The 72,089-nt window shown below is 39.0% G+C and overlaps 3 protein-coding genes and 1 pseudogene across 5 annotated transcripts in view; all 4 read left to right on the top strand.

Annotated features, from left to right (window-relative positions):
• The window catches only part of LOC111346681 (uncharacterized), a 23,409-nt gene extending 15,250 nt beyond the window's left edge, over nt 1-8,159 (top strand). For both annotated transcript variants that reach the window (XM_088745214.1, XM_088745213.1), the window contains exons 14-18: nt 33-482; nt 1,151-1,387; nt 2,161-3,585; nt 4,112-4,280; nt 4,652-8,159. In XM_088745214.1, coding sequence (XP_088601340.1) covers nt 33-482; nt 1,151-1,387; nt 2,161-3,585; nt 4,112-4,280; nt 4,652-6,600 — 4,230 coding nt within the window. In that variant the 3' untranslated portion in view covers nt 6,601-8,159. The remainder of the gene's footprint in view (nt 1-32; nt 483-1,150; nt 1,388-2,160; nt 3,586-4,111; nt 4,281-4,651) is intronic.
• A 10,558-nt stretch (nt 8,160-18,717) lies between these two features.
• LOC148716760 (uncharacterized) lies at nt 18,718-20,517 on the top strand (annotated as a pseudogene).
• A 2,949-nt stretch (nt 20,518-23,466) lies between these two features.
• Nucleotides 23,467-46,740, top strand: LOC148716759 (uncharacterized). The gene is made up of 17 exons (XM_088745714.1): nt 23,467-23,586; nt 25,265-25,319; nt 27,019-30,173; nt 30,528-30,637; nt 31,124-31,179; nt 32,182-32,324; nt 34,973-35,714; nt 36,526-36,916; nt 37,615-37,812; nt 38,425-38,595; nt 39,086-39,211; nt 39,351-39,548; nt 39,844-40,101; nt 40,502-40,771; nt 41,332-41,781; nt 42,506-42,742; nt 43,516-46,740. The coding sequence occupies exons 3-17, from the start codon at nt 27,059-27,061 to the stop codon at nt 44,962-44,964; spliced, it is 7,914 nt and encodes a 2,637-aa protein (XP_088601840.1). The 5' UTR covers nt 23,467-23,586; nt 25,265-25,319; nt 27,019-27,058; the 3' UTR covers nt 44,965-46,740.
• Nucleotides 46,741-48,079: 1,339 nt separating this feature from the next.
• Nucleotides 48,080-70,308, top strand: LOC148716758 (polycystin family receptor for egg jelly-like). 2 transcript variants are annotated; one of them, XM_088745234.1, is made up of 18 exons: nt 48,080-48,176; nt 50,128-53,739; nt 54,089-54,198; nt 54,669-54,724; nt 55,481-55,623; nt 56,203-56,965; nt 57,761-58,163; nt 58,683-58,880; nt 59,525-59,695; nt 60,246-60,371; nt 60,527-60,724; nt 61,101-61,355; nt 61,760-62,029; nt 62,615-63,064; nt 63,733-63,969; nt 64,743-66,167; nt 66,694-66,862; nt 67,227-70,308. In XM_088745234.1, the coding sequence occupies exons 2-18, from the start codon at nt 50,166-50,168 to the stop codon at nt 69,263-69,265; spliced, it is 10,587 nt and encodes a 3,528-aa protein (XP_088601360.1). In that variant the 5' UTR covers nt 48,080-48,176; nt 50,128-50,165; the 3' UTR covers nt 69,266-70,308. The 2 variants fall into 2 exon arrangements, with proteins under 2 accessions (XP_088601360.1, XP_088601359.1); XM_088745233.1 differs by having other exon boundaries at nt 50,125-53,739.
• Nucleotides 70,309-72,089: the final 1,781 nt, after the last annotated feature.

Raw genomic sequence — 72,089 nt, 5'->3', positions numbered from 1 at the left:
GATCTTGAGCAGCAGTCCTACCATTATTTCAGATCAAACCAACCACAGATAACGCCATCTTCAAAGTATTCGTGCGACATGGCCAGCGACCAACTGTCACGGAGCACGATGTATCAAAGCAAATTCCGCATCCTTCATGCTTGAAGGCTTCCCAAGATTCTTATAGCCATTGCAGGAATGAAGCTTACGACATCCTTTTGTTACCTGACGAGTTGAACAAACCGGGACAATATTATATCGGCATACAGTACGAGAAGGGTGAAGGAGAACTCCAGAGTCGACGTAAGAAGCGGTCATGTTCTGGAAGAGGCCGCCAAAAGAGATCATGTGTGGAGGTTAAGGAACCACTAAGACCCGAAAATATCACGGTGAAGCCTGTTTATGACCCAAAGACAGACGTCAATTACTCAATGAATCTGCTGGAAGAGAGTTGTCTGTTTTGGGACGGTATAGAAGAACGCTGGTTATCAAGGGGATGCAAAGTAAGTTTGTCTGTTATTGCTAAAACCTGATTACTTTGGTAAGTCATCATTTTTTAGCCCCTAGTTGTGTTTTCATTTTACTGATATAGTCTTCGCGCCTTTTCCAAATTGCAACCTTATTACATTGAACAGTACCAGAATTTTGTAAGCTGGATCGATAAAAAGCCATGAAGCCAATAGCTCTTGATTAAAAACCCTCTCTTCTCACACCTTCAAACTGACCAAACCTCAAAATATTGCCTCACAAGCTGAATGGTAGACAAGTAAATGGGGCAGATGAAAAATTCTTTCGACGGCTTTTACAGGAAAAGTTTTTTAAATGCTTAATTTAACGACTGCTTTTAGATCACCCTGAATGATGTTCACCCCGAAAATCGGTCAAAAAAAACTAGAAGCTTCTTTGGTAAGTTGCTTCAAGACATTCCGTATTACGTCATTTTTTGTCATCAGTATATTGCCAAATTTTCCCCAAATGGTAGATGCTGATATAAAAACTCCTGTTCAAAAATATAAACTGTGAAAAACCTGATCTAAAATATGTCATTTCAACTGATTTTTGCCCCACAAATTCGTTAAGGCGGGATTTCGTTTTAATCCTGATTAAGGAGCTCTAGTTACCCCTGTCTTTTCATTTTGAAAATAATCCTTTGACCATTGACCTTTTGCAGGTCGGACCAGGGTCAGATGTCTCATCCTTACACTGTTTGTGTGACCATCTGACGTCATTTGGTGGAGGTGTCCTAGTGATGCCGAACAAGCTAGATTTTGATGTCGTCTTCTATGAACTAACGCGCCTCCACGAGACAGGAAATGTTGCCGTCCTTGTCACAATAATTGCAGTGCTGCTGTTGTACATCTTAGTGGTAGTATTTGCAAGGAAACATGATAGACAAGATAAGGCTAAGGTATAGTTTGGACAGATATTGCTTTCTCTTTCTAATTCGGGACATATTTTTTCTGTAAAGAGCGAAATACAGCCAGTTCTCAAATCAACAAAAGCAATCCTGAAAATTAGAAGCGTAGCAATAACCAAGGAAGAATAAAAGTAGTTTTGAAATATATTAAAAAGGTAAGACTGAAGAATGAAAGATCAGACGCGACTATTAGGCGAAGTATTCATTGTGTGAGCTCCAATTAGTCAGTTTGTTACCATAATTGCCTAAACTTTAAGAGGAACATGGTCTCGAAGATTTGGTGCGTATGTGGTTACATCAGAAATAGTGATAATGGTAAGAAGTTTCCTATACACGCTTCTAAACACGTTGTTAGTGGTGTTCGATCGCAGGCAAATGCTAAGCAGTATTGGGAGGCTATGTCTGAAGTGACACGATCATCAGTAAAAAGTGTAAAAGGACAAACATTGAAAGAAGAGAGCAATTCAACATTGCGACCTCATTATCTCGCAACACTATTGTTGACAGTCAAAAGGCGTTTACGACCCTTTAATGAGCAATCTCATTCCCAGTTCGATCTCGTCCTTTTATACTCAATAGGTCATCATCCTCAAGGGGTCTTGGCTTCTTTGTTTACGTTTTTATGTCCCTGTCGAAGGACGATAGCCTTCAAATGTAAATTTTACAAAGCCTCTTCACTTTGTGCGGCTAATTACGTTAACTGAATATATTGGTAATTATAACCAATCTAAGTAACCCGGTTACATCATTTATTTGATTCTCAGAGTGGTCCAGTTTTCCATTTACTTTCGTCAGATGAAGCAAATGACTTTGAATACCAACTGACATTAGCGACTGGAGTGTGGAAGAATTCTGGGACTGATGCTCGAATCGTTATCGTCATTCACGGAAGCGAAGCGCAAAGTGAGCCAATAGCCTTACAAAAGAACATGTCAGACTCGAGGACTTTACTGGCGCGTGGAAACGAGGATACATTTGGAATTCACCTACCAATGTCACTGGGTGAACTGGAATACATCCGCATATGGCATGATAATACAGGAAAAGATCCTTCATGGTTTCTTATTCATGCGACAGTTGTGGATCGTCAGACGGGTAGAAAATGGACATTCTTTTGCAACGATTGGTTTGCACTGGAAAAAGGGGACGGTAAAATTTACAGGATTCTAACCCCTCTTCGTTTGCAGGAAATGCAAACGTTTAGTTATGCTTTGCGATCGCAAGGTTCTAGATGTTTTTCCGACGAACACGTTTGGCTTTCGGTTGTTACTAGGCCGCCAAGGAGTAGATTCACACGTGTCCAAAGAACCACTTCCTGCCTTTGTATACTGTTGTCTGCGATGTTAACAAATGCCCTGTTCTACAGGACAGACAAAGAGCCAGATCCTACCCTGCAAATTGGTCCATTAAAATTCAGCTGGAGGCAAGTAATGGTGGGAATTGAGAGCGTCTTGATAGTAACTCCAGTAAACTTGATGATCATGACATTTTTCAAGAGGAGTGCCAAGAAAACTCCAAATAAAGTCGACGTAGAAAAACTGAAGAACAGTCCCGCGCCTTTTTCTGACAAGTTGTCTACTACCAGCTCAGGGGATATTAATGATGTTGATAACACGCTAAACGAAAAGAGGTCTTACTTGGATAAAAATTCCCAAAGTCAAACTGATGTCAAGAAGAAATTTATGCTCCCTTACTTCTTTACCTACATTGCTTGGTTTTTAGTCCTTGTCACTGTCTCTGTGTCTTCTGTCTTTACATTCTTCTTCAGCTTGCAATGGGGAAAGGACATTTCGAACCAGTGGCTTTCCTCAATGTCTATATCTTTCACCCAAGACCTTTTTGTCCTACAACCTGTGAAGATATTGATTATCATACTGTTAACCGCTTCTTTGTATCGCAATAATGATGACACCGAAACCGTTAGCCAAAACACTGAAGAAAAACTGCATAGCGAAAGAAAACGCTTCAACAACAATCATAGTGTTCAAGTGGAGATGCCAAGGGAGGATGAAGTTATGCGCGCAAGAGAGTACAGGATGAAAGAGTCAGAAATGTTTTCCTTTTTGCGAGAGGTCCTGGGGTATCTTCCGTTCTTAGTTTTGCTTATCATTGTGTGTTACGGTAGCCGAAGTTACCACGGATATCTCATGACTATGGATCTGAAAAATACCCTTAGCGAATTTTCTTTGGTAAGTAGCTCTACATTTCAGGGTAACCGAATGACTTTGTTAACTGTAAATTGACTTGTTTGTAAGTTATAATGATCGGCGCGCCAAGCAAGAATGACATAGAGGTGAGATCAATTGCATCGCTTGACTCTGGCTTGATTTAACTTCCAATAGATTACGTCCTGTGTGGACTGATCTCGTGTTTAGGTTTTTGTCATTGCTCCGAAGGTTCCACCGAGCGCATTTGAATATAGCTATACTCGATATGATACAATCATATTTTTATTTTATTACAAGATCTAATTAAGGGAAATCTTCTATAGGAAAGTCAACTTTTATTTTGGCCTGACTTGGATGTTACTTGGCGTGCGCTCACACATATTGCCACTTACAATCAATTTGAAATTTAGTGTGTTTATAATTACGTAAGATGTTCAGGATTTTCAGTTATCTTGGCCCTTCCCACTAACCCCGTCCTCCCTTCCCTTGTATGCGTTCTTATCGGTTCATTGCTACTGCACATTTTGATACGCATCTTCTTGCCTAGGCTGAAGATCCACGGTATTTCTGGAAATGGCTTGATGTCGAGTTTGTGGAGGGCGTCTACGTCAGCGACTGGTACAACAACGACAAAATCAAACAACAAGAGTACATTGGCAACAAGATGTCTGTTCTCTTAGGAATGCCTCGCTTGAGACAACTAAGAATACAGAAGGGTAAGTATAACATTATTTAATTTAAGAACTTTCAATTATATTAACGCAGAATTTGTAAAAAGTTGTCGTAGGCAGTGAAACAAGGAACGAGAAAATCTTGGTGATCATTTGATACAAACTTCACATTATTTTTCTGTATTTATTGGTTATAATGCAAATTTCAGAACCTAAATCGTACAGAAAGGAAAGAAATTAAAGAGTAGGATAAGAAAAGATATAAAAGAATTGTAAAGGAAAAAGAGAGTAGAGTCCTTTAACTAGAACAATGAAATCTGCGCCTCGGCACCAAGAAAGAAAAATGTGCAAAGCAATTAAAATTGTGACGATTATTTTCAAAACAGTTACATTTACATTTCAATTTTTTTAAATAGATTCTTGCATTGTTCCAAGAATAGTACAAGGCATCATACACAGGGGCTGCTACGATCACTATAGCTTTAATGAAGAAGATAAAAATCCTGTAAACCTTCCAGGCTGGAGACCATTCAGCGGCTCTGTTGAATGGGCAAATTTTTCCGACCTATGCCCTGCACCATGGCAATATGTGCCAAGCAAGAAACTCCACGACTCGCCTAGCTGGGGTTACTTCGATGTTTACGATGGTGGTGGATATGTTGCAGATCTAGGCTACAATAGAAGCACAGCCCAAGCAGCCATCTCTAACTTGATAGAATACGGTTGGATTGATCAGCAGACACGCGCAGTTCTACTTGAGTTCACTATTTATAGTCCTTATACGGGTTACCTAATAATTTCAGCATACCATTATGAAATATTGCCTACTGGATATGGCTATCCTTTTCCAAAGATAGACACTCTTCAGCTGACGAGTACTGAAACAGGCTTTTACGAGTTCTACCTGATTTGTCAATTCTTGTTTATCATGATGGCGTTCGTCTTTTTACTAAAAGAAATATACAAGCTATATCGAACCAAGTGGGCCTATTTTAGAGATGTGTGGAATTGGGTGGAAATTCTACAAATAATTAGTTCGGTTCTAGTCGTGGTTTTCTACATATTAAAGTCAAACCTGATTTTTAAACTCGCTGCTATGGTGAAGAAAAACCCTTTCGCCTTCGTAAGTTTTGGAGAAGCCGTTAGCTGGAGCCATACAGAGACCACTGTTTTAGCCATTGCAGTTTTTCTAACAACTTTGAAACTTCTACACATAATTCGCTTTAATCCGCACGTCTTCATAATGATGTCCTCATTTCGTGTTTCTAAAAGTTTACTGTTGTCCTATTCTATGATATTTGTCATTATTGTCGTGTCATACGCTCAGATGGGGATGCTGGTATTCGGCGACCACATTCAAGGTTATTCGTCTGTTTTAAGTACGCTGTTTTCAGAAGTTACCATGTGTCTTGGGGGCCAAACGAGCTTTCATGAGTTAATGAGAGTCAATCGCCTTTTGGGTCCGCTCTACGGTATCTCTTTTCTTACATTGATGTCTTTCATTTTTATGAACTTTTTCGTTGCAATTTTGAACGATTCTTTCGAAGACGTCAAAAGTAACACTGATAAACAATTCAAAGAATTTGAGATGGCTGATTTTATACTTGAGAGAGTAAGTGAGCTTTTAGGAATTAGTAAGCGAGGCGAAGACTCTTGTCAAAATGACTCAATGAGAGAAGATGACACAGCTTCAACCAAATCCCAGGACCACTCCAATTTGCCTCTACAACGTCAAAATGCTGGTCAAAATGACACAATGAGAGAAGATGAAACAGCTTCTTCCAATGCCCAGGACCGCTACAACTTGCCTCTACAAAAAACTTTGGAGGGAATCGACTCAAAGTTTGACGAAACCTTGAGCACTAAGGGGAAGAGGAAACTCATACCAAAATCTCTTTCAGAACATTTGGCAGCAAAGTTGGAATTGGAGAAGTCAAGTGGTCCAAAATCTTCAAAAAGAACGCTCGAAACAATCAAAGAGGATTCTTCAAGTGAGTTTGATTTGGATTCCTCATTAGAACATCTGTTTGACAGGATTGGCGTGTTGACCAATAATCTCGCAACGGAAGATCAACGACAAGATGTAAAACTGCTTTATGTGATCAGCCAATTGTCCCTCAAGAAGAATCATGAAACTTCATGCCAAGGAACGTTGTCTACACCACATCAAATGGAAGAGCCTTCCTCGGCAACAATCACTTCACAAGATAATATTGAAAAGAACAGGAATCGTGGGTCAAAAAATTCTTCGGAAGATGAAATAATGAGATTTATCAGACGCAGATCAACTCGTGAGCTACCAATCCACTTAAGAATTGGAAGTTTTTACCAACAGCTCCAAAATGATAAAACTGGTGGTAAATAAGAAAACTCAGTATGTTCATTTTGCGGTGTTTATCCCGGACATATTTTCATCGTACGGCCGTGACGAAAAAATCTCCATTAACAAAGTCCTTAAGTATATTAACGAGAGGTTTTAAGATTTGGACCACTACTTTCTCAACTTTGACTCCATGTGAGCTATAGTCCAGGGATCATTACAGTGCCTCTTTTGTACACCAGTTTCGCCTGAACTAAATTTGCCATTATTCGTTTTAGAGAGCACCAGGGTGCTGAATCTAATTATGCCAATCGCTGCTTAGGATCAAACCGATCAAAGATGCTCAAATCAAATAACTCAGATATGTTTTCTCTGTGGCTACGTAGACAGATATCGCAATATTTAACAACTATTCACCGAAGTGGAGGTGGTTAGTGGTGGATATTTACCAAGCCGCGAAGCGGCGAGGTAAATATCCACTGCTAACCACCGACACTGAGGTGAATAGTTGTTTTAGTATATAATAAAACAGTGAGATAATATACACCACCAAAAATTGATTTTAATTCATACATTCCAGCAATGATTCCAACATTTTCCCGCGCGTAACGATCCAACGCGGCTCGGATCGCGGTAAGTGATTTTTTGTTGTAAAAACTGCCGTCTCGCTTTTTCGCTGATAGATAAAATTTCTGAAGACATTTGTTTAGCGACATTTCTTCAAATGGTTTTGCAAACTCTCTCTGTATTTGAAACCATTCTGTAAAATATACCATTCAACTTTGATTTTCAAGTGAACAAGTGAGGTTACGCAAGATTAATTTGCATTTGTAAACAAAAACTTTTTCATTGGTTTTTATCGATAAATTCCTGGTTACCATTACCTTTAAACACGGCCAAACCAAATTTCGTCGCTTTCTCTGTGTTTTCAGGGACTGCTTCGTCGTTAATTGAGTGATTTCTTCGCTTGTCACGGATGCAAACCGGAACGCCATTTTTTCCCGAGTTGCTCGGAGGTAAATAGCAAAGGATGTCCGGAGTTTGACTGGCCAATCAGAGCGCGCCTTCAACGCTATCCACTGTTTTAGTATATACTAAAACAAATTATTGTAAGATTCCTTATCTGCTATTCAAGGAATATGAAACAGTTAGTTCAAAGAAAAGAGAATCTAGTCTGTTAGCTAAATCAGCTAGGGATGTATTCCATCCTCATGGAAATAGGTTGATGACGGTGACCATACGTTCACGAATTTCAGTCTTTACCTGAAAAACCCTTTCAACAAACTAGTTTTTACCGGCTGTTGACGCATTTACAGAAGCAGAGGGATAAGATCGGTTGTAAATGCTGAGGAGTACCTTTTTAAATGATTAGCACATCGTCATCATTATCATTACCATCGTCGACTTCATTATCATCATCATCATTATCATCATCATAATTATTGTCATTAGTATCATCCATATCACTGACGATTACTATCATCTTGATCATCATCACTGCTACTAAGCATTTTATATAATACCTAAGTATGACTACACAGAAAGATTATACAAGATTTACCAATGCATATATTAATAATTAGTAATAAAAATTTCAAGATGTATTGACCATCCATAATTGAAATGCTATTGTTTAAAAAACACCCTACTTTCAATTGGCTATGATTGTAAAGATTTCAAATCTTTTTTAAAATGACTGACATTCTGTAAATTATTGTTCATAGACTAGAGAAGAGAGCTGTTCTTAGTAGTGAAGTAACAGCGCTTGCAGATGCAGTTACTCGTATGCCAAACGAGATCGACTCTGCATGAAACTTGACTGTTTGTTACGCGGCTATCAAGCAACACTAACTTTTTTGATGGTATAGCAACTCTTTACGGCATCTTATCTTATATTACAGGCTTCGATAAAGAGTTAATATCTATAGAAATAACCATTTCCCCGTATCAATATGTCCAATTTTCGAAACGCTTCACTTAATGCAATCTTCCAAGGCGCTTCATTTCTGAACTTCTCGTACCGTTTGGAAGATTTTTTAATCGGGATATCTGTACTTTTGGATTGTGAATACATTTTGCAGTGTTGTAGGGAAAACACATCCATGCTCTTTTATGCAAGAATCGATGAAACCTGTGCCGGAGTACTCTTAATGTTCATGGCTCGTACTTCATACAATCTTGTTTACAAACGGAGATAAAAAAAAAAAAAATGACAATTAGAAATACACTGTAAAAAAAGAGTTCAGCACTCGTCTAATAAAGCAAGATACTTAGCAAAAGAAATGTGTAATTACGAATAAGCTAAACAAAAGTTTGTTTCCTAACAGCGTTTTTTAACACGAACATGTACCCGTATGTACATCAGTGGTCCTTAAGCCCTAAACTTCAAATGGGAAGGGCAGGTCAAAGTAAAAAGCATGAATTAAAAGTGGAGGGTGCCCACCAATTTCATTCTTTATTATAGGAGGATCCTTGCTTTTCCAGATACCTCTCGGTCTAGAGTACCATTATTCTAGACCTCGGGTACAGTTTTTCTCAATATGGACCTCCGTCTGGTAAGCAGCATATATGTCTGATAACAAAATGTTCGACAACGAGCTGTCTGATAACAACTTGGAGAGTGAATTGGTGGAAAATATGACTTTTTTTTTTAAACCAATCACATCAAGAAAGTTGTAATTTTGATGAATATCCGAATTGTAATCGTAAGAATATTGCATCAATACAACTTGCTAATGAGCATATTTGGTGTACGACCTTGCCTTAGCTTTGTTGATGCTTTAATGTCTAGATTGGTCAACTAATGTTAATCATTTCCGGGCAGTTTATCCGTCATTTCTTGGAGGTGATCAAATCTTAAACAGGTGCACATTAAAAAAACTTTTATACTTCCTTAATTTTATCAAGTCGAAAATTTGATGCTTTCAATATCGTAAAACCTAGAATGAAACAAAACAACAAACAAAAGTCTGTGTCAGTTTGATTCTTTACTTGTTTGTCGGCTCATACAAAACCCATTTACTCGACCAGATAATATATTAAGGCTGAGACACTAACCCTCGTTCTTCCTCTTAGTGAATAACTGATTCAAACTAATTTTGAGATAATTTCCCAGCGATGGGATCTGGCTGCGCATGGAATGAGTCCGAGTACAGCTAGGGCCAGTCTTCTTTCAGCTTGAGTGAACGTCATTGCATAACAAGAAAATTCTAAATTTGGCGTCGGTTGTTTTGACCAATGTTGTTTTGATACTTTTCCTTCGGTTTATTCTTTATATTCGATTTATATTTCGGTCTTTTGATTTGTATTGCGGATAATCAGCATACTTAGACTCGAAAAGAACTAACCAGGTGTTTACTGAAAGCTACTTGGGAGCATTTGTGGAGTATCGTTGAACTTGCGTTTACGTTTGAGGGATGGAAGCCATTAATAATTTTAGAACATCGTGGATCGTTATTGGGCTGTTTGGAAGTGCTTTAATTACTGGAGGTAAGAACCTGAAGCGGTGAACTCTTTCTTGCTGTATAGATGAGCTCATAAGCTTGCAAATCTTCTAGATCACGCATAAAACTGTAGAGGAGAAACTATCTTTGTGATATATTATGAGGAAATATTCTCCGGGGCAATGCTTACACTTTCCGTAAAACGCCTTAACTGTTAACGCCTTGTTCATTCGTGCAAGTAAGTGGTGAGGTATAAGTATATTACTTTGATTAATGCATTTTCAAGCTTAGTTTAGCTACAAACAAATGCAAGAAATAAAAACATAAATAAACAAATGCTGGGATTTGTGTGCTGTTTTGCTATTGCTTATAATCATAATCTAACACGCTGACCGCTATGAACTATGGGATCGAGCGTCGGAGTCGATCACTCTCCCTGTCGCGTTCAGGCCCCATGGTCGCGTGTACTATTTGTCCATATTGCCTTCTTCACTCGTCGCTTCCTTCAGTTGGTTCAGAAACGATTAGGGTTTCCAATCTGTCACAGTTTTCTCAACCAATATAATGCAATAGGATGGCTTTTTTTGTGATGCACTGGTGATGTTCATAGAGGCAAACATATTACTATGCGTACCAGAAAAAGCACGGGTCCGTACCCATCTCCCAAAACATGGTACGGATTGTTTACACGGTCTAAAATGTGAAGTCCGTACTCCTCTTTTGACACGTCCGTACCCGATTTTACTGCCGTGTAAACGGCTTTGTACTATGTGTGGTTTACCAAGTACGATTTACTACGTGTGGTTGACTCGTGTGTGATTTGAAAAAAATGTCACTTTCATGAAAATTTAGTGATTACGCACACTTTAAGCATGTAAGCTAGCTTTTAAGGGGCCATTTTCATGTAAATAAAAGTTTTTCCTAAACTGAAATTAATGAGAGCTCCCCTTATTGCTTTTGCCCTCTAGTACTACGAATATTCCGTTTTCATTTATTTCATTTTGAAGAGAGTGTGTGTAGTTCTTTCCAATAAGTGGGTAGATTTCATCATAAAGGAAATTATTGGGCGACAATCTTTAAACTGAAGTTCTTGTGCTAACATAAAAAGCTATGGATTTAGAACTTGAGCTCGTTAGCTGACTAATAAAAGTTTTACTAACACCCAGAAATCTTCTCCTAGAGCGAGGAAATAAAAAAACCTTTTTTTTGAGCTCAATTATTTCGCAAATCCTTTAACCGAGTTAAAAACATAGATACTGATAAGATCATTCGGCGTATTGTCAGGACCGCGACCTAAACCTAGTTTTCTTACTCATTAACAAAACTAGCTTATTCGTTCGATTGTTGTGTCAGCGTCTCGCGCACATTTAGGATTCTCTCTCTTCGGATTGTTGATAGAATCGCATCATTGAATAAAATCTCGCATTCTGATTGGTTAACGAAGCGAGGTATTTAGCGTGGAATTGCGAGTTGAAACGAGGCTAAGTGAAAATTTTTCGTATTTACGTCACTAAGCACAACAACTGTCGTCCAATTGTTACAAAGTTTGGTTTCTAAGTCAATTTAAAATGTTTTCAAAACTATTGTCACCTTCTAAAGAGCAAAAACGAAGAAAGCGTTTTCAAAGTGAGCCGAGGTTCTTCCTTGTTTTGAATTGAACTTCAAATTCTTGGAGAGGCATGAAAAACCTCTTTCGCTCGCGACAACCCGAAAGCGAGAAAATCCTGTGAACACGGCCCATAAAAAACAATCTCTGAGCTAACAGTTCACGCCAACCCGGATTCATTATCCATCTGCAGCCATGATCTTTTAGGAAAACAACAAAGGATGTCAAGCAAGTTGGCTGGGTTTTCCAGTCGTACCACTACGACTATCACAGCTGCCAACGCCAGTGACGGTCTACGCACTAAAGCTTTGCGAGAAATTTATGTCAACAGCCTTGCACTTCCATCAGTAGTTGGCAATAACACAATATCAATGAATAACGGCATTGATGATCTAGCAATAAGAGTTCCAGGTGGATTTTTCACCAATGTATCGTTCAACAACTCTCCAGTGAATATCTCCAACTTTTAGTCGAATGCTCATCCCAACAATTCAGCTAATGACAGTCGCCTGTAGTGAATTTCTTCAAATAAAAAGATGAAAGTTTTTGGGCTTTTCATGAAACACTTCTTTAGTTTTAAAGGAATAAATAATCGATCAATACACTTATTTGATCTTCAAGGCACTTACCTTATATTAATAGTCCTTTTTACAGTTGTGGGCTTGGTGGCCAAGCCTTTGAACAAGAGTAAGGTTAAGGGTGACCTTGTTATGATAGAGATGTTGCTGCTTTTCAAATGCAAATTTCTTTGTTATCATGCTAACTAGATACAGGTCTATCACAACAGGGTCACCCTTGTTCAAAGGCTTGGCCACCAAGCCCACAACTGTAAAAAGGACTATTGCGATGTTATTGCACTTGAAATCAGTACATTCATTTGCACACTTCATTTCTCTCAGTTTGCCACCAAAGCCGGGTAAAAGGTATAAATTATTTTCCTTCTCGAGCAAATTATTTGGAATTTTGAAAAAGGATGTTAACGATAAACGGCTTGTAAATCCAGTGAAATACCACTATTATCCCTAAATAGTGTGAAGCTTGATCGAAAATTAATGTAAAATCAAGCACGAGGTACAAATAAGATTGTCGAAGGTTCAAACGTGTACGACTAACCTTGCTTTCTATTCGCTAACATAATGACACTTCTGACAGTTGGCTTTAAAATGGCTTTCTAGAGCGCGCGCTCGGGATAAAAACAAACAATAATAGTGCCGATTTAATTTCTTGTTTTCTTACTTTCATTCAGTTATGCGATTCAAGGAAAATTGATTACCTGACTCGGGAATTCCGCGTTAAATTGCACTTGAAAACCGATATCGCACTGATCGCTTCGCGATTTTGTGTGATATAGGTTTTCGCGTGCAATTTAATGCGGAATTCCTTCGTCAAGTAATGAATTATCCAATAGTATTTCATGCGCTTTTAGAATTCTCTTTCATTCGATCGTTACTTGGGTACCTCGTGAATTTATAGGGTTCTCTTCCTTCGAAGTTGTCAAGTTAGCGTCTTGCGGCATTTAGGACTCTCTTTTATTGTATTATTTCTTTGGTATCCCGTGCACTTTTTTGTTTTTCTTTCATTCGATTGTTACGTTAGCATCTCATGCACGTTTAGTATTATCTCTCATCAATTATAACGTATGTATGTCCTACATTTTTAGGATTCTCTTCCTTGCGATTGTTACGTCTCAGTAGCTCAGTATCTCTTGCACTGTTAGGATTCTCTTTCATATATTGTTCTGTTACGTTAGCATCTCAGGCACTTGAAGGCTCTTTCATGGGATTGTTACGTTTTTTTTACTTGGTATCCTACGCGCTTTTAGGATTCTCAGTTTTTGGTTTGTTACGTCAGTATCTCGCACACTATTAAGATTCTCATTTATTGGATTATTATCTTGGTATCTCGCGCAGTTTAGGATACTCCTCTGTTCGTAAGTTGTTTTCAAATAAATTACGAATAGATGAATAGATACTCAAAAGTATCTCGGGTACTCTCAGTTAAGATTCCATTTCATCGGATTTTTAATTTATTATCTCTCCCACTCAAAGGATTCTCATTCATTCAATTGGAAAGTTAGTCGATCGTTTACTTACTTCCATTATTTTGAACTCAAAACAAATATAAAAAAGTCGTACGTCATTAATAATCTAGCGGAAACTCCTAGCTATCGACAGCTTCCAGGACACTCGACACCATCTAATCGTGAGTTGTCAAACGACAGGAATGGTGCGCAGTAGTGTGTACGTGGACAAGTCGCCAGTGAAGTCAGAAAGCAATCAATATTAAAGTATTCCGTTAGATTTCAAGCGAAAATCGGTGTCGCAAGACAAAACAGAGTTGTCGACTATATTTGAATAAAATATAATAGAAGCACAGGAAGACAAAAGTGGTATTTTGAAGCATATCCTCGAAGAATATTTTTGGCTATCCACTTCTCAGCAGCCTGCATGGGATTTGCATGCTAAAGGTCGCAGGCCATAGTATATTGTTGCTATATAATTTACTAAGTACATGTAAACCATTATTGTTCTACTTTTTTTTAGTTCCTGTTGTTGTGGTTACTTCAAAATTCACTTTTGCACGTCTGTTCTTAGATTACAACAATTTTCGGAGGAAAACGGCTCAAAATCTAACAAAACCTATAGCGCTGAAACAAAGCAGACCCCCATTCCAAAATCTCTATCAAGACATTCAGCAGCCAGGTTGGAAATGGAAAAATCAGTCAGTCCAAAATCTTTATAATGAACGCGCGAAACATCCAAAAATGTTTTTCCAAGTGAATTTGATTTGGATTCTTCATTAGAACAGCTGTTTGAAAGGATTGGTGTGTTGGCCAGTAATCTTGCAACGAAAGATGAACTGCAGGATGTAAAACTGCTTTACAAGATCCACCAATGGTTCCTCAAGAACAATAACGAAATTCCATACCAAGAAACTACGTCTACACTACAGTAGATCAAAGAGTCTTCTCCGGTAACAATCACTTCACAGGATAACGCTGAAAAGAAAAGAAGTTGTGGGTCAAAATATTTCTTCAGATGATGAAATTTTGAAATTTACTAGACGTAATTCAAATTGTGAGCTACCAATCCACTTGCAAGTAATAACCAAAGTGGTGGTAAATAGGCAAGATGAGTATATCAATTTCGCCGTGTTTGTCCTGGATATATTTTTAGCTTACGGCCACCACAAGAAAATCTCCATTAGCAAGCTCCTTAAGCAAATTATCAAAATGGATTTTAAGATTTGGACCACTAGTTTCTCAACGTTGATTCCGTCTGCGTAAGTCTAGAGATCATTAGAGCACCTGCTTTTGTAAAGCAATTTCGCCTGATTTAAATCTTCCATTTTTCGTTTTAGAGAGCGAAGAGTGATTCCTACTAGATTTAATGGTGATAATCTGCGCTTAGAATCAAAGTAATCAAACACGCTCAAATCAAAGAACTCAAATGGAATTCCTCGCATGTTTCCTTAACCCAATTGACACATGTTTTGTCTGTGAATACGGTGACAGATGTCGCAATGCAGCAGATCATTGTAAATATTCATTATATGCAATTCAAGGAGTTGAATATGAAGCTCAGTTAATTCAAAGAAAGGCGAATCTAGTGTGTTAGCTAAATCAGGTATGGATGTATTTCATCCTCATTGTCGAAACGTTGATGTAAGGGACAATCCGTTTATGAATTTGGGTCTCCTTCTTAAAAAACCTTTTTAGTAAACTCGTTTTTACCGGCTGTTGATGCCTTTACAGAAGCAGAAATATAAGATCATTTGTAAATGCAGAGAAGATTAGTTTTAGTATCTATGTAGAGTTGAGTATTTAACAATTAATTGCCATGTGCAACTGAAAATTATTTTATCAAAAATTGAGTAATATATGTCAATAAGTTATTATAAACTATAAAGTACGGCGATAAACTCGCATTGTAAAGAGTGTACTAAATGAGACAACCAAGCCCCTAAATTTTCACATTATTTTGTCATTTTGAAGATTCAAGCTATGAGACATCATTTTGATGAACTAGAGCTTTGTTTTGTTTTATAAAATGTTTTCACCTGCTTTCAGTATACAGAGTATTCTGCCTCCAAGATGAGTTTCAAATTTATTAGTGTTTTTGCTTTTGTTCATGGCATTTCTTTTGGCTCCTGCTAAACACCTTAAAAAGCACAAAGGGAATCGAAGCTACAAGGTGAAAGTATCCTAACCTACCCTATTGGGAAGCAGGGATGGCGTAGTGGTGAGAGCACTCACCTCCCACCAATGTGGCCCGGGTTCGCTTCCCGGTGCCGGGAGTGGGTTGAGTTTGTGTTAGTTCTCTTCTCTGCTTCGAGAGTTTTTCTCCGGGTTCTCCAGTTTTCCTCCCTCTCCAAAAACCAACATACAGCTGATTCCAGCTGGCTGTATAGCGGCTGCCAGAAGCGCCATTGTAAGCTGTCGGTTCGACATTGTTGAGCTGCGTCGTTGCTGTACTTTGCGAAGGCGATTAGCTGTGAAAGTTATTATTATTATTATTATTATTATCGGAAATGAGACAAAACAAAACAAGCATCGAGTCAGTCTTTAGCCACTTCCTATATACTTTACAACAACGCCTTTTTTAAAACTTTTTTCAATACGCAAGGAAAGTCATTATGATCTTGAAGAAATATAAACTTTAAATTGACAGCCTACAGTAGGCGATTGACGGCAGTTATATATTGTGTTTCTAGACATCGGGAAAAAAAAGGGCACAAACGTAATGAAAGCAATAATCATCTGAGTATTTGAAGTCATTATAATTCACTATTGACCAATTATCCCCTGAAAGGTTTCACGAAAAACTTTTCTGTTTCAGCTTATCTATTACACGGTTGTCGATCATAGTGCAACTCATCGAAAAACGAAAGAAAAAAACTCAATAAAAGCGAAAAAACCCATTTGGTCAATCTTCGCACGACCTATTGCATTTCTACAATGAAAATAAGGTATAAAAACCTATCCTTTTTTTTTTTCGAGGAGGCTTTTAATCAAATGCAATCGTTAAAGAGAGCCTTTCCGAAAATGAGTGTAGCTCAACTGTCTTATCGTCTTCTTAATGCCTCCTGGTTAGCTCAATTGGTAGAGCGCCGGAATGTTGGGTGGGAGGTCGAGGGTTCAAGCCCCGGCCGGACCAACACTCAGGGTCCTAAAATAACTGAGGAGAACGTGCTTCCTTTCTAGAATATCCAAAAAAATGGATAGATATTTTAGTCTTCTCGGATAAGGACGAATAAACCGTAGGTCCCGTCTCCTGCAGGGTTAGGGGTAGGAGACGTTAATTTCCCACGCACGAGATTACTGTGTGATGGATGTCCTCCCCTGGGATGGGAGGGGTGGGAAGATAGCAGATCTACATCAGCAAAATAGCTGCCATAACTCAACCAGCTCAAACAAATAAAGATGGGATGGGATGAGATGAGATGAGAATCACAATTTAGCGTTGAGAGGAGGTTCAAACAAACATAGTAAAATACCTTAGAGTTATATAGCAATAAAGATATCTTCCACTGGTCCGCGGCGAAAACAGTATACTCTTGATTATTAAAAACTAGATCATTGGATAACGCAATTCAAGACTTTTTATTGGCTTAGCCATTATGGTATATCAGCCAATATACCATAATCTACAAATATGGCAAGCACGTGTCAGCTTAAAATTAAAAGGGAGCTAAAAATTTAATAAAATTTAATAATTTAAATGGTGCTTACCAATACTTGGCTGTGTAGCCGCGTGATGCGGTTCCAGTCGAGGCCCACAAATTGACCCTTGCTCACCATAGAGTCTCCTGTAGCTCAGTGGTTGGAGCATCCGACTAGATCACGGAGGGTCGTGGGTTCAAGTCCCATCTGGAGCTCGGATTTTTTCTATTACACTAAAAATTGTTTCATAATTTAAATTAACGTTTTTAATAAAACAATTATTCCACTCGCGCTTGTTGGATATGAGATGATTATAGCCAACGAGGCGCGTGGCGCCGAGTTGGCTATCTATCATCTCATATCCCACAAGCGCTTGTGGAATAATTGTTGATTAGTTTTTGTATCTATGGACTTCTATAAGGTCACAGATAGTATACTGTCCAGAGTGTAAGTCCGTTCCTCCGTCCGTCCATCCGTAACGAAAGAAACCTTCAGTTCGGACTTCTCCGATATCGTCTGATTTTCGTATCTCCCTTCGGCGATCGTGATCACTGGTTTTTGTCTCCTGCAGGTTTTGAATCGCATTGCTGCGATTATTTGCTCTGCAAAAGAAATATTTTGCCCCGTAAGCAAGTTGTTATGTAGCAGTGCCGCAGCTATTTGTTCCCCGCTTGATTGTTTACTCAGAGATCGACATGAAAGATAAAAATCGCTAAATATTTTCGCATGTGTGCAAATAGGCATTCGGATCAAATTTCAATGTGGATATGCAAGTTTGTCAGTGTGAGCAGAGATCTCAAGTTTCGTGGTATTTGTTAATAGGAAGCAACACTAAAATAACCAAGAAATATTTCAGGACGACAGTTTTATTCAAAACAGTTCTTGATTTGCTGATCTAGACGAAAAACGTACGAATTCCTCACGTGTACAAAGTCCACATTTTTACGAAAATCCTTAAGCCTCCCCTGTCTACTTTGCACAAGCAGGAGCACATTGCTGTGGCACATCTCGATGACCTTTCCTTGCAAGGGCAAACTTATGAGGAATGTGTCCAAAATGTTGTAGACACCATTGTTTTGTTTGACAATTTAGGCTTGGTTGTGCATCCGGAGAAATCCATTTTTATACCCACACAAGTCCTCAACACCTTTGGATTTATAATAAACTCGGTTACAATTACAAAACAACTGACCAGGGAGAAAGCTATCGGTTTACAAAGATCCTGTACTGAGCTACTAGCATGTTCATCTCCATCTATTAGAGAGGTAGCCAGGGTCATTGGGAAAATAGTTTCCAGTTTCCCTAGGTCATGTACGGACCTCTTTATTACCGACACTTGGAAAAAGATAAACCTATGGCCCTAAAGAGGACAGAGGGTAATTTTGATGCAACTATGATTTTATCGAACCATGCTAAATTTGACTTGCAATGGTAGATACAAAATGTGGAAAATGACTACAATGTACTACATCATCCACAGCCCCATCAACAAATTACTACAGATGCTTCCCTTCAGGGATGGGGGCCTAAATCGTCAGGGGTATCCTCAGGAGAAAAATTGGTCCCATTCAGAGTCTAAACACCATATCAACTATCTGGAAATGTTGGCTGTTCTCTTAGGTCTTCAGACTTTTGCTAAAAACAACGACACACACATAAGAATAATGTGTGATAACACTGCAGCAGTAAATGTCATTAACCATATGGGGACAAGTCACTCAGATCCTTGTAATTCTGTAGCTAAAAAGATCTGGGAATGTTGTATAGCTTGCAAGATATGGCTTAGTGCAGCCCATCATACCTGGTAATCAAAATATTGTTGCAGAATTTGAATCCACAAGAAACCAGAGAGAATCTGAGTGAAAGCTTGACAAACTGTCAAATTTTAATGCTCTGGAGAGACTAGGTCTTAAACCTGACATTGACTTGTTTGCCTCTCGTTTAAACCATCCATATTCTAATTATGTGTTTTACAGACCAGACCCAGAGGCTCTTTCCATTGATGCATTTAGCTTAGATTAGTCTAATCTTAATTTGTATGCTTTCCCTCCCTTTAGTGTTATTCAAACAGTGTTAAAAAAAAATTGAGGAGCGAGGGAGCACAGGGGGTTGTTGTGCTGCCGGATTGGCCAACACAAGCATGGTATCCGGTAGCCCTTCAACTACTCAAACAAAAACCAATATATCTGAAAGCCAGGAAAGACCTTATTCAGCTGCCAAGTCATCCCAAGGAGATTCACCCAATTTGGCACAAACTGAACCTACTCGTTTGTCTCTATTAGGGAAGGATTAACCAAGTATGACTTGTCGCCGGGGGCAAAAGATGTACTTGTGGCCTCATGGAGAGAAGGAAACTCCAAGCAGTATCAAATTTATCTTGGTAGATGGCAACAGTACTGTACAGGAGGAAGCATTAATGTTTTTCAACTTGGAGTAACAAATGGTGTTGAGTTTCTTGTTTCGTTGTACAAGTCAGGTCTAGGATACAGTGCTATAAACACGGCGCGCTCCGCGCTCTCCTCATTCCTTGTTTTAGAGGATGGTGTGAAGTTTGGAGAACACCCATTCGTAGTTCGTTGCATGAAGGGAATTTTTGAGCTGAAACAATCCCTACCCTAATAATCTGAGATTTGGGACGTTAATGTTGTTTTAGGATATTTGAAAACTGTTGATACCTTGAGTTCCTTGACCCTTAAGAAGCTCACTGTAAATTTGACCATGCTACTATGCCTCACAACTGGACAGGGAGGACAGACCATAACAAGTTTGATGTAAACTATATTCAAGAAATGGATCGGACAGATGCAGAGTAACTATATGTGAGAAACTGAAACAGGCCAAGCCTGGAAGACATCTGGCACCCATCGATTTGATTGCTTATCAAAATGATAGAAAACTTTGCGTCGCGGAACACCTTAGGGAATACTTGAAACTCACAAAACCTTTGCGAAAGGGACACTCGCAATTATTGATAAGTCATGTCAAACCTTTTAAATCTGTATCCAAAGATACCATTTCTAGGTGGGTCAAGCAAGGTTTAGAGTCAGCTTGTATTGATATTACTAAATACTCGGCTCAAAGCAGCAGAGCTGCATCAACATCCAGTTGCAAGGCTCAAGATTTAAACTTAGTAGAGATTATGGAGAGTGCAGGGTGGTTTAACTAGCACTTTTGCGAGATTCTATGATAAACCTGTTGACACTGATGCAGCTAATTTCGGCTCAGTGTTACTGAGTTCAGACGCACTGTGATCATGGTATGTGATACCTCTCCTACTAACAATAAAATGTTTACGTCTAATGAGCAGCTCGTGCTACAGGAATTTGAAGTCTCATGTGACTCCGTAGTGACGTAGACTGATTACAAGGTAGAATTACAAAATTAAAAGAGACGTACCTGTAAGTTGAAGTTTGATTACGATTCTATTTTGTCATCATTCCGGAACCAAGGAGTCACATGCCCTTATTCACCCTCCCCCCCGTAACCTTCGTTCCTTTTCCTGTACCACTCGCGTTAAATACTGATCAGCAATGCGCATGCGCATCACATGTGACTCCTTCGTTCCGTACTGACGACAAGGTAGAATCGTAATCAAACTTCAACTTACAGGTAAGTCTCGTTTAATTTTGTAATTACGCTTAGATCGTTGCTTACTTGACTTCACGGCAAGAAATTGCGTTGCGTTATGTTGAAAATTCTGAGAGTACAACGATTTGACAAAAAAATTTCCGTTAACTAATACTTTTTGAACACATTGTTACTCAAACGTAACGTTTACCCGGCCATGGAGTCGTCAAATTGTCTAAGCCCAGCTTGAAGTCCGAAAGTTCGGTTTTCGATTTACGGCCACAATTCGCATCGCTTTAGAGAATCGTGATGTAGTTGACTCGAGAGCTTATTCTGTACCTTTAAGACCTTGATATCCATTATTTTCCAAACAGTGTATTCTATAGCATTGGTACTTTATATTGTGAGTTCCACAAGGTCTAACTCGATCGCAAAAGAACGAAAACTCCGACTTGAAAATTTTGAAGGTCGGCCGCGCGGACGCCATATTTTAAACTTGATCAATTAGTGTGAACGCATGGAATGACGCCCCTCTAGTACCCCCTAAAGAGAAAATGTTACCAATGGTCAAACATTTGGTGGCGACAGCCAAAAAATCGATTTGGCTCCGAGTCTCAAGTTAGGTTAGCTTTGTGGTGAAACAAAGCACTGCATACTTCGTTTGGCTGAATATCGAATTATTTTCGAGAAAATCGATAATAACAGAATTCCGCCAAAATGTAACGAAAGATAAGCCTAGTTCGGTGATTAAGGTTACCGTGCACCTTCAGGGGGTGTCTCGCGTGCAAGCGATGTAGCGCGTCCGGCTTAAACTGTAGATATCTAAACCCCTATATTAAATTAAGGCTTATAGGACTGGCTATCAGACTATACCAAAAATTTTGAAAAAAAAAATTGTTGAATTTTTCACGACTTCTAAATGCGAGCACCCGAATCACCTCTTAAGAGCTACAAATCAAAGGGAATTTGTTCGATTGCTCTCAAATTTTGACAGTAGCTAGTTTTACATATAACCAACCAAAAAGTGTCTCCGAATTTGTCATTTCTAAATAATTTTTTTTCACGAGTGATTTTTTGTACGATCACTACACATTTTTTTAATCCTATTTAAAAAATGTTCTGTAACTTTTCACTGAAATTGAATATGGCAAATCGCAGACACATTTCTTTAGCGCTTTGGACCCGGAAACGGAGGAACGCATTAAATAAGAAATTAGAAGAAGGTCGCATAAATTCAATTGGATTAATTGTGTAAATAAATGTTCAAGAACTGTTCAAATTGCTGTCAACGTATGTATTGATGTTGTTTTTCAAGATCTGGTACTTCTTATCGGTGCAAGTGTTTTCAGTTTGTGGCGCGACGCTCCGAGATTCGTCTGAAATTTTGAGCCTCAAAAGCGGCATTTTGGCGGAATTCAGTTATTATCGATTTTCTCGAAAATAAATCGATATCCAGCCAAACGAAGTATGCAGTGCTTTGTTTCACCATAAGGCCTACGTAACTTGAGAATATGAGCTGAGTCGATGTTTTGGCTGTTGCCAGCAAATGTTTGACCTTTGCTAACATTCGCTCTTAAGACCTTGATATCCAATATTCTCCAAACAGTGTATTCTATAGCATTGGCACTTTATATTCTGAGTTCCACAAGGTCTAACTCGATCGCAAAGGAACAAAAATTCCGAGTTGAAAATTTCGAAAGTCGGCCGCGCGGAGGCCATATTTTCAAATTTGGTAAATTAGTGTGAACGCATTCAATGATGCCCCTCGAGTACCTCCTAAAGCTCTTACAATATGTGCGACGGACTCTGGTTGGTCTGTTGATACTCTAACCAAAGGGGAAGTTTGGCGACAATATTCTCCTTAGTAGGGGACATAGGGGAAGAAAGCGTTTGCATGCGAGCCAATCGCGCGGTTCGGGCGGTTACGGGCGGTTCAGGTGCTAATGTATTAACGCAATATATTCAAACGATTGATTGCTTCTGGTAACAATTGGGTGATTCCATTTAATAATATCAGCTCTCCCTCTATAAGAAACTAGTATTTGATTAAAATTAGCCAACACAAGTCAATCAACTATAACTAATCCAGTAGATATATGCGGTCTAGACTGCTTACTTTCACCTGATGTTACTTCACGCTGCGAGGCTTGTGCCAGAGGGGACTGCAATTGTTTGGCGTAACTATTTTAGACTCTGAAGATTTAATAATTTTTCCTTTTGCTCCCGCTGTTCATTGTAACCTCTTTATTTCTGCCCATCCACCCGCTTTTCTGTTCTTCCTTATCTTGTCGAGTACCCGTTAGTTTCTAGTGAAGCTGGCAAAGTGATAGACGGAAAGCTTGTCACCGAATTATGTTTGCCGGTAAGAAGACGAGGCATTGGCCGAACCGGAATGATATTGCCAATATGCTTCTGAGCGCTTGCCATCCAAATATCGGTACTTACCTTTAAATATTGGCACTTGCCACTAAGAGGTGACACTTGCTATTAGAATACTGGAGCTAACCATTAGAATTTGGCCTTTAGATGCTTGCCATTCTTTGGATCCGCAGATATTTTCTCCATACCTAATTATTCTTTACTTTGGAATATTAATAAATGCATGTTTTGTATCTTCTCGTTGTTGTCGTTTCGTTCCAGATGTTTTACGAAGACGACGAAAGAAATTCTCGCTAAATATTAGCGTGTGTAAAGCCATGCGAAAGAGATATACTCTTTGAACTTTAAACATCCGAAGTCGACTCCACAGCGAAGTAAGTGAGAATAGGAATATCATTTTTACTGACTGGTGCCTCATGTCGACTTGTGATATCATTTTCGCGTATCTAAAAATGAATATCGTTAAGGGTGCAAAGAAGGTAAAAGTCAGATGACGCGAAGGATATTTACACTTAGAAGTCGTATCTAAACGTTTTTTCAGCGGTAATTATTCAGCGGGGTTTGTAGATATTATTTTGCTTTTCTAGCTGTATCACCTCTGTACTAAGTGGGAAAAAAACTGAGTAATTTTGGATCGTCTGAGGGCCCAAATTTCAACATGCGTGGGTTTTGTATTTGCAATATTTAGCGTTTGCGATTTAGAAAGTAATTAAGATGTTTAAAGGCTGATAGTTTCGAAAGAAACTGTTTGGGGCTGCGTCGGTGGGAGTAACGAAATAATTTGGATATATCAACAAAGTTGAAATGGTAAATTAGCCACCGTAATGATTACAAAAGCTGACGTTTCGAGCGTTAGCCCTTCGTCGGAGCGAATGGAGCTTAATTTCGGAGCTTAATTTCTTTGGGAGGAGACAAAATTTTGTGGGCAGTTATTCGTGTTACCGACGCACTCGCAAAGTAAACCAAGTACAGAAAATTCTGTCTGTTAGAACGGTTTAGGTTCACCATCGGTGTAAGCTGGTGACATATGTTGCTTTTACTCTTGAGACTTTATGATTATATACAGCTGCTTCCGGTAAAGGTGTTGAGTGGATCTTTTAAAAGTTATTTTTCAATATGCAAGTAGTAATCAATATGAACGACAACAGATATGCTTCCAAACAAAATTGATATAAAAGTTGGCTAGTATTAATGTTGCAGAAAGAGACATCACCTTTGTTGCAACTTTCAGTCTCTAGGACATGTGCAATAACCCAGTAGACTACAACAAAACAAAAGAAAACAAAAAAAAAGCAAATGTTTTTTTAAATACTTGCTCTCAGGCGACTATATTCAAACCGGGAGCAACCTGAAGACTTATACGCCAACTTTCAGATCACATTCTTGTTTTCAATTTCAGCTTCTGCGTGTGTGTGTGTGTGTGTGTGTGTGTGTGTGTGTGTGTGTGTGTGTGTGTGTGAGTGAACGAAAGTAATGTAAATCAGGTTGGCACTAGTTCAACTCCTCGGCTGTGCTCTGTAAATAGCCTACTGGTCTGCCTCCTGCCAGTGGGGATTTCTAAGCACTTAGTTAGTCTACATTGTGGCTGAAAAGCGCCTAAGGGGGAGCTTCAATTTACGTATTTATTTATTTCTTTATTTGAATAAAGGCTGATCGTTTCTAAAGAAACTGTTTGAGGCTGCGTCGGTGGGAGTAACGAAATAACTTGGATATATCAACAAAGTTGAAATGGTAAATTGGCCACCGTAACGAATGCAAAAGCTGACGTTTCGAGCGTTAGCCCTTCGTTGGAGCGAATAGAGGAATTGTGGGTTGTGTGTGCTTTTAAAGGCAGAAAATGTAGCTACGGTATTGGTGGGAACATGTATACCACCAATAACGTAGCTCCATTTTCTGCCTTTAAAAGCACACACAACCCACAATTCCTCTATTCGCTCCGATGAAGGGCTAACGCTCGAAACGTCAGCTTTTGTATTCGTTACGGTGGCCAATTTACCATTTCAACTTTGTTGACATATCCAAATTATTTATTTATTTATCTTTTGACTCAAGGCAGGAAATTCTCGGTCTAGTTTGTTGGTAGGATTCATTCGAGTGACGAGGAACGGTGAGTGTGATTTTGTTAACTCAGTACAGTGTCTGTCATAAAGTGATCTTTATTTGAGTTCACTTCGAGAAATCCCAAATACGTTTTGCAGATCTGATCATGAGTTCCCCTATGATAACCATTTGTGCAGTAATGTTTGTTTTTGGTTGGAAGAAGCAGAAATCGCCATTACATGATCAGAAGACAGAGTGAATTTTATACAGGAGCTTCTCTCTACACCGGCTTCCTTTTAAGTCCTACGAATTCAAAGAGGGACCACATAAAGAAACAGCAAGCAAAGTTGCGAGAAATAACTACCTCGCAAGTGAACGAAATTAATTATAAGTTACACTCATTAACGGCCATTTCAAAAATTGCTTTGTTATTCACGAACAAAACATATCTTTTATATTTAAATTTTCTGAGGAAGAGTAAAAGGTACGTAGGTAGATAAGCGCATATCAACAAGAATTTGGATATATCATGATAAGTTCGAGATCATGTGATAATTTTTTTGTGCGGCCACTCGATATTGTTTTAAATTTCATGGCTAATCCAGGCTCATAAACAGTTAATTTTAAATAACTGATCAGCATTTCCATACTGAAATCGATAATTGAGCAGTGTCCATCCTTGCAATAGGGCCTTATCTTAACTTCAACTGTTAGTACGCTCGTATACATTTAGTGGTGCAGCTTAATAAACATTTTTTTATGATTTATGTTACATCTAAGTCATTGAAGGTGACCGACAGTTCAAAAAATAGTCCTTTTAACTTGAATGGAGAAGTCAAAGCTGAGGGTTTAAATGCTTTTTCAAGTTCCTTTCGTTTGTTGGCAATCATAACTTCGGCAGGAATAAAAATCAGTTAACATTGCTGAGCATTAGACAAAGACCGTGGGACTTATGTCGTAAAACATAATTTCATAAACGATAAGCTTTCCACATCCAAGTTGAGAAGATTGACTGTGCTGCCTTTCGAATTGAAAGGAGTAGAATTTTTTTTAGTATCGTTTACATGGTAAAACAAGAGGAAATCCTAGTCTATCCTCATAAACGAGAAGTTTTCCACATCTAAGTTTAGAAGATTGGCTGTGCTGCGTTTAGAATTGAAAGGAGCAGAAATGTTTTTATTATCATTTACCTGGTGAAAGAAGATGAAATCCTAGTCTATCCTCACATTATTCTTTGGACTTCAGAGGATATTCTTTTGGTGACACATTAAAAACATTTCTGACACGTGTTTAGACAAGTCAGGAAAGAATTACTTCCATAATTTCATTTAACCCCGGCAACTAGATTTCGAATGCAAGAACGCGTTGTAGGTCGCGCTAGCAATTGCTGGCTGCTTACCAGACTTAAAAAAAAGTTGTGTGGGACCGAGTGGCTTACCTGCCCAATATCCGGAGACATTCTCCAGCACTACCGATACAGAGCCAGGGACAGTTGGCGAAAAGAAATATAAATACAACTTTAGCATCATCGCCAAATTTTATCCCTAAAAAGAAAACAGTGACTCCGAGCTTTTGCTAGAACGATACTCTTTTATTTTAATTTCGCACACTTTTCCTTTATTTTCCCTTGATTACGTTTTACATTATCAATTTAATTCGCACATATTCTTTATTTAGCGAATTTGTGTATCGTTCTATCAAGATTTTATATTGAGAGCCCAAAATTCCTGCGAATTCTGACTATTACGTAACTTTTTTCGTAGCAGAATGGTCAACTGATGACAAGCGACTGATTTTTTGGGAGTGATGGCGTGCCTGATTCGCAGACTTTACGTTCTCACTATGATGTTCTTCTTTACAAGACCTCAGCTCATTTCAACAGAGATTACTGCGCAAGCAATGGTAAGTTTAAGGCCTCAATTAACTTCCACCGAGCATCCAACGGCTAATGTACATCAAGTGTATACAGCTCTGCTCTTTGACTCAACTGTATCAAAGGCACAGGACAAGGAGGAATCACTAACGGCGCAATCTCCAGAAGACTTAGCTTCACAGGTGTTAAAGCATCGGCAATATCAACCAACAACACTTTTGGACATTACAAATGATCCCGCAAGCAACACAACGGAGGCTACGCACAATCAGATTTCATCACCAGAAAAGTTAAATGTTGCTTCTGAAAACAGTTCCATCGGAAAACAAGAGCAAATAACAATACAGTCTCACAAGAGTTCTTCAGAGCAGCCTGCGCCTGTGATTTCTCAAACGAGTCTTTCTGGGTATACATCAGTCGCTACGATTCAAGTAAACTTAGATCTTAAACAAAAACAAGCAGTCCTGGCGCCCTCGGATAATCCCAATGGACCGTCAACAATAGAAGCAGATCAAGAAACGTCAATTTTAAAAACTACACAGAGTTCCTCAGAACAGAAAACAAAAGCAAGACCTTATGTGTATTTGACCGTATCAATGACATCAACAACCTTGACACCGGTACACGAAACAAATGAGCAGCAGACAACAACAGCACCACCACCAAAGATCCAAGTAGAGCTCTCGCAGATCCTCTCACCAATCGTTATCCTTCGAGTACCAGTCCCAACAACAATAGTCACTTTTATTGTTAGCTCCATTAAAGAACAGAAAGCTATACCTTCGAGCACTGCGGAAGTGCAGGCAACGTCTGTGCCTAACGTGTATTCAACTCCACAATATCAACCGACAAATTTAGTTTATCACAACAGTTATACTGAAAAAACTTTAACATCAGCATTCAGATCATTGACTCCTTCAAGTAGCACGTCAGCAGGTGACAAGGGAAATGAGTTAGCTGCAATAATTACAACAACATCAAAAACCTTGACACCAATATACAGAACTGATGAGCAGCAGACAACAACGGAAGCACCATCACAGATCCGAGTAGAGCTCTCACAGATCTTCTGGCCCCAAATTATCTATCGAGTACCAGAAGCGTCAACAACTGTTGTTCCTATCGCTAGTTCAATCGCACAGTCGACAACGCCTTTACAGCAAAATAGTACTACAGAGAACCGGAAAATAACATCTGTTAGTTACCTTAATTCAGCCCCACAACCATTACCTTTATATCATCAAAACAGTTCGAGTGAACATTCATCAATATTTGAATTCCAACTGAATCCTACTTCACAGATTTCGTCTTTGATTACTCGAAACAGTTCCTCTAGTGAGTCATTATTGTCAGTGGACCAGGTAAAACTAACGCAGGAGCAACAAAATACCTCATCTAATGAGCAGCCAATAACTAGTACAACTTATGAAGGTCCCTCCAACCAAATCTCATCTTTGAGGCTTCACAATACTTTCATTGGTCAGGAAATAACATCACTGGATCAGCCAGCCACATCTCCAAGACACCAAAATACCATTTCTCCAGCAAAGTCCCCTGGACAATCAACTACCCTTACATCCTTCGAAGGTTCCCTTTCAGAGCTTCAAACTTCAATATCTCAAAACAGTTACCCTGATCGACCATTGTTATCAATGGTTCAGCTACCTTCGACTCTTGGACAAAAAATTAGCACTTCTCCTGCTCAAAATAGTAACTCGTATAGTCAGCCAATAACTGGTACTCTACTTTTCGGTTCTTCTGTCAAACTTCCATTGTTCACACTTCAAAACAATTCGGTTAGTCAGCCATCATCTGCAGTTGATGAAATGTCTTCAGCACAGGATAGACACAATAACACTTTTATCACCCAGAGTAGCTACTTTGGGAAACCAGTGACAGTTAAATCCTACGCAAGTGCTCCTGCCGAGGTTCAATCTACGCTTTCTACAAACGGTTCCTCTGTTCAACCATCTTTGCCAGTGGATAAGCTACCTTTATCTTCACCAACACAAAATGTCACATTTCGGGCTCAAAATGGTTCCAATGGACAGCAAATAACTGTTTTATCTCAGTCTGGTTCCTCTGCTCAGCTTTATCAAAACGGCATTTTGGAACAGAAGGAAGCAGATAGACCTTCCTTGAAATCAACTCCAAAATTACAAGCACTGCCTTCACTGTCTCAAAATGGTTCTTTTGAAGAGTTAGCAACAACGTCAACTAAGCTGTATTCTACGACAAAGTTTACATCTTTGATTCCAAAATATAATTATACCGAGCAGCTACTATCCAATACTCACCAGAGCGAAGCAGCTTATCAGCAGCAACCTACAACGCTGACATATCATGGAAAATCAGCAACCGATTTACCTGATGCTGAGTCAAAGGTTCAAAATGCAAATTTGATACCTTACAAGAGCAACACTGGGCAGATTTCAACATCTGCTTCTCAGCAGCATCCTTCTCTTGAGCCTTCGTCTTTGAATTTTCGAAGCAATTCTACTGAACAACCATCATCACCTGTTGATCAAACAAAATCAGCTGTGAAACTGTTTTCTGAAGGCAGTTCCTTTGGCCTAAAGACGACATCCACTGAATCTCAACCAAGCTCCTTTGTACAACCGACAACTTTTATTCCTCAAAACAGTTTCATACGCATTGACCAACAAGCATCAGTCCATCCTGAAGCAAATTCAACCGCAGAACAGAGATCCACAACGATTCTGCAAAACAACAACTCTTCTGGACTTTTTGCAATACCTGTACCTATTGTAAATTCTACCATACAGCAAAACCTAACAGTGTTGTCGGAAAATAGACTCAAGAAAGTACCGACTTACACAATTGAGGACGAAGCGACTCGGAACCCTTTTAATTTTCTGCCTGTAATCACTTCTTCTGAGCAGAAATTAAAAACGATAGAATTTCAAGTTCATTCGACTTTACAAGAAACAGGTTCAACCAGCTTTATCACCCAAAAAACAGCAGCTTCAAGTAAATTTCACTCGACTCAACAGTCAACAGCAATTACATCGCCACCGTTAGGAAAAGGTAAGAAGTTCCTAAAACAGAGAGAGAAACAAGGTTTGATTGTTGAACTTAGCAAGAAGACTTTTTAATGGCGTGGATGACGTTCGTTCCAGAAAAATTTAAAGGATTGTTAATGAAGGGTAGCGGAAGCGCTGGCCTGGGGCAAGAAAAAGTCTTGGCTGCCTCATGCCGCCGACACTCAAAGCTAACTACTGGCAAGAGTGATCCATTTAGTTTAGTCATGACCTTTTGCCCTTTTCCAAGCGTTTGAGTAGTTCTAAAAATGAATAAATTTCGTTAATAATTACTTAAATGCGCACGAGTACTTTAATGCATTTCAGCATAGACATTTTAAAATGTTTTTATTTCTTTTAGTGACAACTTTGCGATTAGTCTTTTTGCTGAAAAAAGTCGATTTTGACTTCGACCTTTTCAACAACAACTCCACAACATATAAACGCATCGAGGAAAGCGTTACATCTGAGGTAAGGCAAGATTAGTTTCTGGAAGAGCAGAAGACCAACTCAGTCAGGCTGCTCTATAAAGCTCACCAAATTAGCTCATCCGTATGCGACATTTAAAGTAAGAACATGGTTAACACTTGTTGTCGGGATACAGGGATCAGCTCTAAATAGCTGTAAATTTATAGTTTTGGTGGACCACGTATCATGTATTTAAGTGACTCTTGAAAGTATAAACTAGAATTGTACAACCAGCCCCCTTGATCGAGATAATGTATTCTTTTGAATTTTGTACAGGAGAACGAGGCCCGAGGGGCTAATTTAAATTTAAACAAAATAATATTAATCCGGCAGCCATTTATGACAGTGGCCTATGAAGTGTTAGTTCTCATAATAAACGGAAAACGCCCTGAAAATATACGCGATAAAAAAGGTAATCTTTCATCATGTACATACGATGGAGCCAAGATTTTACTTCTCTTATTATCTATGATCGTAATGTTTTGACAGATTTTATTACATCTTGGGCCACGTGGTGTCACAAGTGTCAAGATCCTATCTATGAGGTAAAATCAGTTGTCTCTTTACATTTATACACACCAGAAGGTTTTTTGGAATGGACGGTTTCGAATATTTGACGTAATTATCATGTTTAGTGTTGGCTGATGGTCAACACCAAAATGAAAACCAAAATAATAATAATAGGAAAATTGAAAATTGACTATCGATTATAGAAGTTTTGACTCAATTGTAGAATTATCAACACAGTTAGCCCTTTACAAGTATTTTATAACTGCGAGAAAACACGGTGTAACTATTTCCTTTGCAATTGCAGTCTTTTTCGTTAAAAATATTATACAGTTTCAAAGGGAATAAGTGATGAAATCTGCTTTTTAGTGGACGGTTTGAGCTTCAGAGTAACAGCCGATGGTGTAGAGATTTAGCCTCGATGAAAGTAATCCTTAACTCTGAACACCTTAATATCAGTATGCATATTCTCCTAACTTTTAGCTATCAAAATTTTATCTGGCGCTGACAAGGAAAATTTGTTTAACAATCAAGAGCATCTTCAGTTGGTGATCATTTCCTCTGTACTCGTGACGGCAATATTTGATTTAAGGGTTATGTTTTTAAGAGAAGTTAAAAACTTGGCACTCTTGGGGGTCTGTAATATTTCTAAACGTCCACGGAGGCCCGATCGCAAGCAACATAAAGTAGCTTTGCACTCTCAGTCTCGATCACCGCACACACTGGCTTTCTGAGTCACATAAACCAAGTTTCCGCTTTGCATAACTCCCTGAGATCCCGCAAACACAATAGGGTCCAAGGTTTAAAAGGACTGTTGCTGATGGATGACATTCAATTATGCTTCGAAAACTTGAGGAGTTATCATTATCAGTTGAATGCCTTAGATCTTGTTCAAAGAAACTCATAAGTCAATTTGCCATATCGTTGTTCGCCAAAAGCTCCAAGAAGTTTTGTTTGGTCAATTTCTATCTTTTTGTAAATCTAGAACGTCCTTTTTGTATCACACTATACGTTTTGATTCTGTTTTCTTGATCTAACAGACCTGGAAGCGTGGAAGTAACTACTGTTTTAACTCTTAACGATGAATCTAACAGATCAAAGGTTAACGAGGAAATAAACAAGTTAAACAAGACCGGGAAATTGGGGAACAAAACTTGGACTGCTCTTTACTGGGGTGTGGAAGGTACGCTACTAACGCCTTCAAGTTAAACAATGTGTCGATGTCGATATGAATGTTGATCAATGTCATGCTAGTGCAATTTAGCTTTATTTTCGTTGTCAAGGGGTTCCTTTTTCGCTAGGAAGGTGAGGGGATTGTTAAGAATCTCTGGAAGGAATTCGATTCTCGGTTTTCTTAATTTCGAGTCTGTTTTGAACCAAAGCCATCCTCGGAGACCCACGGGCTGAGTCGATTTCAAGTTAGGGCGTGAAGAGCCCCTGGGGACATTGTCTTACAAGACTAGTTCCAAACGGTCGCAGTCGTTCTACCATCTGATTGGTGCCAGAAAAACTTTGTGTTTTTCTGCCCAATCAGAGTGAAGTGTGCTTTAGAGTCCTTTCGTGTGTTTTAACACGGACATATACTAGTAGCTCAGTTGCTCGGTATGTTTGTTTGGACCGTGCGATCGAGATTTGCTTGAGGCGAAAAGTTTCAGTCTCGACACACAATGTAAGAGAAATCGATCAGATTGTCAGCGAAAATCTTATCGGAAACTATACTGAATACTTTCGCAGGTATCACTAGAGAACGTGTTTTCAAGTTTGCGAGGTTTGTATACAACACGATGGTTGCAGTCATTGATATGTCGCTTTAAACGTCTAGACTTTTTGCATAATTTGCTGTGACTGAAACTTAGGGTCTGATTACATGAGCCGGGCTGGCCCTGTTAGCCGGGCTGATTTCTTTTGTTTTGGTGTTCGCCAAAGAGTAAAAATAAAAGAAATCAGCCCGGCTAGCCGGGCCAGCTCGGCTCATTTAATCAGGCACTTTGCCAATCCCGTGAAGTTATTTCGTCGCACGGGCCACGCAGGTATGTCGAGCAACTGGCGCTTTCGCCTACGTAGCTTTCTGCTTTCTGTGCGCTCCAAAACCTAATCTTAGTAGTAAAGTCGTTCACAATACGGCCAAGGTTGCAGAGAACGTTAAGTTCGTGGACGACATCCAGCAAGTGCTAAGAGAAAGCTTAGCTGTGTTTCCGGTTAGCTAATTAAAATCTGAACGAAAACTTATTAACGAGAACATCGTGGGAAGGGGAGATGTTTTCGGGCAGTTACCGAAGGGGTTTGGAAAGAGTTTAACCTTTCAACTGCTGTCTAGAGTGTTGAAATTCTTTAGATAGGAAGGCCACGGATTCTCTTCTAGTCCCTTGGTCATTGTCATTTCACCTCTTCTGTCGATTGTTGAAGACCAAGTTAAATACTTTTGATCATTGAGAATCGATCCGATGCTGTTTTCAGTGGGAAAAACAAAACCAAAGAGCAAGAAATATTGGGTGGAAAGGGCGGGTTTACTTTATTGCAAATGTCAGCTTAGTAGTACAGGGTCATCTACCCACATCTAATTAACAAAAGTTTCCACGCTTAGCTTTTCTTTTTTTTTCAAGCGAAGATGAGATTAGATTTGGCACGCACAGAAAGCTGCGCGAGTACCAGTTGCTCGACATACCTGCGTGGCCCGTGCGACGAAATAACTTCACGGGATTGGCAAAGTTTTAGTCACAGCAAATTATGCAAAAAATCTAGAAAGATTTAAGCTTAAATCTCGTTTAACGTTTAAAGCGACATATCAATGACTGCAACCATCGTGTTGTATACAAACCTCGCAAACTTTAAAACACGTTCTCTTGTAATACCTGCGAAAGTATTCAGTATAATTTCCGGTAAGATTTTCGCTGACAATCTGATCGATTTCTCTTACACTGTGTGCCGAGACTGAGACTTTTCGCCTCAAGCAAATCTCCGTCGCACGGTCCAAACAAACATAGCGAGCAACTGAGCTTGTAGTATACGTCCGTGTTAAAACACACGAAAGGACTCTAAAGCACACTTCACTCTGATTGGGCAGAAAAACACAAAGTTTTTCTGGCACCAATCATATGGCAGAACGACTGCGACCGTTTAGAACTTGTCTTGTAAGACTATGTCCCCAGGGGCTCTTCACGCCCTAACTTGAAATCGACCCACAGCCCCTGGGTCTCCGAGGATGAACCAAAGCATGCTATTTTCAAAACTCGCCTCTAAAACTCCATTCATTTTGGAGACCTGACACGAATTCCGAGTCAGATTTGGTGAAATTCACCCGTCAATTCAACACGCTCTTGTCTTTCCTTTAAGAACCAAACACAATTTCAGATCGAAGTAGTCATTATGGCCAAAATATTTGCATTATATCAGTTTTCAGTCAAAAAACGGCGCAAAATACCAGGGCTGGTTTGTTCAAAGATGGATTAAGATAACCCAGGGTTAGTGTGAAATTTGATTTTAGATCTGAAAGCTTCATAAGAAAATTCAATGTAACTCCATTTGTCTAAAATTTGATGATCGATTTTTCTAAAATGAATTGGGAAAATCATTCCAAAACTGCTTTTGAACAGAGAAATATAGAAACAGGGATTAAAATTTAACTCTGGGTTAGCACTAATCGGCCTTTGAACAACTGGGCCCAGACCCCTCTGAGTAGCTCATGTCAACATAGATTCTTCAGAGGAGTACTACCTTCTACCCGAAGATCTCGTTGTCAGGTGACTCTTGTTATTACAATATAAACCGACTGTAGCCTTGTACGCGACATTAAATATTTAAGAAATTTCGGCATGGTTTTTTCTTTCTCAGATAACTTTTGCAATCCTCCGGAGGTCAGTATAACAAATTTACCAGACAGAAGAGTGAGAAAATCTGTTGTTTCCATCTTGCGTTCCAAAGACTTTATCATCCAGGCCACTGTCAGAAAAACGGAGTGTAATTCTTCTCAGGCACTACAGTTTGAGTGGTATCTATTCAAATTTAAGATAAAAGCTTCAGGAAACATCGAAATACAGAAGAAAATTCCCTCGGGTTCAAGAACTACAGAATGGACCCTGCGAAAAAGAACACTTGATTACGGGGAGTACTACGTAGAGTTCAGAGCAGCCTATTCAAATCAACCATCTGTAAAAAGCAGTATTTTGGGATTTTTCAAAGTTAGCAAATCTAAACTTATAGCTGACATTGCAGGAGGGAACATAGTTACACGAGGAAAAGTTGCTCCCATTTTATTGGATGGTTCAGCCTCTAGAGACCCAGACGTCGAGCCTAGTGACCACACATCCATGAATTTTACGTGGTTGTGTAAGAAACGTCAAGAGCAGTTTCCCAATGTTTCGTTGGCTTCGCTACCAGTGATTAACAGTTCCCTGGTTCCTGGTCATGGTGGATGTTTTGGAACTGGTAATAAGACTGTGAGCCTGGAAACCAGTCATATGGATGTAGGTGAGTTGTATGTCATCAAGCTTATCGTCACAAAGGATGACAGAAAGGACGAATTCACTCAAGAAATTGAGATTGTCAGTGGTAATCCACCACAAGTGACTATGCGGTAAGTAACAGCAAGAACCGATACCCGTATATTCTCTTTTAAAATTTTTGGGCCGTTCGAAACGAATGTTTCCTATCTTTAAATGGAATGGTGCCGTTTAATGATGAGACCTCATTCCTCGAACCTATTGTCAAATTTTTAGCCACAGTCCTAAAAATAACTATAAGGAAATCAATCTCAGAGGAATTCATACAAGTAAACCACTCTCGGTTTTAGTGAACATAATAGCGGAGCTCGCAGCATGAGCAACGCGCGCACCGAAGCACTATCATAGTCAAAATTGGTAACCTATCAGACCGAAAAAAAAATTGGTTTTCACGTGACCGTAGGACCTTCTGTCCGCGCAAGATACTACTTTTAGCAGGCGCGGAAATTTGAATTACAGGCAAAAATCTTTGCATTAACTATGTAGAGGGGAGCCCACGAGGGGAAAGGATAAGGTAATACGCATGTGAGCTTATCTGTGTGACTTAGAAATCGGGTGCAGCCTTTTGAAGTGCACATACTCAGTTAAATGTGGTATCCAGGTGCAATGTACTGCGGGCACAAAGTTAGACAAACACGAGGGCTTCACGTGAGCTAGCCAATGTAAGGCCCTCGTAAGCAGTGGTTTCGAAGGATTAATCATGCTGGTTGAGTTGACATTGAAAACATTATTTTTGAGCAGTTTGTTTATTGATATCATCCTAAAAAGTAACGATATCAATAGAAAAGGCTATGTTAACCGGAATAATACATCTTGACTAAAATTAACAAAAGGATCAACCGTGATACTACTTCCTTTCGCAACTCTCTCTCTATTTTATTACAGATGCCTAATTAACTGTCAAAAGAATGCAAGCGCCTCTACAAGAATCAGCATCGCAACGACATGCAAGGGACCAGCGTGTCAGACAGCAACCTACCACTGGCAGCTTGTGATGGTAGATTCCACTGGAAGTGAGCTGCAAGGAAATATCCTGACACGTAACAAGACAGAGACTGACATGGATCTTCCTGGTATTATTATCAAAGCAAATCAACTAAAGCCACTCAACGTAAGTAAGTGGTTTTATCGTCTGAAAGTCTCAGTCTCGAAGGATGGAAATGCGTCCTATCAGTTTAGAGTGAACGCTCCGCCTAGTCCAGGATATTGTAATGTGACCCAGACGAATGGACAGGCATTGAAGACGAAGTTTACCTTTGTATGCACTGATTGGCTGGTAAGAGATATAATTTCTTGGTTCCTAGTAGACTTCTCTTGCACGACGACTAAAAGTGTAAAAAGCAAGACTTGCCAACTTTATCTAACAATCGTTTAACATGCGACTTCACATGTGTATTAAAGCCTAACTTCAACGAGAGTTTCTATCTATATCTGATTGTTCTTTGTTGGTAAATATTATCTTCCCGCAGTTTCCTTTATTTTCTTAAAAAGCAAATTGAAGAAAAATGATGGCATTAGCGAGACTTATGAAAGTTTTAGTGGAGAGAGTTTCTTTCTGAATAACCCATGTTGCGTAGTATTAAATGTAAGCATTACTTAAAAGCACTTTACTAATACCTCCACTTCTCTTTCAAATGGAGTGGGGAATTCTCAATCCTTATAAACGAAGAAATGAAATCAACACCCCAGGCTAAATGGGTATAAACTGAGAAGAAGTCCTGACACAGACGATCATTGGTCGCTGGGTTAGGGTTAATTATTATCATTATTATTATTATTATTAACGTTATTAACGTTATTAACTTTATTAACGTTATTAACTTTATTAACGTTATTAATGTTATTAATGTTATTAATGTTATTAATATTATTATTAATATTATTATTAATATTATTATTATTATTATTATTATTAACATTACTAATAATAATAATACCTGAGTTAGGCTGGGTTACATGTCTTGTCTCTTTAAGGACCAAGACAGACCTCTGACGTATCAGTTCCATTACAAAACGGACCGTGGATTGTACACTGTCGTGCAATATGGATCTACTGATCATGTTACTACAGTGCTTCCCTGTGGAAAGGAGAAAGATGGACATAATATTACATTTGAAATAATGATAACAGACAGTTTGTCGGCTTCCAGCAACTTTGTTCTCCACATAAAGGTGATTCTTTGAATACTTGTAAGCTCTGTATGAAATTACAAAGTAGTGTTTCTATTTAGTAAATACAAAAATAGAAACCATACCTTTTTCCCAAAAATGTCAGAGAGTCATTAGAAAAAGGTAACCATTGTCTGAGATCGCGTACAAGGTAAAAAGAGTTAGAAGTAAGTTTTTTAGGAAAAGGGACTTTTTATTAAATGGAATAAACCTTTTTTATTGAAAAACGTGGGAGTTTTAAAAATTCGAATTTATATCCACTCGAACGCTTTAAGGAGGGAAGGTGACAAGACATAATAAGGGTATTTCCCTTAAAAACGAGATAAGTAAGCGATGTAATTTTCCATTGAAAAAAAGTTATGAGGCAGCTTTTTTACAAGCCTTTTAAAACTGAATGAAATTTGAGAGTTTCGTATTTTGAGAATAATCTGTCCGATAACTTCTGATTTTTTTGCTCTGTCTCTGTTATTTTTTCTGCCAGCAAAATCTTACAGGTCAGTTTATGCGGCTTTATCGTGTACCATGTTTTATATTAGAACATCATGACATGACGTAATAATTTATCAAAGGGAGATTTAGTTGACAGGAAATCTACGTACATTATCATGCTCTTAGGTCGAACCGCCACCTGCTAATGAGAGTCTCAGTAGACTTGCAGTTGGAAATAGTAGTCAGTTTAACATTTGGGTCCAGTCAGGGAATGTTAGAGAAGCCACACAATTAGGAAATGCTGTGTTAGGAACAGTTGAGGAATCAAATTCTACGTCTCCCGAGGACAAGATAGAGGTATTTATGTCTGTTATCTTCTCAACCAAACTGTGACCGTGTATTCCTAACGTCTGGGTGAAGTAAGCCCTGAGAAGGACTGCATTATGTAGCAATGACCGGAAGGTTCAAGTCATCGCTTGCTTGACTTTTATGATGAGGTCCGCTAAGAAAGGTTAAGCCTTATTTGAATTTTCGAAAATTTGGACATGCTCAAAACAAATAAAGGAGTATTATTAGATTAAATGAAATTTTACAACTCTGCAGGTTTTGAGACATTTCTCTTCTCTTTTTCGAATTTTTTTCTTGCCAAAGAGGGACAGAGACTGTCGATTTGCTGGATAAATGTCTTGACCTCGTTTTATCTATAGCGCCATACTTTGTTTCCATGGAACTTTTCTCTCATTGGAAATGGAAATACTGAGGGGGGTGGGGGGGGGTAGGTGTCTAAAGATCCTAGGGGAAGTTGGTATTATCTTTAGGCTAAAAGGTACGTCCGTATTTTCTACAGATCAAAAACTCCATAATGAAAGGTGTGTCAAGTATTCAAGTAAGCAATTTACAATCCTTGACTCAAGTGACGTCTGTGATTGCACGAGTGACACTGGAACCGAGCGAAGTGACCTCTGATACGCAGGTATGTAAGTGCTCAAGGACCCAATTCCCAGTTAAATATTCAACTGACTTCACCAACAGGTGTCGCTATCTCTACCATATGACCTAAAAGAAGAGGAGACTGCAAGACTTCTAAAAGCAATAATCGATCTATCTCTTAGGTTCTTGCTCTGCAAGCCTTGAGATCTATGACGTCATTGTTACGAAACAAGACCGAAGAGGATTACGATTCAGAGTCCGTCCTAATTGAACGAGACGGGGAAAACTTGGTACTGAGTCTGGGTAACATTCTCAACTCTGCCTGTCAGAAGGCGAGTGTGATCGATAAAAAAGCGCAGAAATCGGAGATACAGTCCAAGGTGATACCTCGTGTCATTGTTTACTGACTGTTCTTTTATGAATTCATCCAATCGCTCATTGATTTGTTGTCTCCTTTCCTTATCGCGTTTGCGGCCTTTCTACTTTGTTCATCCGTTCATGCATCATTTCAGTTATTTTGAAGGTTTCCATCCATTTGTCCATCCACGTATCCATCCATTTATCCATCTATCTTATCATTTCTTCTTTTATTTATTGCCTTTTTCATTCTCATTTCTTCTTTCTTTCCAATTTGCAATGTACTTTTTAATGTTTTTATTTCTTCGTTTTTAATAGAGTGAAAATGTTTCTAAAGACGCAGCGAAACTTGTCGAGGATGTAAGCGTTGCCCTCCTATCAAAAATGTTGGTAGACCAGGAACCCAAACGCGTGCGGACACATTCCTTGAGCATGGTGCTCAAAAGACTCAGTCCCAGATCACTGAAAACAGCAACAAATGTTACAGACGATCCTTATGAACTGGGAGAGTTCAAATTTACCTTCAACGCCATAACCGATAAGAAAGCGAACGATACTGAGTACATTGACAGTGTGGTAAGCAAATTGAGTTATACCCTGAGTTTTAAATGAAGTTAAGTTTGTATGGCTTATTTCTGAGGCTCTTAAAAAAATGGTACGTTTTCTCCCTCATCAAAGAAACTATCACACGAGAAAGTTCATCAGTCTTTCCGAATATCGACTACCATTAGCAGTGCAGGAAGGTCAACATCGGGAGGTGGAAAGAGGGAGAGAAAAGGACAGGGGAGAGTTCAAGTGAGATATGGAGCGGATTAAAGGGCTAGAGGGTCAATGAAGTGAGAGAAGCACAAAAATAAAAACCGTTACTTTTACAGAATATATCTTAAAGGCTCTTTAAATCACTTTTATGCCAGCATCGACGCAAAATGCTGTTATAAAACACAAAGATTATTATTTTTTTTACTTTTTCTATCAGATGACTCTGAGTACATTCAATCCCTTTACTTGGGACATCAGTGCTGCCCATGTTGATTCTCACGTCCTTAGCTTGACCATCAAAAACCACGAAGGACAAACTTTATCGGTGAAAGATAGTAATGAATATGTCGAGATGAAGATTCCACGTGAAGACAATTTTCCGCCTGAGGAAAGTGGCTTGTTCTTTGCTAAGCCCAGTAGTGAAGGAAATATGCAATACCATGTATTAAGCTTGCCGCATACGAACGGTAGCGCTGTAAGACTTCGAGTAAGTATCATGACTTTACAGTGAACATAAAACTGATTTTGGACGAGAGAATACGAGGACATGTTCCTCTGAAGGGAGGGTGCGATGTGATTATGGCAGAAAGTCGAGGCGAAAAATAAATAGTTCTTGGTTGGAATGAAATGATCGTGAAAGCTTTAATGTTTCTTTTAAGGTACTGTAAGGATAAGGATGCAAATTAGGATTTACTTGCTATAACATACATTCGATAAGTTTCATGAACCCGAATCCATGTGATCACAACCGAAATCCGAAGAAAAAAGAATAGAGAAAGAGGCCAATTGGATGACAAGCAAAGTGCCAGAAGTTCAGGATAGTGCGGGCGAGCAAGAGGGTGTAGCTTTAGTTTTTTTACGTCATTTGTTAAGGGTACAATGTTACTCTTTTCGACCTCTTCCACCCATAGTGAAGCAAAGCATTTACATTGCAGCCTTGGACCTCTTTCGACGCTCAATTGAAAATCTCTCGAGACTAGAATGATTTCTCGTCTAGTCAGTTGAATTAATTAAAGATCTTGAACATCAGTATTACCATTATTTCAGATCAAACCAACTACAGATAACGTCATCTTCAACGTGTTCGTGCGATATGGCCAGCGACCAACAATCAGAGAGCATGATGTGTCAGAGAAAATTCCGCAGTCCTCATGCTTGAAGACTTCTCAAGATTCTTTCAGCCATTGCAGCAATGAAGCTTACGACATCCTTTTGTTACCTGAGAAGGTGAACAAACCAGGACAATACTATATTGGCATACAGTACGAGAAGGATGAAAGAGAACTCCAGAGTCGACGTAAGAAGCGTTCATGTTCTGGAAGAGGCCGCCAAAAGAGATCATGTGTGGAGGTTAAGGAACCACCAAGGCCCGAAAATATCACGGTGAAGCCTGTTTATGACCCAAAGACAGACGTCAATTATTCTATGAGTCTGCTGAAAGAGATTTGTCTGTTTTGGAACAGTACAGAAGAACGCTGGTTATCAAGAGGATGCAAAGTAAGTTTGTCTACTGTTGCTAAAACCTAAGTACTCTGATAAGTCATCATTTTTTCAACTCCTGGTTGTGTTTTTATTTTACTGATATAGTCTTCGCGCCTTTTTCACATTGCAACCTTATTACAATAAATAGTACCAGAATCTTGTAAGCCATGATGCTGACAGCTCTTGATTAAAAACCCTCTCCTTTCACACCTCCAAACTGACTAAACCTCAAAATATTGCCTCACAAGCTGAATAGTAGAAAGGTAAATGGGGCAGATGAAAAATTCTTTCGACGGATTTTAAAAGAAAAGTTTTAAATGCTTATTTTAAGGACTGCTTTTAGATCACCCTGAATGATACTTACTCCCTAACATCCATAAAAAAAACTTAGAAGCTTCTTTGGGTAAATCGCTTCAAGACATTCCATACGAGGTCAATTTTTTGTTATCATTATAGTGCCAAATTTTCCCCCAACGGTAGATGCTGATATAAAAACTCCTGTTCAAAAATATGAACTGGGAAAATCCTGGGCTAAAATATGTCATTTCAAATTGTTTTTGCCTCACAAATTCTTTAAGGCGGGATTTCGTTTTAATTGAAGAGCTCCACTTATCCCTGTCTTGTGGATATGAAAATAATCCTTTATCCCATATTCGTTAAGGCGGGATTTCGTTTTAATTAAGGAGCTCTAGTTACCCCTGTCTTTTTATTATGAAAATAATCCTTTGACCTTTTGCAGGTCGGACGAGGGTCAGATGTTTTATCCTTACACTGTTTGTGTAACCATCTGACGTCATTTGGTGGGGGTGTCATAGTAATGCCAAATAGGCTAGATTTTGATATCATCTTCTATGAACTAACGCACCTCCACAAGACTGGAAACGTTGCCGTCCTTGCCACAATAATTGCAGTGCTGCTGCTTTACGTCTTAGTGGTAGTATTTGCAAGGAAATATGATAGACAAGATAAGGCCAAGGTAAAGTTTGGACGGATCTTATATGCTCTTTTAAATTCAGGGACGGATTTTTCAGTAAAAAAAAAAATACAGCTAGTTGTCAAATCAACTAAAGCAATCCTGAAATTTGCAAGCGTAGCAGTAATCAAGGAAGAATAAGAGTAGTTTTGAAATATATTGAAAAAGGTAAGACTGAAGAATGAAAGATCAGACGCGTCTATTGTACGAAGCATTAATTTTCTTAGCTCGAATCAGTCAGTTTGTTACCATAATTAATTGCCAAAGCTTTAAGAAGAACATGATCTCGAAGATTTGGTGCGCATATGGGGATAACGCAAAGAAATTTCCTATACACGTTTCTAAGCACGTTGTTATTGGTGTTCGATGGCAGACAGATACTAAGCAGTATTGGGAAGTTAGGTCCAGAAGCGACACTATCATCAATAAAACGTGTAAAAGAACAAACATTGAAGGAAATGAGTGATGGAACATTGCGACTTCATTATCTCAAACACTATTGCTGACAGTCCATAAGGCGTTTACGCCCTTTTAATGAGCAGTCTCATTCGCAATTCGATTTCGTATTTTTATCCTCAATAAACCATCATCCCCATTGGGTGATTGTCTCTTTCTTTACGTTTTTATATCCCTATCAAACGACGATAGCCTTCTAATGTAAACTTTATAAAGCTTCTTCACTTTCTGCGGATAATTACGTTATTGATATGAGTTGACTATATTGTTGATTCTAACCATTCTAAGTAACCCGGTCTTATCATTTGTTTGATTCTCAGAGTGGTCCAGTTCTCCATTTACCTTCGTCTGATGGAGCAAATGACTTTGAGTACCAACTGACATTGGCGACTGGAGTGTGGAAGAATTCTGGGACTGATGCTCGTATCGTTATCATCATTTACGGAAACGAGGCGCAGAGTGAGCCTTTAACATTACACAAGAACATGAGAGACTCAAGAACCTTGCTGGCGCGTGGGAACGAGGATACATTTGGAATTCACCTACCAATGTCACTGGGTGATCTGGAATTTATCCGCATATGGCATGATAATTCAGGAAAATATCCTTCATGGTTTCTTAGCCATGCGATTGTCATGGATCGTCAAACAGGTAGAAAATGGACATTTTTTTGCAACGATTGGTTTGCACTGGAAAAAGGGGACGGTAAAACTGACAGGATTCTAACCCCTCTCGGTTCGCAGGAGATGCAAACGTTTAGTTATGCTTTGAGATCGCAAGGTTCCAGGGGTTTTTCCGATGAACACGTTTGGCTTTCGGTTGTTGCTAAGCCGCCAAGGAGTAGATTCACACGTGTCCAAAGAGCCACTAGCTGCCTTTGTATACTGTTGTCTGCGATGTTAGCAAATGCCCTGTTCTACAGAACAGAGAAAGAGCCAGATTCTACCCTGCAAATTGGGCCATTAAAATTCAGCTGGAGGCAAGTGATGGTGGGAATTGAGAGCGCTTTGATAGTAACTCCAGTAAACTGGATGATCATGACATTTTTCAAGAGGAGTGCCAAGAAAACTCCAAACAAAGTCCACGTAGAAAAACCGAAGAACAGTCCAGCTCCTTTTTGTGGCAAGTCGTCTACTAACAGTTTAGTCGATATTAATGACGTTGATGTCACCCTAAATGACAAAAGGTCTTACTTCGGAAATAATTTCCAAAGTAAAACTACTATCCAGGAGAAATTCACGCTCCCTCACTTCTTTATCTACATTGCTTGGGTTTTAGTCCTTGCTACTGTATCTGTGTCTTCCGTCTTTACATTCTTGTTCAGCTTGCAATGGGGAAAGGATATTTCGAACCAGTGGCTTTCTTCAATGTTTGTATCTTTTACCCAAGACCTTTTCGTCCTACAGCCAGTGAAGATATTGATTATCATAGTGTTAACTGCTTCTCTGTTTCGCAATAATGATGACACTAAAACCGTTAGCCACATCACTGAAGAAAAACTGCATTGCGAAACAATAAGCGTCGACAACAATGTTCAAGTGGAAATGCCGAAAGAGGATGAACTTATACGTGCAAGAGAGTACAGGACTAAAGAGATAGAAATGTTTTCCTTTTTGAGAGAGCTCCTGGGGTATCTTCTGTTCTTCTTTTTACTTATTATTGTGTGTTACGGTAGACGAAGTTACCACGGATATCTCATGACTATGGATCTGAAAAATACCCTTGGCGAATTTTCTTTGGTAAGTAACCCAGTCTACATTTTAGGGTAACCGAACAACTTTGTTAACTGTAAATTTCCTTGTTTGAGAGTTATAATGATCGGCAAGCGAGAATGACATAGTGGTGAGATCAATCGCATTGAATTAAGTCTGGCCTGGTTTCGCTACCGATAGATGACACCCTATGTAGATTGATCTTTTTTTAAGTTTTTGTTATTGTTCCGAGGATTCCACCAAGCGCATTTGAATATAGTCTCGCTCGATATGATACAATCATATTTTATCTTAATGCGAGATCTAATTAATGAAAATCCTCTTTAAGAAAGTCAAGGTTTATTTTAGACTGACATAGATATTACTTGGCGTACAATCACACATACAACCACCCATAATCAATTTAAATTTATTGCGTTTATAATTATGCGAGATGATCCTAACCCCAGTTATCTTGGTTCTTCCCACGAACCCCATCCTCTCCTTCCTTGTATGTGTTCCAATCGGTTCATTGCCACTGTACATTGATTCCGTGTGCGCAAGTCCAGAGATCATTACAGTGCCATTGGTCGCCATTATCAACATCATTATCATCGTTATCACTGATGACTACTATCATTTTCATAATCGTCATCTCTACTATTATCATTTTTGTAATAGTACTATAATAATAATAATGATAATAATCGTATTAATGATATTAAAAAGTTTTTTTGGGCACATTTAGAAAACTCAATGCGCTTACATTACCATATAGAAATATAGTAACCAATCCGTTGATACCTATAAAATGTTTCTCAATACAATAATGAAAAAAACAACTGGTAATAATCAAAGATTAGTTAAGTGCGTTCGATAGTAACAACGATTGCAAATATGACGGCGTGTGCACGAAAGGGAAGCTTTTCGTGGCAACCGTTGCAAAGGGTTATACTCGATACTCGTTCCTCCCAGCGAGTGGGAATTGTTTAAAATTTGTTGAAGCGTTTTTTTTTTTTTCGAAGATATTTCCACAGCTCACATATAGGTACGGAAAGAATTGCTCATCAGTCTCTTTTAAAGTACCTGGTAGGTATTTTAAGGTCAGTAGACTCATCCCATTTTGTTTGCGAAGCCTTTTGAGATGCAAATGTTCTCACACGAGCACCATCGCGAATCGGGAAAGAATTGCTCATCAATACTTTTTAAAATACTTGGGAGGCATTTCAAGGTCATTAGACTCAACCCATTTTGTTTGCGAAGCCTTTTGTTATGCAAATGTTTGTATACGGGCGCCATCGCGAATCGGGAAGTTTTATATTAGGAGTTCCGCGACTAGAATCGCTTAGAATCGCTAGCATGTTCTGTATATGCTGTATCTTCCAAGGATATGCTTGTAATATACTTAGGCGTAAAAGAAATACGGGTATAGCGACGATTCAAGACATAGTTATGTTATAAATGTTAGCTTTCCTGTCCCACGTGTAGGCCTACGAAAAGGAAATCGTCAATTGTAATGACTATCACATTGTCTAATAAACCTTTAAACTTCTGTAAACTGTGACTTATGCTGTTTCCTTTTTAGTGTTTTTATATTGAGCAGCGTTTTACCAATTTCTTTTTCTTCGTAATCCCAGTGAAGTATGCCGCCTGATAATTGTTGTGTACCGATGTGTTGTAATTAAGACAGGATATCCTGTAGGTAGATTGTAGGAAGGTCACCTCCCACTGTCTTTCAATAAAGGATCCGTCAAAACTGAAAGTAACTTCTGCCACATGTACTGATGTGTTGTAATTAAGACAGGATATCCTGTAGGTAGATTGTCTTTCAATAAAGGATCCATCAAAACTGAAGGTGACTTCTGTTACATTCTAAAACTATTGTGGTTTTGGTAAAGAGATTCTGAGTTTTATACAGTTTGTAGCCAAATATATACAATATATTAAGTTTATAGACCTGGCTTATCGGAATTCGGAGAGATGTTTCGCAGGACTTTCAAATCACCGAGCGAACAAAAATATGCTAACTTCACTTTAAGAACGTGTCCACCTGAAAACCATGCAGACGAGTCTACACGAACCCCATCTGGATTCGCTCAGATTTGGCTCATTTGTTGCCCAAAATGAGCCCACAATCTAGACCAAACGATTTATCCAGATACTAATCTTTTTAGGGAGCTATACTAGTTTTAAGTTTTTCTCGAAAAATGCGCAAAAATCCGTGCCAAAAATGTAGTGAATTCATGACGCTGGTGTTTCTCCAAAATCTCAAGCCAACAAAAAATATTTCGTTAAGTGAAAGTAGAAACCTGGATCTTTATGTACACACATAAAAAAATATATGATTGTCTGATTTTATATTTGTGAGCCATCAATCAAACTTGAAAGTTTTCACCATTTTGCGAAATAACGAAAAATACCCCTAAAATAGCGGGAAAAAGCAAACAAGCGTCCATGTTTTAATTCATTTCAATGGTTTTTCCAGCTTGGACAATTGATGATCTAAGCAATTACGAAATTAAAGTGTGTGATGTTTACAGTTTAGGTGAAGAATAGGGACTTTAAGCAAACCGAGAACGTGGAAAAACAATAGATATAATTGGCAGAACTATAGCCCAGCACGTGCATTTTAAAACTTTGTACATTTCTTAGCTGTCATTTCAAAACAACAACGTGAAATCACCCAAATTTGCGTTGTCTGCGGAGCGAAACTGCGGCGGCAAATTGTTTTAATTTACGTTTGGAACTCAACGCTACTTTTATGCGTTATGTTGAGTTTGAGGTCTGGCGCTCTATGAGACGGTAAACACATGCAGCCATTTTCGAAATTCTAACTAAGGAACATTTTTTTTTTTTAATTTAAAAAGAAAACTTGTTTTGAGACAAGTTTTCTATCATACAAAAAAAATCAGGCGAAGGCATACAATCTCAGGAACCATCCCTTTCTAATGATTACACTTAAGTTTATGCAGTCTTAAGGCAACTTTTACTCTCTGTGTTATTTGTTGGCATAAGCGGAAATATGCTGTATACTAGATGTAGCTAGCTAGTGATGACTCCCCACTGAACGGTTTCTTAAATAATTTATGGAGGGTGCCCGAGGGCTCCACACATCATTTCTCATCATTCCATGTGATGCAGATCTAAAAGGAAATTTTTTTCTTATGACCTAAGTGGGTGTTTTGTTTACGAACTCGATCTGGTGCAAACATGGCCATTATGCATGATTACAGATTTTAATGGATAACGAAGTGTTCACTGGAGTCGCGAAAGATCACTCAGAGATCAAGGTATCGTGGAGCACATTAACTTCTATCTTTTCTAGATTCATCAACGGTTCATCTGACTTCAGTTAAACATAACTTTTCTATAGTCAAGAGTTTACTCTGGTAGGACTGGTTCAGACATGACGCTTTGACGTTAAGAATGAACGGCCTCGGGTAACTTTTGTTTCACTCCCGAGCTGGAAAAAATATTCTTATTCCGAGTAACTGCTTTCATATTTGCGTTAAAATGGCGGGTAGCTGACGACACTATGTTCCATTATTGCTTTTGGTGAAAAGGTTATCGGGATATCGAGGTTTATATGACACATGTCGTACAGAATAAATGCAATCTTTCTCATATGAAGTGTGGACATTTCGCCCTCATGATCAATGCTCTGGCAAGATAGAGCGAAACGAAACCGTGCAAAAGGTGTCTCCGTCCTTGTAGAGATAGATGAATGACTTAATATTGCTCAGAACACATAGCAGAACACACTTAAGGCATTCACTCTCTAAGCAAGGACGGAACTCGTTAAATCAATTATTATTGAGAATTTTCCGGTGCAAAGCTTATGCCCATCTGTTTTCGTTCACTTTTGATGCATTCTTTAATTTGTTTACCGAGGATGGTTTAAGTCAAACGAAATTGGAACAATACATAACGAAATAGCTAACAAAGTTGCGAGAAATAACTGCTTTGAGAGAGAACGAAACTAACTCAAGATTCCACGCACTAACGGCCATTTCAAAAACCACTTTGTTATTCACGAACAAAATACATATTTTAATTTTAAATTTTCTAGGGAAGAGATAACGGTACGTAGGTAGATAAGCGCATATCAACAAGAATTTGGATAAATCACGATAAGTTCGAGATCATCTGGTCATTCTTTTGTATGGCCACTCGATGTTGTCTTAAATTTCATTGCTAATCCAGGCTCATAAACAGTTAATTTTGAATAATTGATCCGCATTTCCAGTCGATTACCTCTATACTGAAATGGATAATTGAACAGTGTCCTTCCTTGCATTTGGGCTTTTTCTTAATTTAAAATGTCAGTACGCTCGTATACATTTAGTGGTGCAGCTTCCTAAACATTTTTTTTATAATTAACGTTACAGCTGGATCATTGGAGGTGACCAATTGCTCAAAAAATAGTTTTTTTTTAACTTTAATGGAGTAGTCGAAGCTGTTAGCTTCGATTGCTTTTTCAAGTCTCTTTTGTTTGTTGGCAATTATAACTTAACATTGCTAATGATTAAACAAAGAATGTGGGACGTATGTCGTAAAACATAATTTCATAAACGAAAAGCTTTCCCATCTAATTTCAGAAGATAAGCTGTGCTCAGTTTGGAATCAAAAAGGAGCAAAAATATTTTCTATGATCGTTTTATCTGGTGAAACAAGATGAAATCCTAGTCTATCTACACGTTATTCTTTAGACTTCAGAGATCATTCTTTTGATAACACATTGAAAACTTTCTCGACTCATGTGTTTAGACAGGTCAGGAAAGAATTGCTTCCATAATTTCATTTGACCAGGACAGCTGAATTTCGAATGCAAGAACACGTTGTAGGTCGCGCTAGCAATTACCTGCTGCTTACCAGACTTGCAAAAAAAGCTGTATAACACCGAGTGGCTTACCTGCCTAATATCCGGAGACATTCTCCAGCACTACCGATGCAGCGCTAGGGACAGTTGGCGAAAAGAAATGTAAACACTATTCTAGTATTATGGCCAGATTTGAATGCCTAAAAGAAAACATTGATCCGAGCTTTTGCTGGAACAATGCTCTTTTATTTTAATTTCACGCACTTTTTCTTTATTGTTCCCTTGAATACGTTTTACATTATCAATTTAATTCGCTCATATTCTTCATCTAGCACTTTTACCTATAAGTCTTTCAAGGTTTTATACTGAAAGCCGAAAGTTCCTACGAATTCTAACTATGAAGTATCTTTTCTTCGTAGCAGAACGGTCAACTGATGACAAGCAGCTAATTTTTTGAGTCATGGCCTGCCTGATTCGCAGACTTTACGTTCTCATGACGATGTTCTTCTTTACAAGACCTCGGTTCATTTCAACACAGATTACTGCGCAAGCAACGGCGAATTTAAGGTCTCATTTAAGTTCCACCGAACACCCAACAACTAATGTACATCAAGTGTATACAGCTCTGCTCTCCGACTCAACTGTATCAAGGGCACAGGACACAGAGGAATCAGCAACGGCGCAGCCTCTGTTGACTACTCTGCATTATCAACCAGCAATACTTGCGGCCGTTACAAACGATCCCACAAGCAACGCAACTGAGGCTACACAAAATCAGATCTCATCACCAGAAACGTTAAATGTTGCTTCTGAAAACACTTCCACCGGAAATCAACAGCAAATAACAACACAGTCTCACAAGAGTTCTTCAGAGCAGCCAGCGCATATGATTTCTCAAACGAGTTTTTCTGGGTATACATCAAGCGCTGCCGTCATCCTTCAAGCACCAGACCCAACAACAAAAGTCGCTTCTGTGATTAGTTCCCTTGAAGAACAAAAAGCTATACCTTCGAGCACTGCGGAAGTGCAGGTAATTTCTCTGCCTAACGTCTATTCAACTATACAATATCAACCGACAAATGTAGTTTATCGCAACAGTTATACTGAAAAATCATTAACGTCAGCACTTAGATCGTTGACTCCTTCAAGTAGCACATCAGCAGGTGACAAGGGAAATGACTTAGCTGCAATAATCACAACAACATCAACAACCTTGACACCAATATACAGAACTGATGAGCAGCAGACAACAACGGAAGCACTAACACAGATCCAAGTAGAGCTCTCACAGATCTTCTGGTCACGAACTATCTACCGAGTACCAGAAGCGTCAACAACTGTTGCTCCTATCGCTAGTTCAGTCGTACAGCCGGCAACACTGTTACAGCAAAATAGTACTACAGAGAACCAAATAACATCTGTAAGTTATCTTAATTCAGCTCCACAATCATTACTTTTATATCATCAAAACAGTTCGACTGAACAGTCATCGATATTTGTATCCCAGCTCAATCCTTCTTCACAGATTGGGTCTTTGATTGCTCCAAACAGTTCTTCTGGTGAGTCATTACTGTCAGTGGACCAGGTAAATCTAACTCAGGAACAGCAAAATACCTTATCTTATGAGGAGCCAATAACTAGTACAGCTGATGAAGGTCCCACCAACCAAATCTCATCTTTGATACTTCAAACTACTTTCATTGGTCAGAAAAAAACATCATTGGACCAGCCAGCTACATCTCTAAGACATCAAAATACCATTTCTCCAGCAAAGTCCTCTGGACAATCAGTAACCCTTACATCCTTCAAAGGTTCCTCATCAAAGCTTCAAACTTCAATATCTCAAAACAGTTACCCTAGTCAGCCATTGTTACTATCAGTGATGCAGTTACCTTCGACTCTTGAACAAAAAATTAGCACTTCTCTTGCTCAAAATAGCACCTCTTATAGTCAGCCAATAACCAGTACTCCCCTCCTGGGTTCTTCTGCCAAACCTCCATCGTTGGCACTTCAAAACAATTCGATTAGTCAGCCATCATCTGCAGTTGATCAGATGCCTTCAGCACAGGATAAACACAATAGCACTTCTCTCTTTCAGAGTAACTACTTTGGGAAGCCAGCGACAGTTAAATCCTACGAAAGCGCCCCTGCCAAGGTCCAATCTACGGTTTCTTCAAACAGTTCCTCTGTTCAAACATCTTTACCAGTGGATAAGCTAAGTTTACCCTCACAAACACAAAATGTCGTATTTCTGGCTCAAAATGGTTCCAATGGACAGCCAATAACTGCTTCTTCTCACTCTAGTTCCTCTGCTCAGCTTTCTCAAAGCAGCATTTTGGAACAGAAGGAAACAGATGGACCTTCCATGAACTTAACTCCAAAATTACAAGCACTATCTTCACTGTCTCAAAATGGTTCTTCTGAAGAGTTAGCAACAACGTCAACTAAGCTGTATTCTAATACGACAAAGTTTGCATCTTTGATTCCAAAATATAATTATACCCCGCAGCTTCTATCCATTAGTCCCCAGAGCGAAACAGCTTCTAAGCAGCAACCTACAACGCTGATATATCATGGAACACCAGCAACTGATTTTCTTGATGCTGACTCAAACGTTCAAAATGCAACTTTGATACCTTACAACAGCAATACTGGGCAGATTTCAACATCTGCTTCTCAGCAGAATTCTTCTCTTGAACTTTCGTCTTTGAATCTTCAAAGCAATTCTACTGAACAGCGATTAACACCTGTTGATCGAACAAAATCAAACAATTTGGTTAGACAGCCATCATCTGCAGTTGATCAGATGTTTCCAGCACAGGATAAACACAATAGCACTTCTCTCTTTCAGAGTAACTACTTTGGGAAACCAGCGACCGTTAAATCGTACGAAAGCGCCCCTGCCAAGGTCCAATCTACGGTTTCTTCAAACAGTTCCTCTGCTCAAACATCTTTACCAGTGGATAAGCTAAGTTTACCCTCACAAACACAAAATGTCGTATTTCTGGCTCAAAATGGTTCCAATGGACAGCCAATAACTGCTTCATCTCACTCTAGTTCCTCTGCTCAGCTTTCTCAAAGCAGCATTTTGGAACAGAAGGAAACAGATGGACCTTCCATGAACTTAACTCCAAAATTACAAGCACTATCTTCACTGTCTCAAAATGGTTCTTCTGAAGAGTTAGCAACAACGTCAACTAGGATGTATTCTACGACAAAGTTTGCATCTTTGAATCCAAAATATAATTATACCGAGCAGCCACTATCCATTACTCCCCAGAGCGAAACAGCTTCTAAGCAGCAACCTACAACGCTGATATATCATGGAATACCAGCAACCGATTTTCCTGATGCTGACTCAAACGTTCAAAATGCAACTTTGATACCTTACAAGAGCAACACTGGGCAGATTTCGACATCTGCTTCTCAGCAGAATTCTTCTCTTGAACTTTCGTCTTTGAATCTTCGAAGCAATTCTACTGAAAAACCATCATCACCTATTGATCAAACAAAATCAGCTGTGAAACTGTTTTCTGAAGACAGTCTTTTTGACCTAAGACTGACATCCACTGAATCTCAACCAAGCTCCTTTGTACAACCGACAACTTTTAGTCCTCAAAACAGTTCCATACGCACTTACCAACTACCATCAGTCCTTCCTGAAGCAAATTTAACCGCAGAACAGAGATTCACAACGATTCTAGGGCTGCAAAACAAGAACTCTTCTGGACTTTTTGCAACACCAGTACTAATTGTAAATTCCACCATACAGCAAAACCTAACAGTGTTGTCAGAAAATAAACTCACGAAGACGCCGACATCCACAATTGAGGACGAAGCGTCTCCGAACCCTTTTACTTTTCTGCCTGCAATCAGTTCTTCCCAGCAGAAATTTAAAACGATAGAATTTAACGTTCATTCGTCTTTACACGAACAAAATTCAACCAGCTTCACCGCCCAAGAAACAGCAGTTTCAAGTAAATTTTACTCACCTCAACATTCAACAGCAATTATACTGCCACCGTTAAGAAAAGGTAAGAAGTTACTAAAACAGAGAGAGAGAAAATTTTGATCATTGAACTTAGAGAGAAAACTTTTAAAGGCGTGGATGACGTTTGCTCCGCCAAACTTTAAAGGATAGGATAGAAGGGAGGTAGGAGCGCTGGCCTAGAGAAGAAATGTCTCAACTGCTTCATGCCTTCGACACTCATAAACCTAACTGCTGCCAAGAGTGATCCATTTAGCTTTGTCATGACTTTTTTCCCTTTTTCCAAGCGTTCTAGTAGTTCTAAAACTCAATTACTCTTGTTAATAATTACTTAAATCAGTACAATTACTTTAATGCTTTAAAGCATAGACATTTTGAAATGCTTTTTTTTTAAGTGACACCTTTGCGATTTGTCTTTTTGCTGAAAAAAGTCAATTTCGACTTCGACCTTTTCAACGACACCTCTGCAACATATAAACGTATCGAAGAAAACGTTACATCTGAGGTAAGGCAAGATTGGTTTCTCGAAGAGCAAAAGACCATCTCAGTCAGACTGCTCTATATTCTTACCAAATTAGCTAATCTGTAACTGACATTTGAATTAGGAACAGGCTTAACGCTTGTGGTCGGGATACAGGGATCAGCTGTAATTGGCTCTAGATTTATATTTTTGGGTGGACAATGTATTATGTATTTTAAGTGGCTCTTGCAGGTATAAAAAATAATTGGAAGGCAAATCCCCTTTATTTTATGCGCGGAAGCAGCGCAGTTTCGATTTTTTTTTACTGTCCCACCGTCTGAAATATGCCCACGCATTTTCAGCGTTGTCCCCTGGGTATTCATGAGGTGTTAGTTCTAATGATAAACGGAAAACGCCCTGAAAAAGTACGCGGTAAAAAGTTAATCTTTCAACATGTGTATACGGTAGAGTCACGACTTATACTTATGTTATTATCTATCGTGATGTTTTCCCAGATTTTATCGCATCTTGGGCCACATGGTGTTACAAGTGTCAAGATCCTGTATATTAGGTAAGACCAGCTGTATTTCTGCATGTATAAAGACCAAAGTTTTTATTTGGAGTGGAAGGTTTCGAATATTTGACTTAATTATCATGTTTGGTGTTGGCAGAGTAACAGCCGATGGTGTGATATAGCCTCGATGAAAGTAATCCTTACCCCTGAACACCTCAACATTAGTATGCATATTCTCCAAATTGTTGGCTATATAAATTTCATGAGGTATTGACGAGGAGAAATTGTTTAACAATCAAGAGTTTCTTCAGCTGGAGATCACTTCCTTTGTGCTGGTGACTTTAATGTTTGATTCAGGGGTTAAGTTGTTAAGAGAAGTTAAATCCATGTCACTCTTGGGGGTCTGTAATATTTCTAAATGTTCACTGAGTCCCGAAGGCAAGCAACACGAAGTACCTCCGCACTCTCAGTTTCGATCACCGCACACACGCTCTCTGAGTCACATAAACCAAGTTCCCGCTTTGCATAACTCCCTGAGGTCACGCAAACACTACAGGGTAAAAGGTTTAAAGGGACTGTTGCTGATGGATGACGTTTATGCTTTGAAAACTTGAGTAAAAGTCATTATCATCAGTTGAATGCCTTGGATCTGGTTCGAAGAAACTCCTTAGTCAATTTGGCGTACCGTTGTTCGCTAAAAGCTCCAAGAAGAGTTCGCCAGTTTTGTTTGGTCAATTTCTATCAATTTGTAAGTGTAGAACGTCCTTTTTGATTCATACGTTATGTTTTCTTTCTGTTTTCTTAATCTAACAGACCTGGAAGCGTGGAAGTAACTGCTGTTTTAACTCTTAACGATGAATATAACACATCAAAGGTTTACGAGGAAATAAACAAATTAAACAAGACCGGAAAACTGGGGAACATACCTTGGACTGCGCTTTACTGGGGTGTAGAAGGTATGCTACTGACTCCTTCAAGTAATAGAATGTATCAATTTCGATATCTAAGTTGGTCTATGTCAATGCTAATGCTATTTACCGGTAGCGTTATTGTCGTTATCACGTGGTTCCTTTTTTGATAGGAAAGTGAGGGGATTGTCAACAATCTTTGAAAGGAATCCTATTCTCTGTTTTCTCAATCTCGACTCTGTTTTGAACCACAGCATGCACTTTTCAGAACTGGCCTCTAAAACTCTTTCTATTTTGGAGACCTGACACCAATGCCAAGTCAGATTTGGCGAAATTCACCATTCAGTTCAACACGCTCTTGTCGTTCCTTTAAGAAACAAACACGACTTCATACTAAAGTAGTCACGATGGCTAACATATGTGCACCATACCCGTTTTGAGACAGAAAACGGCGCAAAGACTAGATCCCTCTGGGTAGCTCATGTCAGCATAGATTCTTCAGAGGAGTACTCCCTTCCACCCAAAGTTGTTGTTGTTAGGTGACTTGTTACAATATAAACTGACCGTAACCTTGTAAAGCGACATTAAATATCTCAGAATTCTTTAGCATACCTTTTTCTTTCACAGATAAATCTTGCATTCCTCCAGAAGTTAGTATAACAAATTTACCAGAGAGAAGAGCCAAACAATCTGCTTTTTCCATTCTGCGTTCCAAAAATTTTATCATCCAGGCCACTGTCGGAAAAGCGGAGTGTAATTCTTCACAAGCGCTACAGTTTGCGTGGTATCTACTCAAATTTGACATAAAAGCTTCAGGAAACATCGAAATACAGAATAAAATTCTCTTGGGTTCAAGAATTACAGAATGGACCCTGCAAAAAAGAACACTTGATTACGGACAGTACTACGTGGACGTTAGAGCAGCTTATTCAAATCAGCCATCTGTAACAAGCAGTATTTTGGGATTTTTCAAAATTAGCAAGTCTAAACTTATAGCTGACATTGCAGGAGGGAACAAGGTTACACGAGGAAAGGGTGATCCTATTTTATTGGACGGTTTAGCCTCTAAAGATCCAGACGTTGAGAGTGGTGACCATACATCCATGCATTTCACGTGGTTGTGTAAGAAACGTCAAGAGCACTTTCCCAATGTTTCGTTGGCTTCGCTACCAGTGATTCACAGTTCCTTGGGTCCTGGTCAGGGTGGATGTTTTGGAACCGGTGTGGGGAAACTAAACTCCAACGGTACGGTTGTGAGCCTGGAAACTAGTCTTATGACTGTTGGTGAGTTGTATGACGTCAAGCTTATCGTCACAAAGGATGACAGAGAGGACGACTTCACTCAGGAAATTAAGATTGTCAGTGGTAATCCACCACAAGTGACAATGCGGTAAGAAACAGTAAGAAATAGTCTCTTGTAAAATTTCTTGGCTGTTGGAAACGAATGTTTCCTATCTTTAAATGATTGGTGCCGTTTAATGATAACACCTCAATCCTCAAACCTGTATTGTCAAACTTTTAGCCACAATCCTAAACATAACTATAAGGAAATCGATCTCAGAGGAATTCATACAAAACCACTTGCAGTTTCAGTGAACGTAAAAGCGGAGCTCGTAGCACGCGCATCGCGCGAAGCGAAGTACTGTTACAATCAAAATTGGTAACCTATCAAGCCGAAAAATTTGGTTTTCACGTGACCGTACGACCTTCTGTCCGTACAATGTGCTATTTCAAACATGCGCGGACAGTTGAATTGCAGGTACAAATCTAGGGCAAAGAAGAAGGTAATACGCATGTGAGCTTATGTGTGTGACTTAGAAATCGGATGTGCTTGCGCTAGTAAACATATAAGTAGCCTGTTGAAGTGCACATACTCAAGTGTGGTATCCAGGTGCAGTGTACCGCGGGCAGAAAGTTAGACAAACACAAGGGCTTGACGTGGGCTAGCCGATGTGAAGCCCTCGGAAGCAGGTCTCGAGGGGTTAATCATGCTGATTGAGTTGACATTGAAAATATTATTTCTCAGCAATTTTTTTTTCATATGATCCTATAAAGTAACAATATTGGTAGAAAAAGCTTCTGTCAACTAAATCAATTTACCTGTAACTCAAATTAAAACAACAATAACAATAGCAACAACCCTGATACTACTTCCTTTTGCAACTCCGTCTCTATTATATCACAGATGCCTGATTAACTGTGAAAAAACTGCAAGCGCCTCTACAAGAATCAGCATCGCAACGACATGCAAGGGACAAGCGTGTCAGACAGCAACCTACCACTGGCAGCTTGTCATTGTAGATTCCACTGGAAGTGAGCTGCAAGAAAATATCCTGACACGTAACATGACAGAGACTGACATGGATCTTCCTGGTATTATTATTAAAGCAAATCAACTACAGCCACTCATCGTAAGTGAGCGGTTTTATCGACTGAAAGTCTTGGTCTCGCAGGATGACGGACCCGATGGGAATGCGGCCTATCAGTTCAGAGTGAACGCTCCGCCAAGTCCAGGAAATTGTACTGTGACCCCGACGAATGGACAGGCATTGAAGACGGCGTTCGCTTTTTCATGCATTGATTGGCAGGTAAGAGATATAATTTCCTTGTTTCTAGGAGACTTCTCTGTACCACGAATAAAAATGTGAAGAGCAAGACTTGCCAACTTTCTTTTAGGAATCCTTTGACGTGCAATTTTACAGGTATATTAAAGCCTCAATTCAACTGGAGTTTTTATCCATATCTGATTGGTCTTTGTTGGTAACTGTTTTCTTCCCGTAGTTTCCTTTACTTTCTTTAAAAATTAAATTGAAGAAAAATGATGGCATTAGCGTTTGCGAGACTTATGAAAGTTGTAGTGGATAGAGTTTCTTTGTGAATGACCCTTGTTGCGCAGTATTAAATGTCAACATCATTTAAAAGCACTTTACCAATACCTCCACTTCTCTTTCAAAAGAAGTGAGGAATTCCCACGTCTTAGAAACGAAGAACTGGAGACAACACCCCAGGCTAAATGTATATAACTGAGAAGAAGTCCTGGCACAGGCGATAATTGGTCGCTGGTTTGAAACATTATTCTAAGCTTACATGTGTCTTGTCTTTTTAAGGACCCACAACAACCTCTGACGTATCAGTTCCATTACAAAACGGACCGTGGATTGTACACTGTCGTGCAATATGGATCTACTGATCATGTTACTACAGTGCTTCCCTCTGGAAAGGAGAAAGATGGATATAATATTACATTTGAAATAATGATAACAGATAGTCTGTCGGCTTCCAGCAACTTTGTTCTCCACATAAAGGTGATTGTTTGACTACTTGTAAGCTCTGTATGAAATTACAAAGTAGTTTTTCTACTGAGTAAATACAAGAATAGAAACCATACTTTCCTAACGAGAATATCAGAAAGTCATCAGAAAAATGTTTACCATTGTCTGAGATCGCGGGACAAGGTAAACAGAGTTAGAGGTAAATTTACTACGGAAAAAGAGCTTTTTACTAGATTAAATAGACCTTTCTTATCGGAAAACGTCGAAACCTTTTGAAAATTCGAATTTATATCCACTCGAACGCTTTAAGGATGGAAGGTGATAGAACATATATGGGTATTTCCCTTAAACACGAGATAGGTAAACGGTGTAATTTTCCATTGAAAAAAAGTTATGTGGCAGCTTTTTTACACGCCTTCCAACTGAATGAAATTTTAAAGTTAGGTGTTTTGAATATAATCTGTCCGATAACTTCTGATCAGCTTTTTGCTCTGTTTTTTTTTTTTTTTATTGCATGCCTTTTTGTCCGTTATTTTTTCTATCAGGAAAACCTTACAGGTCAGTTTGTGCGGCTCTATAATGTCATACCACGTTTTAGAACATTACGACGAGACTTAGTAATTTGTCAAAGGGAGATTTGTTGATAGGAAACCTATGTGACATCATGATTCTCTTAGGTCGAACCGCCACCTGCCAACGACAGTCTCATTGAACTTGCGGTTGGAAATAGTAGTCAGTTTAACATTTTGGTTCAGTCAGGGAATGTTAGAGGTGCCACGCAATTAGCAAATGCTGTGTTAGGAACAGTCGAGGAATCAAATTCTACGTCCTCTGAGGACAAGATAGAGGTATTTATGTATTAGGTACATTGTGCATTCATGTCTGTTATCCTCTCAACAAAACTGTGACCGTGTATTCGTAACGTCTGCGTGAGGTAAGCCCTGAGAAGAACTGCTGTGGGTAGCAATGACTGATGTTTCGCGAGCTTGGCCGGAAGTGATCAAGAATCAAGTCATTGCTCACTGGACGTTTTTTTATGAAGTCCACTAAGAAAGGCTATGCATCACATGAATTTTCGTAAATTTGGATATGCTCAAACAAGCAAAGGAATTTCATTAAACTAAATTAAATTTTACAACCAGTCTGTAGGTTTTGAGACTTTAATTTCTCTTCTCTTTTTTTAATTTTTTCTCACCAAAGAGGGAGAAGGACTGTCGATTTGGTTGAAAAATGTTTTGACCTCGTTTTACCTATAGCGCCATACTTTGTTTCCATGAAACTTTTTTTCCCATAGGAGATACTGAAAGTGGGTTGGATGGGGGAGGGGGGCCATAAAAGATCCAAGGGGAAGGTGGAATCTAACTTTAAGCTAAAAGGTATGTCCATATTTCCCTACAGATCAAAAACTCCATAATGAAAAGTGTGTCAAGTATTGAAGTAAGTAATTTACAATCCTTGACTCAAGTGACGTCTGTGATCGCACGAGCGACACTGGAACCTAGCGAAGTGACCTCTGATACGCAGGTATGTAAGTGCTTAACGATCCAATTCTGAACGATGCTCTACAGTTAAATGTTAAACGAACTTCACCAAGAAGTGTTATTGTCTCAATTATATGATTTCCTGAAAGGAGAAGAGACTGTAACACTTCTGAAAACAATCATCCATCTATCTTTTAGGATCTTGCTCTGCAAGCCTTAAAATCTATGACGTCATTGTTACGAAGCAAGACCAATGAAGATTATGGTTCAGAGTCCGTCCTAGTTGAACAAGGTGGGGAAAACTTGGTACTGAGTCTGGGTAACATTCTTAACTCTGCTTCTCAGAAGGCGAGTGTGATCGATAAAAAAGCGGAGACATCGGAAACGCAGTCCAAGGTGAATACCTCGTGTCATTGTTTACAGACTATTTTTAGATGAATTCATCCAATCGATCATTGTTTCCTGGGTTCCTTTTTCTCTGAGTTCCTTTTCTGGGTTTCTTCCGTTGTTTCGTTTTGCAGCCTTTTTAGATTTTTTTGCGTCCGCTCGTTTATGAACTCATTCATTTAGAAAGTTTCCATCTATTTGTTGATCCACTTATCCATCCATCGATATTTAATCTTTCATTTATTGCTTCGTTCATTCTCATCGCATCTCATCTTTCCTTTCCCTTTTTCTTTTTCTCACGATGCTTGTCTCGGACCTCGCTTCTCACGCGAGGTCCGAGATACAAAAAAATACTACTGTTCAATCTCTTTTTTCGTTTTAACAGAGTGAAAACGTCTCCAAAGACACAGCGAAACTTATTGATGATGTAAGCGTTGCTCTCCTATCCAAAATGCTCGTGGATCAGGAGCCTAACCGCGTACAAACACAGTCCTTGAGTATGGTACTTAACAGACTCAGTCCCAGATCACTGGAAACAGCAACAAATTTTACAGACGATCCTTCTGTAGGGGAGTTCAAATTTGCCTTCAGCGCCATAACCGATGAGAAAGCGAGAGATGCTGAGTATATCGACAGTGTGGTAACAAAATCGAGATTTTCCACTTGTTTTGAATTTTTTAAACCTCTATGGCTTACTTCTGAGGTTCTTAAAAATAATTGGTACCTTTCCCATCTCATAAAAAAAAAATGTCACAAGAAAATGTTCATCAATATTTTCTGGTATCGACTGCCATTAGCAGTTCTGGAAAGTCAGCATTAGGTAGGAGGTGGAGAGAGAGAGAGAGAGAGAGACGCTACGTGGAGTAGGTTGAAGAGGGATGTGGAGCGGATGGAAGGGTTCGAAGGTGAATGAAACGAAAGAAGCAGGAAAAATCAAAACTGTTGCTTTCACAAAATATGTCTCAAAGGTTCTGTACATCACTTCTGTGCTAGCATCGACGTAAAATGCTGTTTTAAAACACATGCTTTATCTTTCTCTACCAGATGACTCTGAGTACATTCAATCCCTTTACGTGGGACGTCAGTGCTGCCCGTGTTGATTCTCACGTCCTTAGCTTGACCATCAAAAACCACGAAGGACAAACTTTATCGGTGAAAGATAGTGATGAATATATCGAGATGAAGATTCCACGCGAGGGTAATTTTCCACCTGAGGAAAGTGGCTTGTACTTTGCTAAACCCAGTAGCGAAGGAAAGATGCAGTACCATGTAGTGAGCTTGCCGCATGCAGACGGTAGTGCAGTACGATTTCGAGTAAGTATTATGTATGACTTTACAGTGAACAAGAAACTGATTTGAACGAGAGAATAAAAGGACACGCTCCTCCAGAGGGAGGGTGCGATGGGATTACGACCAACATCTTTCCTATAGCAGAGCGTAGGGGCGAACATCAGAGAGGTCTTGGTTGGGAGAAAAGATTAAAAAATGTCTTTTTTTAAGGTACTGTAAGGGTAAGGGATGCAAATTGGGATTTACCCACTGCAAACACGCATTCCATAAGTTTCATGAACCCGAACCAATGTGAGCATAAAAGAAATCCGAAAAAAAAAACAGAATAGAGAAAGGGGTCAATAATAACCTAATGACAAGCAAAAGACCAGAAGTGCAAGATAGTGCGTATGAGCAAGAAGGGTTTGGCTTTGGTTTTTTTTTTTTTACGTTATTCGTTGAGGGGACGGTGTCACCTTTTTCGATCAATGCAATCAAAATAAAACCATCACATTGCAACCGTGGATCACTTTTGACACTCACTTTAAAGTTTTTGAGACTAGGATGGTTTTTCGTCAAGTCAGTTCAATGAATTAAAGATCTTGAGCAGCAGTCCTACCATTATTTCAGATCAAACCAACTACAGATAACGCCATCTTCAAAGTATTCGTGCGACATGGCCAGCGACCAACTGTCACGGAGCACGATGTATCAAAGCAAATTCCGCATCCTTCATGCTTGAGGGCTTCCCAAGATTCTTATAGCCATTGCAGGAATGAAGCTTACGACATCCTTTTGTTACCTGACGAGTTGAACAAACCGGGACAATATTATATCGGCATACAGTACGAGAAGGGTGAAGGAGAACTCCAGAGTCGACGTAAGAAGCGGTCATGTTCTGGAAGAGGCCGCCAAAAGAGATCATGTGTGGAGGTTAAGGAACCACTAAGACCCGAAAATATCACGGTGAAGCCTGTTTATGACCCAAAGACAGACGTCAATTACTCAATGAATCTGCTGGAAGAGAGTTGTCTTTTTTGGGACGGTATAGAAGAACGCTGGTTATCAAGGGGATGCAAAGTAAGTTTGTCTATTATTGCTAAAACCTGATTACTTTGGTAAGTCATCATTTTTTAGCCCCTAGTTGTGTTTTCATTTTACTGATATAGTCTTCGCGCCTTTTCCAAATTGCAACCTTATTACATTGAACAGTACCAGAATTTTGTAAGCTGGATCGATAAAAAGCCATGAAGCCAATAGCTCTTGATTAAAAACCCTCTCCTCTCACACCTTCAAACTGACCAAACCTCAAAATATTGCCTCACAAGCTGAATGGTAGACAAGTAAATGGGGCAGATGAAAAATTCTTTCGACGGCTTTTACAGGAAAAGTTTTTTAAATGCTTAATTTAACGACAGCTTTTAGATCACCCTGAATGATGTTCACCCCGAAAATCGGTCAAAAAAAGCTAGAAGCTTCTTTGGTAAGTTGCTTCAAGACATTCCGTATTACGTCATTTTTTGTCATCAGTGTATTGCCAAATTTTCCCGAAATGGTAGATGCTGATATAAAAACTCCTGTTCAAAAATATAAACTGTGAAAAACCTGGTCTAAAATGTGTCATTTCAACTAATTTTTGCCCCACAAATTCGTTAAGGCGGGATTTCGTTTTAATCCTGATTAAGGAGCTCTAGTTACCCCTGTCTTTTCATTTTGAAAATAATCCTTTGACCATTGACCTTTTGCAGGTCGGACCAGGGTCAGATGTCTCATCCTTACACTGTTTGTGTGACCATCTGACGTCATTTGGTGGAGGTGTCCTAGTGATGCCGAACAAGCTAGATTTTGATGTCGTCTTCTATGAACTAACGCGCCTCCACGAGACTGGAAATGTTGCCGTCCTTGTCACAATAATTGCAGTGCTGCTGTTGTACTTCTTAGTGGTAGTATTTGCAAGGAAATATGATAGACAAGATAAGGCTAAGGTATAGTTTGGATAGATATTGCTTTCTCTTTCTAATTCGGGACATATTTTTTCTGCAAAGAACGAAATGCAGCCAGTTCTCAAATCAACAAAAGCAATCCTGAAAATTAGAAGCGTAACAATAACCAAGGAAGAACAAAAGTAGTTTTGAAATATATTAAAAAGGTAGGACTGAAGAATGAAAGATCAGACGTGACTATTAGGCGAAGTATTCATTTTGTGAGCTCCAATTAGTCAGTTTGTTACCATAATTGCCTAAACTTTAAGAGGAACATGGTCTCGAGGATTTGGTGCGCATGTGGTTACATCAGAAATAGTGATAATGATAAGAAGTTTCCTATACACGCTTCTAAACACGTTGTTAGTGGTGTTCGATCGCAGGCAAATGCTAAGCAGTATTGGGAGGCTATGTCTGAAGTGACACGATCATCAGTAAAAAGTGTAAAAGGACAAACATTGAAAGAAGAGAGCAATTCAACGTTGCGACCTCATTATCTCGCAACACTATTGTTGACAGTCAAAACGCGTTTACGACCCTTTAATGAGCAATCTCATTCCCAGTTCAATCTCGTCCTTTTATACTCAATAGGTCATCATCCTCAAGGGGTCTTGGCTTCTTTGTTTACGTTTTTATGTCCCTGTCGAAGGACGAAAGCCTTCAAATGTAAATTTTACAAAGCCTCTTCACTTTCTGCGGCTAATTACGTTAACTGAATATAATGGTAATTATAACCAATCTAAGTAACCCGGTTACATCATTTATTTGATTCTCAGAGTGGTCCAGTTTTCCATTTACTTTCGTCAGATGAAGCAAATGACTTTGAATACCAACTGACATTAGCGACTGGAGTGTGGAAGAATTCTGGGACTGATGCTCGAATCGTTATCGTCATTCACGGAAGCGAAGCGCAAAGTGAGCCGCTAGCCTTACAAAAGAACATGTCAGACTCGAGGACTTTACTGGCGCGTGGAAACGAGGATACATTTGGAATTCACCTACCAATGTCACTGGGTGAACTGGAATACGTCCGCATATGGCATAATAATTCAGGAAAAGATCCTTCATGGTTTCTTATTCATGCGACAGTCGTGGATCGTCAGACGGGTAGAAAATGGACATTCTTTTGCAACGATTGGTTTGCACTGGAAAAAGGGGACGGTAAAATTGACAGGATTCTAACCCCTCTTCGTTTGCAGGAAATGCAAACGTTTAGTTATGCTTTGCGGTTACAAGGTTCTAGAGGTTTTTCCGACGAACACGTTTGGCTTTCGGTTGTTACTAGGCTGCCAAGGAGTAGATTCACACGTGTCCAAAGAGCCACTTGCTGCCTTTGTATACTGTTGTCTGCGATGTTAACAAATGCCCTGTTCTACAGGACAGACAAAGAGCCAGATCCTACCCTGCAAATTGGTCCATTAAAATTCAGCTGGAGGCAAGTAATGGTGGGAATTGAGAGCGCCTTGATAGTAACTCCAGTAAACTTGATGATCATGACATTTTTCAAGAGGAGTGCCAAGAAAACTCCAAATAAAGTCGACGTAGAAAAACCGAGGAACAGTCCCGCGCATTTTTCTGGCAAGTTGTCTACTACCAGCTTAGGGGATACTAATGATGTTGATGACACGCTAAACGAAAAGAGTTCTTACTTGGATAAAAATTCCCAAAGTCAAACTGATGTCAAGAAGAAATTTACGCTCCCTCACTTCTTTACCTACATTGCTTGGTTTTTAGTCCTTGTCACTGTCTCTGTGTCTTCTGTCTTTACATTCTTCTTCAGCTTGCAATGGGGAAAGGACATTTCGAACCAGTGGCTTTCTTCAATGTTTATATCTTTCACCCAAGACCTTTTTGTTCTACAACCTGTGAAGATATTGATTATCATAGTGTTAACCGCTTCTTTGTATCGCAATAATGATGACACCGAAACCGTTAGCCAAAACACTGAAGAAAAAATGCATAGCGAAAGAAAACGCTTCAACAACAATCCTAGCGTTCAAGTGGAGATGCCGAAGGAGGATGAACTGATACGCGCAAGAGAGTACAGGATTAAAGAGACAGAAATGTTTTCCTTTTTGAGAGAGGTCCTGGGCTATCTTCTGTTCTTCTTTTTGCTTATTATTGTGTGTTACGGTAGCCGAAGTTACCACGGATATCTCATGACTATGGATCTGAAAAATACCCTTGGCGAATTTTCTTTGGTAAGTAGCTCTACATTTCAGGGTAACCGAATGCATTTGTTAATTGTAAATTGACTTGTTTGTAAATTATAATGATCGGCGCGCCAAGCAAGAATGACGTAGAGGTGAGATCAATTGCATCGCTTGACTCTGGCTTGATTTAACTTCCAATAGATTACGTCCTATGTGGACTGATCTTGTGTTTAGGCTTTTGTCATTGCTCCGAAGGTTCCACCGAGCGCATTTGAATATAGCTATACTCGATATGATACAATCATATTTTTATTTTATTACAAGATCTAATTAATGGAAATCTTCTATGTGAAAGTCAAGATTTATTTTGGACTGACTTGGATGTTACTTGGCGTGCGCTCACACATATAACCACTTACAATCAATTTGAAATTTATTGTGTTTATAATTACGTAAGATGTTCAGGATTTTCAGTTGTCTTGGCCCTTCCCACTAACCCCGTCCTCCCCTCCCTTGTATGCGTTCCTATCGGTTCACTGCTACTGCACATTTTGATACGCATCTTCTTGCCTAGGCTAAAGATCCGCGGTATTTCTGGAAATGGCTTGATGTCGAGTTTGTGGAGGGCGTCTACGTCAGCGACTGGTACAACAACGACAAAATAAAACAGCAAGAGTACATTGGCAACAAGATGTCTGTTCTCTTAGGAATGCCTCGCTTGAGACAACTAAGAATACAGAAAGGTAAGTATAACATTATTTAAGAACTTTCAATTATATTAACGCAGAATTTGTAAAAGTTCTCGTAGGCAGTGGAACAAGGAACGAGAAAATCTTGGTGATCATTTGATACAAACTTCACATTTTTTTTCTGTATCTATTGGTTATAATGCAAATTTCAGAACCTAAATCGTATAGAAAGGAAAGAAATTAAAGAGTAGGATAAGAAAAGAAAAAAAAAATTGTAAAGGCAAAAGAGAGTAGAGTCCTTTAACTAGAACAATGAAATCTACGCCTCGGCAACAAGAAAGAAAAATGTGCGAAGCAATTAAAATTGTGACGATTATTTTCAAAACAGTTACATTTACATTTAAATTTTTTTAAATAGATTCTTGCATTGTTCCAAGGATAGCACAAGGCATCATACGCAGGGGCTGCTACGATCACTATAACTTTAATGAAGAAGATAAAAATCCTGCAAACCTTCCAGGCTGGAGACCATTCAGCGGCACTGTTGAATGGGCAAATTTTTCCGACCTATGCCCTGCACCATGGCAATATGTGCCAAGCAAGAAACTCCACGACTCGCCTAGCTGGGGTTACTTCGATGTTTACGACGGTGGTGGATATGTTGCAGATCTAGGCTACAATAGAAGCACAGCCCAAGCAGCTATCTCTAACTTGATAGAATACGGTTGGATTGATCAGCAGACCCGCGCAGTTCTACTTGACTTCACTATTTATAGTGCTTATACGGGTTACCTAATAATTTCAGCCTACCATTATGAAATATTGCCTACAGGATATGGCTATCCTTTTCCAAAGATAGACACTCTTCAGCTGACGAGTACTGAAACAGGCTTTTACGAGTTTTACCTGATTTGCCAGTTCCTGTTTATCATGGTGGCGTTCGTCTTTTTACTAAAAGAAATATACAAGCTATATCGAACTAAGTGGACCTATTTTAGAGATGTGTGGAATTGGGTGGAAATTCTACAAATAATTAGTTCAGTTCTAGTCGTGGTTTTCTACATATTAAAGTCAAACCTGATTCTTAAACTCGCTGCTATGGTGAAGAAAAACCCTTTCGCCTTCGTAAGTTTTGGAGAAGCCGTTAGCTGGAGCCATGCAGAGACCACTGTTTTAGCCATTGCAGTTTTTCTAACAACCTTGAAACTTCTACACATAATTCGCTTTAATCCGCACGTCTCCATAATGATGTCCTCATTTCGCGTTTCCAAAAGCTTACTGTTGTCCTATTCTATGATATTTGTCATTATTTTCGTGTCATACGCTCAGATGGGGAAGCTGGCATTCGGCGCCCACATTCAAGGTTATTCATCTGTTTCAAGTACACTGTTTTCAGAAGTTACCATGTGCCTTGGGGGCCAAATGAGCTTTCATGAGTTAATGAGAGTCAATCGTCTTTTGGGTCCGCTCTACGGTATATCTTTTCTTACATTGATGTCTTTCATTTTTATGAACTTTTTCGTTGCAATTTTGAACGATTCTTTCGAAGACGTCAAAAGCAACACTGATAAACAATCCAAAGAATTTGAGATGGCTGACTTTATGCTTGAGAGAGTAAGTGAGCTTTTAGGAATTAACAAGCGAGGCCAAGACTCTTGTCAAAATGACCCATTGAGAGAAGATGACACAGCTTCAGCCAAATCCCAGGACCACTCCAATTTGCCTCTACAACGTCAAAATGCTGGTCAAAATAACTCAATGAGAGAAGATGACACAGCTTCAACCAAATCCCAGGACCACTCCAATTTGCCTCTACAACAACGTCAAAATGCTGGTCAAAATGACACAATGAGAGAAGATGAAACAGCTTCTACCAATGCCCAGGACCGCTACAACTTGCCTCTACAAAAAACTTTGGAGGGAATCGACTCAAAGTTTGACGAAACCTTGAGCACTAAGGGGAAGAGGAAACTCATACCAAAATCTCTTGTAGAACATTTGGCAGCAAAGTTGGAACTGGAGAAGTCAAGTAGTCCAAAATATTCAAAAAGAACGCTCGAAACAATCAAAAAGGATTCTTCAAGTGAGTTTGATTTGGATTCCTCATTAGAACATCTGTTTGACAGGATTGGCGTGTTGACCAATAATCTCGCAACGGAAGATAAACGACAAGATGTAAAACTGCTTTATATGATCCACCAATTGTCCCTCAAGAAGAATCATGAAACTTCATGCCAAGGAACGTTGTCTACGCCACATCAAATGGAAGAGTTTTCCTCGGCAACAATCACTTCACAAGATAATATTGAAAAGAACACGAATCGTGGGTCAAAAAATTCTTCGGAGGATGAAATAATGAGATTTATCAGACGCAGATCAACTCGTGATCTACCAATCCACTTAAAAATTGGAAGTTTTTACCAACAGCTCCAAAATGATAAAACTGGTGGTAAATAAGAAAACTAAGTATGTTCATTTTGCAGTGTTTATCCCGGACATATTTTCATCGTACGGCCGTGACAAAAAAATCTCCATTAACAAAGTCCTTAAGTATATTAACGAGAGGTTTTAAGATTTGGACCACTACTTTCTCAACTTTGACTCCATGTGAGCTATAGTCCAGGGATCATTACAGTGCCTCTTTTGTACACCAGTTTCGCCTGAACTAAATTTTCCATTATTCGTTTTAGAGAGCACCAGGGTGCTAAATCTAATTATGCCAATCGCAGCTTATGACCAAACCGATCAAAGATGCTCAAATCAAATAACTCAGATGTGTTTTCTCTGTGGCTACGTAGACAGATATCGCAATATTTAACAACTATTCACCGAAGTGGATGTGGTTAGTGGTGAATGTTTATCAAGCCGCGAAGCGGCGAGGTAAATATCCACTGCTAACCACCGACACTGAAAAACCCTTTCAACAAACTAGTTTTTACCGGCTGTTGACGCATTTAAAGAAGCAGAGGGATAAGATCGTTTGTAAATGCTGAGGAGTACCATTTTAACTGATTAGCACATCGTCATCATTATCATTACCATCGTCGACTTCATTATCATCATCATCATTATCATCATCATCATAATTATTGTCATTAGTATCATCCATATCACTGACGATTACTATCGTCTACGGGTTTATGTCGAATTAATTTGATGGCCTGCTCCCAGTTGGCTTGTTAGCTCAATTGGTAGAGCGCTGCACTAGTATCGCAGAGGTCAGTGGTTCGAATCCCGTACAGGCCTGAAATTTTTTTCAGGTCTGATTTTCACTATTGCTCAAATAGTGCTTTACTGCGAAGGATCGTGCTCATATACGTCTCATAACCGCAGTTCACACATATGTTTCATATGTTTGTTGTTGTTTGATTACTATCATCTTGATCATCATCGCTGCTACTAAGCATTTTATATAATACCTAAGTATGACTACACAGAAAGATTATACAAGATTTACCAATGCATATATTAATAATTAGTAATAAAAATTTCAAGATGTATTGACCATCCATAATTGAAATGCTATTGTTTAAAAAAACACCCTACTTTCAATTGGCTATGATTGTAAAGATTTCAAATCTTTTTTAAAATGACTGACATTCTGTAAATGATTGTTCATAGACTAGAGAAGAGAGCTGTTCTTAGTAGTGAAGTAACAGCGCTTGCAGATGCAGTTACTCGTACGCCAAACGAGATCGACTCTGCATGAAACTTGACCGTTTGTTACGCGGCTATCAAGCAACACTAACGTTTTTGATGGTATAGCAACTCCTTATGGCATTTTATCTTATATTACAGGCTTCGATAAAGAGTTAATATCTATAGAAATAACCAGTTCCCCGTATCAATATGTCCAATTTTCGAAACGCTTCACTTCATGCAATCTTCCAAGGCGCTTCATTTCTGATCTTCTCGTACCGTTTGGAAGATTTTTTAATCGGGATATCTGTACTTTTGGATTGTGAATACATTTTGCAGTGTTGTAGGGAAAACACATCCATGCTCTTTCATGCAAGAATCGATGAAACCTGTGCCGGAGTACTCTTAATGTTCATGGCTCGTACTTCATACAATCTTGTTTACAAACGGAGATAAAAAAAAAAATGAGAATTAGAAATACTCTGTAAAAAAAGAGTTCAGCACTCGTCTAATAAAGCAAGATACTTAGCAAAAGAAATGTGTAATTAGGAATAAGCTAAACAAAAGTTTGTTTCCTAACAGCGTTTTTTGATACGAACATGTACCCGTATGTACATCAGTGGTCCTTAAGCCCTAAACTTCAAATGGGAAGGGCAGGTCAAAGTAAAAAGCATGAATTAAAAGTGGAGGGTGCCCACCAATTTCATTCTTTATTATAGGAGGATCCTTGCTTTTCCAGATACCTCTCAGTCTAGAGTACCAGTATTCTAGACCTCGGGTACAGTTTTTCTCAATATGGACCTCCGTCTAGTAAACAACATATATGTCTGATAACAAACTGTTCGACAACGAGCTGTCTGACAACAACTTGGAGAGTGAATTGGTGGAAAATATGACTTTTGTTTTTAAACCAATCACATCAAGAAAGTTGTAATTTTGATGAATATCCGAATTCTAATCGTAAGAATATTGCATCAATACAACTTGCTAATGAGCATATTTGGTGTACGACCTTGCCTTAGCTTTGTTGATGCTTTAATGTCTAGATGGGTCAACTAATGTTAATAATTTCCGGGCAGTTTATCCGTCATTTCTTGGAGGTGATCAAATCTTACACAGGTGCACAATTAAAAAACTTTTATACTTCCTTAATTTTATCAAGTCGAAAATTTGATGCTTTCAATATCGTAAAACCTAGAATAAAACAAAACAACAAACAAAAGTCTGTGTCAGTTTGATTCTTTACTTGTTTGTCGGCTCATACAAAACCCATTTACTCGACCAGATAATATATTAAAGCTGAGACACTAACCCTCGTTCTTCCTCTAAGTGAATAACTGATTCAAACTAACTTTGAGATAATTTCCCAGCGATGGGATCTGGCTGCGCATGGAATGAGTCCGAGTACAGCTAGAGCCAGTCTTCTTTCAGCTTGGGTGAACGTCATTGCATAACAAGAAAATTCTAAATTTGGCGTCGGTTGTTTCGACCAATGTTGTTTTGATACTTTTCCTTCGGTTTATTCTTTATATTCGATTTATATTTCGGTCTTTTGATTTGTATTGCGGATAATCAGCATACTTAGACTCGAAAAGAACTAACCAGGTGTTTACTGAAAGCTACTTGGGAGCATTTGTGGAGT

The sequence above is a fragment of the Stylophora pistillata genome, chromosome 14, assembly GCF_964205215.1.
Source record: "Stylophora pistillata chromosome 14, jaStyPist1.2, whole genome shotgun sequence".
Lineage (NCBI taxonomy): Eukaryota > Metazoa > Cnidaria > Anthozoa > Scleractinia > Pocilloporidae > Stylophora > Stylophora pistillata.
The sequence above is the reverse complement of the archived record's forward strand: the minus strand, read 5'-3'. Positions and strand labels throughout refer to the sequence as shown.

Excerpts from the sequence above, each read along its gene's own strand:
- LOC148716759 (XM_088745714.1), top strand. The coding sequence starts at position 27,059 with ATGGCGTGCCTGATTCGCAGACTTTACGTTCTCACTATGATGTTCTTC. Across the intron at positions 30,174-30,527 it reads ATCGCCACCGTTAGGAAAAG|TGACAACTTTGCGATTAGTC; the intron begins GTAAGAAGTTCC and ends TATTTCTTTTAG. Across the intron at positions 32,325-34,972 it reads TCTTTACTGGGGTGTGGAAG|ATAACTTTTGCAATCCTCCG; the intron begins GTACGCTACTAA and ends TTTCTTTCTCAG.
- LOC148716758 (XM_088745234.1), top strand. The coding sequence starts at position 50,166 with ATGGCCTGCCTGATTCGCAGACTTTACGTTCTCATGACGATGTTCTTC. Across the intron at positions 58,164-58,682 it reads TTTCATGCATTGATTGGCAG|GACCCACAACAACCTCTGAC; the intron begins GTAAGAGATATA and ends TGTCTTTTTAAG. Across the intron at positions 63,065-63,732 it reads GGTTATCAAGGGGATGCAAA|GTCGGACCAGGGTCAGATGT; the intron begins GTAAGTTTGTCT and ends GACCTTTTGCAG.